The sequence below is a fragment of the Tripterygium wilfordii genome, chromosome 14 (assembly GCF_013401445.1).
Source record: "Tripterygium wilfordii isolate XIE 37 chromosome 14, ASM1340144v1, whole genome shotgun sequence".
Lineage (NCBI taxonomy): Eukaryota > Viridiplantae > Streptophyta > Magnoliopsida > Celastrales > Celastraceae > Tripterygium > Tripterygium wilfordii.
In genome coordinates this window covers 6,170,936-6,243,024 of record NC_052245.1, presented here as the reverse complement: position 1 = coordinate 6,243,024, position 72,089 = coordinate 6,170,936, and the positions used below count along the sequence as shown (strand labels likewise).

The window sequence follows — 72,089 nt, the reverse complement described above, 5'->3', positions numbered from 1 at the left end:
ATGCTGACGTGGCATTCATGTGTGTATTAAAAAAGAAAATAAATAAAATTCGTTTAAGACGTGTATACCTAATTAAACAAGAAAAATAAAATAAAAATCGCTCTCGCGAAGAACACCAAGAACATTCTCCTTCATCAAGATTGGATACCCGAAATTGAAATCAGATTCTCTTTCACACCGCAACAATCACTCCCGCTTTCAAAACTCCAACCAGGTAGTTCATGACTGGGCTAATCACAAAAGTTCCAAGCAAAGAAAGGCAGGATGGAAGACGAAAAAAAAAACCAGATTCGAACATGCCCAGATTTGAACAAAATCGAACAAAATGAATGCCTTCAGCGGAGTGGCAGACCCATGACGCTTCCTTTCAACTGCTTTGGTGGCAGACCCATGCGGCCATGCCGCTTCCTTTCAAAGCCAGAATCGAATTGAGACGAAAAACGAAATGGGTCTCCAGGACCTATTACCCACGAGCTTACAGATAAAACTTAAAGCTCTTTCACTGCCTTACTTTGACCTCTCTCTAGAAAAAAAAAACAAGGGTTGCCTACCCGCTTTCCTTTCGTTCATTTTAGTGAGATTTGTGGGGATAGTGAAGCATGACTTTTCTTTGAGATTGGGATTGTTTTTGTTTGATTTCATTTTAATTTCAATTTTCTGTGTGAGATCGGAATGTACAGGATTGCGAGATCGAGATTATTTCATTTAGAATTTAATTTTCGTTGGTTTTCTTTTTATTTTTTTTAAAGTTCCATATGACATGTAAAATTAAATTGATTAAAAACTAATCCACGTGACATTTTTGCCGGAGTTTGAATGCCACGAAAGCATTTTCACCGGAGTTAACACCGGAGAGTTGACTTAGGATAGAAATGATTTACAAAACAATAATTTAAGGATAGAATGAAGAAATTTTATAGTTTAAGGACATAATCGAGAAAGATGTGATAGTCTAAAGACAGATATAATATTTTAGCCCTTGATTTAGTTTGTCCATATATGAAAGGTTGCTGCTTGTATGTGGGTTATGGGTACATATAGGAATTGAATAAAAATCTTGTCTGTGCAAACATTTGCTTGTTCATATGCTCAATATGTATATCTATATGTAATTGGCGTACAGGTGTTTGTATATGGATATGGGTCGATTATGTACGGGTATGTGTTTATGTATATGTACAGGTTTATAGGTATACGTGTATGTGTTTGTGTAGGTATACATGCTAGTTCATATGTTTATAATGTATGGGAATTTGTACTAAATTTAATCTGAATTTCATATTAGTTTTGAATACCCAATTGACCCATCTTTTGTGTTTGCTTGTTGGGCTTGGGTCGAGTGAACCACTTGAGCCGAGGGGCAACTTAGAGGACTTGGGCTGAAGGGCATACTTGGAGGAATTGGACTGGGTTTGAGCATTGACCCCCATGGGCTATATTTGTATACTATTTGTATTTTTATTTTATTTTGAACATAATTGTAAAATGTAATAGTGTAGAAAAATAGTGGACGTAAAATAGAAAATTGCATACATGATATTCTAGGATGCTAGAAGCATATAGAAGCTAGGAAATGACTTTGTGAATGATGATTGCATTAGAATGCATGCTTAGGACTTTGATTTCTCACACTATGCCATGATACATAGACGTATGCTAGGATTGTTTGAATGCCATGAAAATAAATGCGACGCGTTAGTCACTGGATTAATCCAAGCCGTCTCACATTAATAAACACACCAAGATTAAATTATGGAACCCTTATGTTTTGTTTAAATACCAAGGAGCCTTCAAGATATTGGGTTTCCATTGGCATTCATTCAAAACATTTGGATTTCGTGGACCAGGAAAACAAATATGTTTTTAGGGATTAGGAGAATTTATTTAAGGACTCAAAGGTCGGTTTAAAGATATTTGACCCATTCAATAAACATTAAATAGATTCTTTCTTTTCTCATGAGGAACATAATTGTGAGTAAGGCTTGAATTGAACATTTTTCCTTGATTGTGTGCCCTTTGGTACATCAACCAAATCCTCAAGAGTCCTTTCTTCAAAAACATCAAAATCCACTCCAAGTGGGATTTTATCCAATCTTTGACCAAGCCGGGAATGACCCTAATGATCCCGTGCACACCCTTTTTCAAATTACCAAACCCACTTCAAGTGGGATTTTATCCAATCTTTGGCCAAGTTGGGAATGGCCTCAATGATCCCGTGCACACCTTTTTTCAAATCATCAATACCCACTCCAAGTGGGATTTTTATTCATTTTTGGCCAAGCCGGGAATGGCTGTAGTGATCCCGTGCACCTTTTTCTCTAAACTACTCCAAGTGGATTTTTCATTACATTCCAATGGGATTTTTCAAAAAACAAATTAGAGCCAAATAGGAAAACATTCAAAGGTAACCATTTTCGGGAGTTGTGGGTGCCTAACATCTTCCCCATACTCAATAGACCCCTTTGCCCATTTTTTTTCGTAGACCAGAACGGATGTCCAATTGTATCTTAAAAATCAATTGGTGGCGACTTCATTGTTTATCATGCCGGTTGCTTCAATAACCAACATATTTTTGGCATGCCTAGTGGGATGTGAGTATCAAAAGCTACCAGTATTGTTACGTCTCCTGTCCAGTACAGAAGACGATAAACAAAAACACAAATGCAACATTAAAATGTTTGTACATAAATTTTAGAATTATCATCATCTATGGTATGTTTTTAGGACACTTTACCAACAGTTTCCATATGTGTATTGCCATGAAAACAAGAGACAGTCTTCCATATTAATACCGTTGAACTTTAGAGTTTATGAACTTACTCTCTCAAGTTTCGAGCCTCAAATCAAGGACTTACCATTCTTGAAGACATGGAAAGAAGAAAATAAAATTAGGATTTTTTTATGGATGACTGAATCGGCTACCAAGGGAAGCAAATCAAAGGAGCTTTCCAAGTATATTCAAAGGAGTTGATTTCAACATTAAAGAGGAGCTAACCGTTTGCAATTAAAGTCAAATTGAAAAGCTTGGTTTCCTATTTGGTGAAGACCAAAATTAAAGTCTTGCTTCAGAAACTTAAAAGAGTGCTCTACCCGTTTCTACAAAGTCGAATTGGAGGTTCCATTCCCATATTTATGAAGAACAAAATCAAGGTTGGTTTCCTATTCTACAAAGAGGAGATTGTGGAGTTGATTCTCAAATTAAAAGATGTATAATTGAAGGAAAGAAAATTAAGGCTTGAAAGAACATTCTAGCCGATCACCTTTTATTCTCAAAGAAAGTTCATTCGTTCTCTATTCTATGGAGACATTAGAAGAAAATCTTCTTTCCATATCTTGAAGAGCAACTCGTGTAGTCACCTTGACATATAGAAATCAAGAGAAAAACGTGGGGATGATCAGAGATTGTGGCAAAGCCCAATCTCCTATACTGAAGGCAGCTGTGCGCATCAAATGATAAGATTAGTTATGAATTAATCACTGAAATAAATTTTGTTATAAAGTCGTCATCAAATGTTTCAAAATGAGACAAAACACTTACCCTAGCATTTTGAAACAATCCCGCTCAGGTTTCTTGCTTATGTTGCATTTAGTCAACAAATTTTGGTCAAAAAATGATTATGTGAAAATTTGACATGTAACTCGAAAATTTCAGCTAAATTTTTTTAAAAAAAAAAAAAAAATTACATGTCATTAAAACTTTAAGAAAAAAAACCCTTATATGCTACTATATCTTTTGTTGGGATTAAAAATCCCACACTGATATGACACTTGTATGATAAGTTAAACTATTTAGTTAAAATAGTCTTGAGGTAAGTTTCTGATAAGCTCTAGAGATTACCACAATCAGATATCAATCTACAGTTTGTGTTTTACTTGAATTCTATCTCTGTATTGATTTGGAACACGTTTTTATTTGGATAAAATTGATATGGATCCTATCTAATGCAGGAGAAGTGATAGGAACAAAGTATTGAGGTTTGATATGGGCTCCTTGTGGTTTTGTTGTTGGATAAACACTAATGTCTATTAATTGCATATATATGTGTTGGTTTTCATCTTAAACATATGCAGCAATTATCTTCAAGATAATCATCTGATCAACATCTGAGATTATTAGAAGTGGTTCGTGGTGTCTATATAAAGCAAATCAACATGTAGTGAAGAATCAAAGCTTTGAAGAGAGAAAAACCTATAGAGAAATATTTTGTGCTTCGAGTCTGTTTTTGTTTGTTTTGTTTTTCCACTCTCTTAGATGTTTTGACGAGTGATTCATATATGTATTCATTATGAGAGTGTGAATTTTGTGTTTGGGTGCTGCTCTGTCGATTTCTCTGACTGATCCATAAGAGGAAGAGAAGAGCAAGACTGCACTGTTTCGAAGTAACCAACGCAGGCTACCTCAGAAGTTACATGGATCTTACTTCAGTACAAATTCTCTTGGAGGCGCCAAGAGCAATTGCAAATCATCATTGGTGTGTTGATTTGGGATTAAAGCATACATTAAGTCAAGTTGTATGATCGAGTCGTAGGTAACGATAGATTGTAAGTTTTTCTTCACATAGTGGATTGCTTTGACAGGCTGGTCGCTCATAGACTTGAGGTTTTCTCCTACTAAGGGTTTCCTCGTTAAATTTGTGGTGTTCTTATTTGTTTATTTTCCACATTGATTTCCTATTACGTTGACTAAAAATCTTGGAAAAGGAATATTGTATTCTCATTTGGTATCGGAGTAGGTGTCAATGATGGAATCTAGATCAACAAATTTGGTATCACAGTTTGATGGATCAAACTACTCATATTGGAAAGCCCACATGAGGGCATATTTCAAGTCCATTGATGAACGAGTTTGGATGTCAGTTGTGACAGGGTATAGTGTACCTGAGTCCATTGGTGACAAGGGTAAGAAAATTCTTAAACCTTATGAGAATTGGACTAAGGCTGACCTTGAAAATGTAGGTTCGAATAGTAAGACAATAAATGCTTTATTTTCTGGTTTGAGTATTTATGAGTTTTGTAGGATCTCACACTGTGAGAAGGCAAAAGAAGTTTGAGATCTATTGAAGGTGACACACGAAGGAACCAATATAGTTAAAAGGTCAAAGCTTTAACAACTTACCGCTATGTTCAAAAATTTAAGGATGGAGGAGAATGAGGTATTTGATGACTTCTATGCAAAGTTGAGCGATATTGTCAATACATCATTTACTCTAGGGGAACCTATTGAATTAAGCAAAGTGGTAAGGAAGATTCTCAAATCTCTACCTGAAAGATTCACAATAAAGGTGGCAAAAATTGAAGAAAGGAAAGATATTGATAAAATAAAGGTAGAAGAATTAGTTGGCTCATTACAAACTTTTGAGGCAAGTTTTCTAAAACTGAAAAAATCAAAAGGTGTTGCTTATCTCTCTACTAATGATTCTAATGATACTGCTAATGAATTATTGCTGTTAACAAAAATTTTTAAGAAATTCATGAAGAACAGGAACTTCAAGGATTTCAAGAAGGAGGAATCTTCATCGTCCAAAGCTTAAAAGAAAAGTAAAGATCCAAAGTCCTCTAAATGCTTCGAGTGTAAAGGATTTGGACATTTTGCTCAAGAGTGTGCAAATCGAAAAAAGAAGTCGAAGGCTTATTAGACCACTTGGAGCGATGATACAGAAGAAGAATCTGACGTTGAATCAGAGGATGAAAAGGATACTCCAGTAGCCTTTCCAGTAACCTTAAGCGAGCAAAGATCTTAAACAAGCTCAGAAGAAGATGATTCGGTTGTTGATATATGTGACCTTCAGAGTGCCTATGAAGAGACACGGTTGAGAAAGGTATCAAGGCTAAAAAGGAAAGACACATAGCTATTAAAGAATAAAGAGGAGGAACTTCTAGTGCAAGAACTAGCTGAAGCTAGAAAGGAAATCAAAGAGTTGAAGGAAGAAATAGCTGAACTGTAAGCTTTGAAGAAACCTGATGTAACCTCTGATATAGCCAAGTGTTGGTAACCGCGTGAGCTGGTGTTGTGGGGTGCTAACACCTTCCCCACATTCAATCAACCCCCGAGCCCAATTTTCTAAATGGCAAACCGGTACTTCAAAAGGTAACCAATTGCACCTCCAAAACAATTGGTGGCGACTTCATTGTTTTTTATAAGTTCGCCTATGTCGCGATTTCGGTTGCGACAGGAGGTCTCCAGTATTTAACAGATACAAGGCCAGACATCTCTATTATTAACAAGTTGAGTCAGTTTTTACATGCACCAACCACTATTCATTTGAAGGGAGCTAAAAGTGTTTTGCGCTATCTAAAGGGTACTATGAATATGGGGTTGCATATAGGGCCTTGTGCAAGACTTCTTCTGTAAGGCTACTGTCTTGCCCCTCTCTCCTAAGGTATATCGAAATGTACCAATACCCACAAGGATGTGATCGGCAGGGGACACCCCATCCCCCGAACCAATTCCTAAACCAATAATACTAATAATAATAACCCCTGAAACACGATGTGAAACAGTTTTGTATCCGAAATACCATATGAACAACTACCTAACCCACCGGAGTACATGCACAACAGTGGAACGGTAAAATGTAACTACCCGATGCCAAACAAACCAAGTAATATACACAGAATACAATACCAAAATCTCACGCCTTGCTAGGAGAGTCGACTCGAGGCTACACATCAGCTCACGCATCCCGTCACTGACCGCCATCACCCGCATCCAACTCACCTGAAAGGGAATAACGAAGAGGGGTGAGTCAAGAAGCTCAGTAGGGCATAGAAAGGGGACATCGATATCCAGAATAAAGAAATCAAAGAACATGATGTAGAATATGAGGTACAATAAATATATACAACCATCAGTAATCCAACTAAGTAATATGGTAGCCGATAAGGCTATATAGCACCGTAACCAAACACCGGTCTCCAAAAATCCATAATCTGTACACCAAAATTCATAATCCATAATCTACCCCTAGACCCACCCTAATCCCCATAGGGCGTCTTCCAGTCCAGGTCCACACACCATAGAGCGTCCTCTATGATGCACCGTATCTCAGACAGTCTACAGGTACGTACCCGATCTATAAATATATTATCCGTCATAAATCTGTATCCAATAGGTTGGGCTTCTATACGGGCCCTAAATTCCACATCAACCACCTCCAATCACCCCACTCTAAAAAACATACCAACAATGATAATCAATAGGGAATATAAATCAAACATGCAAACAGGTCGTATTTTCACCCCCGGATATCGACGAAACCATAACATCATAAGAGTCAGTGAAACCGAAACTCTAGAGTCACACGCAAGAACAAGGAAACCCCTACCTGGAAATCAGAAAGCAAATACCAAGCACACGTCCCTGACAAACCCCTGACTTCGAAAGCCAACTCGCTTCGAATCTCAACCGGGATCACCGTCTACACCGAAAAACACGATATACGAAAATGCAGTGAAAATAGGTTTGGTCAACTATGGTCAAGGGTCAAAGTCAAAGGTCAAACAGGGTCTAATAGAGTCAAACCAGGTTAAATCTGGTCAAATTGAGTCAAACGGGTCAAACCGATTCAAATGGGTCTAACTGGTCAAACAGGGTTAAACTCGGTCGAAACTCAGCCAACATCACCGCCGGCGATCTGGCCACCCATACCTACCAAATCTTACACGAAATTGAAGAGCTCAAAGAGATGAACTCATAGGTACCTGAATCAAGCCAAACCGTCATTGGAATCGGCCAGATCGAACAAAGGAAGTTCACGGTGGCCGGAACTTCAATCCCATATTTCTCCCAAACCGGAGCCCCGTTCAACCCGATTCAAGTTGGGTTATGCTCGCCTCGTCCGTACGCTCCTTTTGGTACCAAGCTTGATCGTCAATGTCTCCGAAATCACCGGTAACCCATGATAAGAGAGACAAATAGGAGAGAGAGAGAGAGTTGTGTGTAAGAAGAGGGTATATTTGAAAATTTCAAAAAGTTTTGGTATTTAAATATTTAACCCCAAAATTTCACTGTAGTCCCTGCAACATTTAGGAAAATGCCACTCAAAAATGGAAATTCATTTACCTTTAAAAATTCATAATAAATCCAATTTAAATCCGATTTTAGTGATTCTTGACCCAAAAATTTTCTTTTTAAAACTCCCATTTATGAAAAATATTTCTAGATTTTTATCTTAATTTTATTTTTATTCTCCCCAAATCCTAGTTCACGATCACTGAGGTTCACTCCACCTCGATCAACGCATGAAAATACTATGAATGGTGCAAAAATTGGGTCAGGATATTACATCCTTCCCCCTTAAGAAAATTTCGTCGCCAAAATTAAAATCATACCTAGGTCTACCTCGCATGTCAGACTCCAACTCCTAGGTCGCCTCCTCTACTGTATAATGTTGCCATATCACCTTGACTAAGGGTATGGTCTTCGATCGTAGTCGCCTCTCCTGCCTCTCCACAATCTTGATAGGACGGGTCTCAAAAGTAGCGTCCTCACCAATCTCCAAGGTAGACCAATCTAATATATGAGAAGGGTCCCTATGGTATCTCCGTAACATAGACACATGAAATACACCATGTACCCCTGACAATTGTGGGGGTAACGCTAACCCATAAGCTACCATCCCCACCCTCTCCAAAATCTCAAATGGTCCTATAAACCTCGGAGCTAATTTCCCCGCTCTCCCAAATCTCTGTACCCCTCACTTCCGAACTAATCCGCAGAAACACGTGATCCCCCACTAGAAACTCTAGAAGTCTACATCTCCTATCCGTGTAACTCTTTTGACGTGCTCTAGTAGCTATTATTGTACACAAACTCCACTAAAGGAATATGAGTCTCCCAATCTCCTTGGAAATCCATCACACAAGCCCGAAGCATATCCTTCAAAATCTGAATAGTATGCTTACTCTGCCTATCAGTCTGGAGACAAAAAAGTTATACCGAAGTTCATTTTCATCCCCAGAATATCCTGAAAACTGCCCTAGAATCGTGAAGTAAACCTGGGATCCCTGTCAGATACAATACTCAATGGTATGCCATGCAACCGAACTATCTCCCGTGCATATAATCTGGTCAACGACTCAATCGGGTCCGTCTAACGAATAGGCTTATGCTATCTTCGTCAATCGATCAACAACAACCCAAACTGCATCATGTCTCCGCTAAGTCAAAGGTAAACCCATCACAAAATCCATAATGAGATGCTCCTACTTCCATTAAGGTAATGGAAACGGCTGTAACAATCCTGTGGGTCTTCGATGCTCTGCCTTTACCTGCTGACAGGTAAGACATCGGGTCACATTCTGTGCAACATCTCTCTTCATGCCACTCCACCAATACTATCTTCGTAAATCTCTATACATATTGGTAGCACCAGGATGCATCGCAAACTGTGAATAATGTGCCTCCCTAAGTATCTTGTCTCGTAACTCCGTATCCGCTGAAACCACTAATCTACCCCAAAATCTGACTCCTCCATCAGTGCCTCTGACCCATCCCTCCATATCCTCAACGTCATCAAAGAATGTGTCGCCCAATTGTGCATCCAACACCCGTTGTACAAGTGCCGGACGAACAATCAAACTCCATAGACATAATAAGTCTCTGCGCTCCTCCATGTCTAGTCGGTACTGATTAAACGTATCGACTAACTCAAACTCACGGATAGCCATTTTAGCTATAACCAATCTCCTACTCAAGGCGTCGGCCACCACATTGGCCTTGCCTGGATGATATTGCAAAGTAAAATCAAAATCCTCAAGGTACTCCATCCATCTACGCTGTCTCTAGTTCAGATCCCTCTGAGTAAACAAATACCGGAGACTTCTGTGATTTGAGAATACCTCGAATCTCTCTCCATAAAGGTAATATCTCCATTGCTTAAGTGCGAACACTACAGCAGCTAACTCCAAATCATGCACCGAATAATTCCTCTCATGTGGCTTCAATAAACGTGAAGCATACTCAACCACTCTGTCCTGCTTCATCAACACACAACCCAATCCAACTCCTGAAGTATCACAATACACCTGATATCTGATACCTCTATCTGGTATCACCAGCACCAGAGGCGATGTGAGTCGAGTCTTCAACTCCTGAAAGGCCTGCTCACATTCTTCTGTCCATACAAATGGAACATCCTTTCGAGTCAACTGTGTCATCGACGTTGTAATTCGTGATAACCCCTCAATAAAACGTCAATGGTAACCTGCTAATCCTAGGAAACTGTGAATCTCTCCTACATTCTTTGGTCTCCTCTATGCTATCACTGCCTCCACCTTAGCTGGATCCATTGCTATCCCCTCCTGCGTATCACATGCCCTAAAAATTTCACCTGAGTCACCCAAAACTCACACTTACTCAGCTTGGCATACAGTTTATGCTCTCTGAGCGTCTACAAGACAATCTCCAAGTGTCTGACGTGCTCCTCCTTAGTGGCTGAATAAACCAATATGTCATCAATGACCACAATCACAAACTGATCCAGATACTGCCTAAACACCCTGTGCATCAAATCCATAAACGTTGCAGGTGCATTGGTTAGCCCAAATGGCATAACCAAGTACTTATAATGGCCAAACCGTGTATGGAAAGCTGTCTTTGGAATATCCTCCTCCCGAATCCTCTACTGGTGGTACCCCGATCTGAGATCAATCTTGGAGTAATAATGACTACCCCTCAACTGATCAAACAGATCATGAATCCTCGACAATGGATATTTGTTCTTCACTACCACCATGTTCATCTGTCGATAGTCCACACACATATGCATCTTACAATCCTTCTTTCTCACAAACAAAACGGGTGCTCCCCAAGGTAGGGAAGGCAATCCGACCCGCGGGTCTGGGGACCCACGGGGACTTGAAATTTCGGGTTTGGGTGCCACCCGGATGAAGTGTTGTGGGGACGGGTAGGGTATGGTAATGCCATACCCGGCCCCGAACCCGACCCGAACTTAATACTTTAATAAATAAATATATATTTATATATATATCATATATATTATATAACATATTGTACATATATATATATATGAATATTAATTTGTATTTAGTATACTTATTTTTTATATTTTTCATAATGAAATATATGATATGCTCTCCTAGTCCATATAATATATAATTATATACTCAATACTTCATTTCAATTCATTAACTCAAATATACTCAGTACGTCCTAAACCCTAAACCCTACTTCCTAAGGACCTAAACCCTACGTCCCAACTTCCTAAACCCTAAACCCTAACTAAATATATGATATGCTCTCCTAGTCCATATTATATATAATTATATACTCAATACTTCATTTCAATTCATTAACTCAAATATACTCAATACGTCATAAACCCTAAAGTCCTAAACCCTACTTCCTAAACCCTAACTAAATAACAAAACCAAAATGTCTTTTTTGTTGTAATTTGGATCATTATGACATTATAATCATATATGTAAACCCTAAATTCTAAACCCTAAGTAGTCATAAACCCTAATACCCTATACATTATATAGTATAAATAGTTCAATACTTTATACTACGATGTATATATTAGACTATTAGTATAATTTTTTTAAGGTTTATGGCACCAGTAATCAGTAACCACATATCTATTCTCTACAACTGCGACTCTAACTCTCCGAACCCATATTGACTATTAGTATAATTTCTTTTTAAGTTTATGAGAAAATAAATATTCAAACATATTAGTTTTATTCTTAAAAGGTCAAATTTTGACTAGGCCTTTTTTTTCCCCATTTTTCTTCTTCTGGCCCAGTTTCTCATTCAAGTCCAAGTCATAATAGCCCAAAAGGGCCAAAACATCCCTCTTCTTCTACGGAAGTAACGTGACTTCAGACTTCACCTTTCATTCTTGAAACCCTAAAATTCGCATATGTATGTTCTTCGCTTGTTGTTGCAACCGACTGCTTTGGGGAGTACAAATCGACTGAGGTGCTGGTGATTTCAACTCGGTTCTTTGCTATTCTCTACTTCGGGGAGTACAAATCGATTGAGGTGCTAGTGATTTCAACTCGGTTCGTTGCTTGTTCTAGAGTTCTGGTCGACTCAGGTGTTGTATTCTATATGCTATTCTTGTACCCTCTCGTGTTCTCTACTCTATATGGGTTTCTCGTGTGTGCATAGGCTGGCTGTATGGCGCTCATGCTGTCATTACAATTTACAAGTTGAAATTGCAAAGCAATTGTTTTTACCGTTTGAGCCAAGAAAGTTTGCTTTCTACTTAGCAAGTTCCAATTCAAAGCAATCAGAGTTTTCTGAAAGTTTTGAGAAGTACTCTATAGAAGGTGTTTTAATTATTAGTCTTTGTTATCCAAATGAGTTGGAGTGTTTGAAATACGTTCCTTATTTTTGCTTAATTGAAGAAAGAAATATGCCCAATGTCTAATTAGAACTTGCAAGAATAGGGATTTGATTCGAAGATTGTGTATGCCATCTAATACTTAGTAATACTTTAGATTTTTGCTACTCTCTGTTGTTCAAGTTTTGCGACTGTTACTTGTATTTAGGTTGCTGATTTGCTTTTCATTTAATTATTTCACATGATTTATGTTCCAGAATTGTGATGGAGAAGGAGAATCCATCAGCAGGAAATGCTCCAACAACCCAAAGTGCTCCAACAGTAGGTGAAAGTGCAAGTGCTCCTCCTATCCAAACAAGTCCCAATGTAGGAGCTAAAAATGAGGTAAGGTCGAACTCAAACCGTACTTCTGTTGAGAAAAATATTGAGGTAAATTCCAGAAACAATAGGAAACACAAATCACCTGCATGGGATCATTTTGAAGAGAAGTACGTTGGTGGGAAACAGAAGGCAATGTGTCCTGATTGTAAGAAGGTCTAAGGGGGGAAACGTAACAATGGGACTAAGCATTTGCTTGACCATATGAAGTCACGTTTGTATAAGAAACAAAAGACCATAAACCAATCTATATTGAATCCTAATGATGGGTCGATGAAGCTTGGTACTTACACTTTCGACCAAAATCAGGCGAGGGAAGAGCTTACAAATATGATTGTGTTGCATGACTACCCACTATCTATGGTTCAACATGTGGGCTTTAAAAGGTACTCTCATGCTTTACAACCATTATTTAGAGTTGTTTCACGAAATACAGTCAAGAGTGATATCATTAGGATTTTTGAGTATCAAAGGGATAAAACAATGAAATTAATGGAATCAAATGGAAGCTGAATTACATTGACAACCGATATGTGGACGTCAAGTAATCAAAGAAGAGGATTCATGGCCATCACTTCACACTTCATTAATGCTTCATGGAAATTGCAAAGTCGTCTTGTGAGATAATTGTCATTATACATATATTTATTATTGATGACTTAATACTATTTTAACTATTATTATTATTTTTTTTGTAGATTTATATATGTTCCTTGTCCACATACTGCTGAGGTGCTTGCAAATGCTTTCGTTGATTGCTTGTTGGATTGGAATTTGGACTGTAAGTTGTCTACTTTAACTGTTGACAATTGCACTACTAATGATGCTATGATTGAAGTCATCCTAGACAAGATTCCTCCTAGTTCACTTATCTCAGAAGGAAAATTATTTCACATGCGGCGTTGTGCACATATTTTGAACTTGGTTGTGAGGGATGAGTTGGATTTGATCAATGATAGCATTGAAAAAATTTGATATAGTGTGTCATTTTGGATGGCAACCCCAAAAAGAGATGAAAAGTTTGTTGAGGCCGCACGTCAATTGAAAGTTCCAGGCACTAAAAAATTGAAACTTGATTGTAAAACTCGGTGGAACTCTACCTACTTAATGCTTAACACTGCATTGATTTATAAAGATGTGTTTCCTCTTTTGAAACAACGCGAGACTTTGTATAAAAGAGTCCCCACCGAAGAAGAGTGGCCCAAAGTTAGGGATATTTGTTCGAAATTAGAGATGTTTTTTGATGCTGTGGAGTTGTTTTCCAGAACTTTATATCCAACTATCAATACTTTCTTCTCACATATTTGCCAAATCAAGTTGGCAATTGATGACTGGATTAGAGTTGATGACATTGATGTCAAAATTATGGCATCAAAAATGAAGGTGAAGTTTGACAATTATTGGGATATCATGAACTATTTGTTGGCAATTGGAAGCATTATCCTCTTGTTTATGGTGGCACATCTTCTTCGAAGATTGGAAAAATAAGGCAAATGTTGTATGACTTGGTTAAAGAGTACTGAAAGAGAGATAAACTATCCAAGGGAGTTAATCAAGGTCAAGATTTGCATACTTCTTCTTCAAGTTCAAGGCCTCCACTTCCCAAGCGTGGTGCTTATGCTACAAGATTTGAAATGTTCATGGATTCTACTCCTACCAATGAACATGTGAAGTTGGAGTTGGATCACTATTTAGAAGAGTCTCTCTTGCCAAGAAATACACATGACTTTGATATTTTATGTTGGTGGAAGACGAATGGCATCAAGTATCCTACTTTGCATGATATTGCTAAGGATGTGTTGTCCATTCCTATGACGACCGTTGCTTCAGAATCAACGTTCAATGCAAGTGGGAGGATTTTAAGTCCTCACCGTAGTAGGCTTCATCACAAAACTGTGGAGGCTTTGATGTGTGCCCGAGATTGGTTATGGAGTCAAGGTATTAAACTATTATTCAAATGAAACTTTTCTAGGTCTTGAATTTTTGATAATGATTGATTTTTTAGTTCTTAATATTTGTTATTTCGTTTGTTTTACCAGAGTCTACAACTTCAAAGCCTCAAAATTTTGATAAAGATTTTGACACGGAGGTAATATTAGTTTCTTGATTCTTATTGGTGCTTATTGTATTGCCCTCTTATTTACTGCATTATATTCATATTGCAGGATCCTTGCGATACCACAAACATAAATTTGGATTGTGGAGAATGCTAATTGAAGTATGTAGTTTGCACTTAGCAGGTAGTTTGCACTTTGTAGACTTTGATGATGAACATGTAATATACATTTTATAGTTTGTGTACTTGGCTAATAGCTATTTATCTACCTTTTTTTTCAGGATCTTGCCAATGCAGGAACCACCAAAAGACCAACATGCTATGGCCTGTGTGCTGGTGCTAACCAAGCCTACAAAGGGACAACTTGGGCAGGAGGAGGCGAGGAGCGGTGATGGACCATTGATGGTTTATTATTTAATAAGTAATTATAGATATCAGTAGACAATAACGGTGGTGATGGAGGTATCTTGGACCTCTTGGTGTGTGAATTGTGATTTAGGATACTGACTCCTTTTATTCCCTATTTTGGTTTAATGTTTTGTCTTTAGTCCTTACAAGTAACATTATGAATAAGTAATTCCATCAATAGTAGTAATATCTATCATATGAAATGTAGTAACCGGTTTTCGTCTGGCCAAAAATACAATAAATAAATAAATAAATAAAAAATATATATATAAGAAAAGGGTTTGGAGAATTTCGGTGGAAAAGAGAAAAAAAGAAAAAAAGGTGAGACTTTTGGGGGAAAAGTGGGGCCATAACATAATTAAAAAAATAAATAAAGAAAAAGCCAAGAAATAAGGAAATGGGGGTCATGAGAGAAAAAAGCCAACAAAAGGAGGAAGACAAGGAGAAAAAGAAAGGAAAGTGGGGGAATAAAGGGAGAAATGTATGGCATAAATTGGGGAAAGAAAAAAAAAGAAGGAGACAAAGAGAGAAATGTGGCACAAATTGGGGAAAGAAAAAGAATAAAAGAGAGGAGGCGTGAGAGAAGAAGGAGGCTTTGGCTTTTGATGAAGCAAAACAAAATAAAACAAAATTGGGAGAGAGGAAGTAGCGGCACAAGACAAAGAGAAAGAAGAGAGAAAGCAAAGAGAGGAAAGGGAGATTTCGCTGCAAGAACCAGAGGAAAGGGAAAGCGGGAGAGGTAAATATCAGAACAAATTTCTATCATTCTCGGCCTCTTTGGCTTGGTGATAATCTGGTTTTGGTTGCTCTGGGTTTTGTTCTCTGAATGCCATGATTTACTCCTGGTAGTAGCTCTGAATCCTTCGATACATGCAGTAGTATACATCCTTGGTTAATGTCCGTTTGCAATACTTTGTTTGGATGCTTGGGATCCTAGTGTTTGATATACAGTGGCTATTCCATTTCTTTCAGAGATAAATATATGTATATATATGTATAGTGTATGTATATATAGGTGTGCAGTGTGTGTGTACATATATATGCAGTGGGCGTGTGTATATGTGTGCATTGTGTGTGCGTAGATGTGTGTGGGTGTGTGTGCATATATATATAGTGCACGCATATATATATATACAGTGTGTATGTGTGTGAATATATATATATATATATATATTCAGTATCTGTGTTTGTATGTATACATCTCGTTTTGTATATTTGTGTAGGTGTATTTGAATATATGTGTTTGTTTATATGTTTATGATGTATACGCACTTAATTTGATAATGAATTTTTATGGCATTTGAGTACAACTTTAACCCTTTATGTTGTTTGTTTTTGAATGTGGATCGGGCTCGACTCTACTTGGGCTGAACTTGATGTCACTTGGGCCGGAATACATATTTGGAGAATGGATTGGGCTTAAGCAATGGACCGGGCTTAGTGGCCATATTTGTATTTGTATTATTTATCATTTGTTATTTGTATATATTTTTATCTTATTTTTGTTTGGCATATATATCCTTGTAAATGTAAGTTATGTAATAGGATAGTGGAAAAATAATGAAAATAATGTAGAGTAGTGTAATTTATATTTATGCATATTTAAATTGATTAGTATGCATGTTAGGGGTTGTTAGTTTAGAATGCATGTTTAGGATGTATATTAGAATTTTATGCATAGATCGTTTCTCACAAATCCGCCAATTCAACAACCACGTATTTACCAAATTTCCACATAAACAATTAATAGATACTACATTGAAGTCAAATAGGAGGAGGACTTGATGACATTCAGCTCCTACCTAGACTTTAATTGTGTTATCTTTATTTAAACGAAAAGTAAATGATAGATTAATTTATTAGATACCTAAATTAAAGTTAATTAGGAGGAGGACTTGATGACATTCAGCTCCTGCCTAGACTTTAATTATGTTATCTCTTTAAATTAAAGTATCACTTATATTCATTGAAATCATGGAAATTTAGTACATAAATTAAAGTTAATTAGGAGGAGGACTTGATGACATTCAGCTCCTGCCTATGCTTTAATTATGTTCAAATTTAAGTTTCATTTGTACTCGTAAAAATAATGGTAACTGAATTGAAGTTAATTAGAAGGAGGACTTGATGACATTCAGCTCCTGTCTATCGCTTTAATTGTGTTACCTTTTCAAATCAGAATACCATTCAAATTGGGACATACAAACAATTTTCAAGAAAAGCACACAGATCAATCTAGGTAACCTTTTAGGGAGTTGTGGGGTGCCTAACACCTTCCCCACACTCAATAGACCCCCTTACCTATTTTCTGGTTCGTAGACCATTTTTAGTGTCCAATTGCACTTATATCAATTGGTGGCGACTCTAAAACAATTTTCTAAAACTAAACCATTTTTCATCATTTCATCATCGGTCCGCGTCGTGACCCCGGTTGCGACAACTGGCGACTCTGCTGGGGACATTGGTTTTTATACCAAAGGGGTTGAGCCTGTATGATTATTTTTGTGCTTTTCTTGTATAGTTTTTATGTTAGTTCCTATTTGTATTTGTATGTTAAATTTGAAGAATTTGATGGATTTGTTCAATGTTGTAGATATCTTCATCAGAAAAGGGCTTTGTGGAATTTAAATGTTAGGGATATTGGTTTGTATGCCCCCACACACACATTCACATATCACTACACACACATAACCCTATACCCGGGTTACTTAGTGATTAGTGAAGGTTGACCTACCACTTTCATGGGATTCACTTCCCTGTATGGGTGGGGGAAGACACCTTCCTGGATTGACGTCCTCTTATAACATTAAGGGATGGGCTTTTGTGATCCAATGGAGCAAAAGTCACCTGATCCAGAGACCTCGTGATTAGTTAGTTAAACCACCCATATGCACCATAGATAAACCGTAGCCATGGTTCTAAACCTCCAGACATTTTTAGGCGGTATTACCCATTTTTAGGAACCAAGGGGGCATTCCTATCCCTAACTATTTATTTCACATACCTATATTCTTGTACATTATATACCATGTATCTTTATCCCTTATTTACATATTCATATGTACTTAATGCATTAGCTAGATTATACTTGTATATATACATTTCTTAAACCACACATGTTCATACACCTGCCATGTATATGTTAGCCTAGGTTGTACCCATGTGCATGCTTGTTAATTATCCATACATGTCCATATATGCTTGCACATTCGTTAATCATCCATACATGTACATATATACCTTTCATATACATAATTATTGCACATATAATAGATCAATTGTTTTAAACCGTCTTGTATTTCTTAGGATTTGCACAAGTAAAAATCATATGAATGCACATTTTAAAAAAAAAATAAATAAATAAATAAATAAATGAGAACTAATGTCGTTGTTTTCAATAATGCACAGAAAATCATAAATAATCATAGCGTCCAAGAAGCAACACCGTCACCCCTATCAGACTCGCCTACAATCAAGAATTACTAAGAATATGGATCATGAAACAGGGGAGCAGAGTCAGAATCAGGATATAGTTGAACTGAAAGAGCAAATGGCCCTATTAATGAAGAATATGGCGTTGCTGATGAAAGGAAAGGGAGCAGCTGAAAATTCTGAAACACTGGAGATTCCTGAGAATCATCTGCACCAGGAAATACCAACTTACCCACCCGGGTTTACTCCTATTCGTAATCAGCCTTCGCCTGGTTTGCATCAGCATCAGTATGTTTCCCAACAGGCAACTACTCAGAATCCGACATATATTCATCCAGTTGAGACCCATGCGCATGATAATCCCTTCCCAGTCGATGCTAATGTTGCAGAAGCTGTAACCGCCAGAGTAGTGAATGAGGGAGTTCAGAATGAAGAAAATAACTCAATGAATGCCATTAAAAAGTTGGAAAAGAGATTAAGAGCCATGGAGGGTTTTAATGTTTCAGGGATGCTGAATCCGGCCAATTTGTGCCTTGTGAAGAATCTGAATATTCCGCATGATTTTGTACTACCAAAATTCAGTTTGTTTGATGACACTGGAGTTCCATTGGATCATCTAACGATGTATTGTCGACGTATGCAGCCATATGCAAGCGATGAGAAAGTGTTGATGCATTATTTCCAAGATAGTCTGATTGGGGCAGCTCAAAGGTGGTTTAATACTCTTAATCCCTCATCAGTAGCTTCGTGGGAGGATTTGGCTGAAGTGTTTATGAAGCAATATAAGTACAATGAAGAGAAGATCCCTACCATTTATGATCTGCAGAATACAACAATGAAGAGCGGGGAAAGCTTCAGGGAGTTTGCTCATCGATGGAGGGATTTGGCAGCTCAGATAATTCCACCACTGTCAGAGAAGGATTTGTTGAATGCTTTTATTGATGCTCTCCAGGAACCTTATACTTCCAATTTGGCGGGAGGTGGCCACAATAACCTAGCTGATATGATACAGGCAGGAGAACGAGTTGAACGATGTATGAAGAGAGGTACTCTGCATTATCCTACCCTTGATAAACCGGACCCAGCTAAAGGAAGTAAAGGCAAAAAGACTGAAGTGCATTCTGTGAATTTTGATCCCGCTGTTTATGGTACGCTTACTTCAGACTATCGCCCTAGAAGCAATTCCCCAAGGATGTCAAGCCCAGGAGCCTACTATAACCATAGCCATACCCAAAATCCTTATCCACCCCGATTCAACGCGCCATCACCCAATCAATACCCGCAGAACTCAAACACCTACCAAAACTTCCAAAACCCGAACACTTACCAAAATTTTCAAAATCCAAATACTTACCAAAACCCTCGTCCAAATTTCCAAAACCAAAGACCCAGAAGGCCCGTTGAGCATTTCGATCCTTTGCCCATAACCTATGCTGAATGTTTCACAAAACTTCAAACGCAAGGAGCAGTAGCTCCTGTTCCGGGACGGGTCCACCAACCTCCATATCCTCATTGGTATGATCCTAATGCCACATGCTTATATCATGGAGGAACACCCGGGCACTCAACTGAAGGTTGTTTACAATTCAAAAGGATAGTCCAGGGGATGATTGAAGCGAAATGGCTGGATCTTAGTGCAATCAATAAACCAAATGTCAACAACAATCCATTGCCTAATCATGAGAAGGAGGGGGTGAATGCCATTGAAGAATTTTGTGCTACAAAAAGATGGGTATCAGAGATTGCAATGCCGTTGGGCCAGTTGTTTCTGGTGTTGAGGAAAGAAGGATTAGTTGAGGAAGTGGCAGTGGATACACCCGTTCAGCGTGGACCTTTTGATGACATGAAGACCTGTGAGTTCCATAGAGGACAAAATGGACATGCTATTGAGAATTGTTGTGGCTTTCAGGAGAAGGTACAAGAGTTGATGGATTTGAAGATAATAAAGTTTGAGGTGAAAGGCCAATCAAATGAAGTCAGTGTCATAGGAGGATATTATCAAGGGCCTAGGCCGAATCACGCTCCGCAATTTGTCTTGCAGTATTATGTGGAAGATGCGCCACCAGTTGGGCCACTCAAACCAAAGATAGATCCTTTGTACAAGAATGACAAGGCTGTGCCATGGAATTATGAGGTTGAAGTTAGGGGAAAGCAAGGAGAAACGGTAGATAATATTTCTAGTGTCAGTGGAGTTACCCGAAGTGGGAGATGTTACACGAGAAATGAGCCAGAAGGGAATCTGGTAGTGGATCTTGAAGCTGAACGCAAAAGAAAAGGGAAAGCAATACCTGAAGTTGAAGGATCTGGTTCTATTCCGGAAGAAGGTCTTTTTGTACGCCCAGAGGAGAAAAGGAAAGTTGTAATTGATGTGGAAGTCCAGGAGTTCCTAAAAATTATTCGACAGAGTGAGTACATGATAGTGGATCAATTGAAGAAAACCCCTGCAAAGATTTCGATCTTGGAGTTGATAATGAGTTCTGAACCGCATCGACAAGTCTTGATGAGAATGTTAAATCAGGCGTATGTATCAGACAAGATTCCTACAGACTCTTTTAATGGCATTGTGGGAAATGTGTTGGCGTCCCATTTGTTGTCTTTTACTGAGGATGATATTCCGCCTGAAGGGATGTGGCACAACAAAGCTTTGCATATTTCAGCCATGTGTCGTGGAAAGGAATTAGCAAGTATTTTGGTGGATAATGGGTCATCGCTCAATATTTTACCAAAGGAGACTTTTGAAAAGCTGTCGATCGACAGATCTTATTTAAGACCAGTGCCGATGGTAGTAAGGGCATTCGACGAAACGCGTAGAGAGATTATGGGAGAAATTGAAATACCTTTACAGGTTGCAAGCGAAACTTTCAATGTACCATTTGTGGTAATGGATATCTCACCAACCTACAGTTGCCTGTTGGGACGACCTTGGATTCACACTGCAGGAGCCGTTCCCTCATCATTGCATCAGATGCTTAAATTTGTCTATGATGGAAGGGTTTACATAGTAAAGGGTCAGTCAGAATGGATGGTTGCCAGCTTGTCTAATAGTTCTCCTATTGATGCTCCGACGGAGGGGATTGAGAGCTCATTCCAATCTTTTGAAATTGCTAGTGCTAGCTATGTGAAGGAAGGACTTTCTCCCGTAATGCCACAAGTATCCAAGGTTACGAAGAATGTAGCAAAATTTATGTTGAAAAAGGGGTTTCGCCCGGGAGAAGGACTTGGCAAGAATCGACAAGGAATTAAGAAGCCAGTAGAAATGGTTAAACCTCCAGAACGTTGGGGTTTGGGTTATAAGCCAACTAGGGTTGACAGGAATCGGGTGCAAGCAGAAAAACAGGCAAAGAGGCTTGCCCTTCTGGAAGGAAAGGAATTGGGAGTTGAAAAGAAGCCGATTCCCTGGCTTTATGACAGTTTTGTGTATGGAGGGATGCAAAACAAGATAAGTTTGACTGACACTGGGGCAGTTTTTGGAAAACTGCCATTTCAAAACTCGACTGATGTAACTGGGGCAATTTTGGCAAATATATGTGAGCAGTTTGAAGAGTTCCAAGTTGCAGTGGTGGAAGAGGAACATATTTCGGATGCTAGACGTTGCCTTGTCATCTCACGTCCCTCAAATTTCAAACTTGGCAACTGGACTAGTCTGGAGCTCCCAGTATCTCTCAAGAACTTGCAAGAGTAATCCCGAGTGCACTACCATCGTGGGTCTAGCTCACGGCCTTCGTTTGGGTCTTTTGTAATGAGCATGCTTTACTTTGCTTTCAATAGATTTTATAGTATGGCGATTGCATGTTCTATCTTTGTTTATATTTCCTTTTCCATGAAATGAAAATCTCCTGATAGTCATCCATATTCATGTTTCTTCATTTCCATTCAAGTTTTATTCTCCATTCTCAATACCACTTTCATTCATTTCTTTAACAGGATTGAAAATGATGATAATAAAGAGGACGAACTTAATGACCCAGATTTTGATGCACCCATTAGCAATGTTGAATCTGACTATGAAACAGAGGAAGAAATTGAGATTTTACCTGAAATGTTAAGACAAGTCAATCAGGAAGAGAAACTAATACAGCCGCACCAAGAGATAACTGAAGTTGTTAATTTGGGAACTGAGATGGAGAAAAAGGAGGTTAAGGTAGGAGCTGCCTTCGAAGGAGAGAATAAGAAGAAACTGATAGATTTGTTGCATAGTTACCGGGATGTCTTTGCATGGTCTTATCAGGACGTGCCCGGTCTTGATACAAGTATTGTTGTGCACAAGTTGTCATTGATTCCAGAATGTGCCCCAGTGAAACAAAAGCTAAGGAGATTGAAACCAGATATGCTTTTGAAAATAAGAGATGAAGTGAAGAAACAGTTTGATGCTGGTTTTTAGCAGTGGCTAGATACCCTGAATGGGTGGCAAATATCGTACCTGTTCCCAGGAAGGATGGAAAAGTGCGGATGTGTGTCGATTATAGAGATCCCAATCGTGCAAGCCCGAAGGATAATTTTCCACTTCCCCATATTGATGTTTTAGCGGATAATACAGCTAGACATTCAGCATTTGAATTTGATTGAAGAACGAAGATTACGAGCAATTTGTAAAGGGCAATTGTATCAAAGAAAGTTCGACCTCGTAGTTTCAGGGAGGGAGAGTTAGTGTTGAAGATGATTTTGCCACCTCAAAAGGATCACCGAGGGAAGTGGACACCGAATTATGAGGGACCATATGTGGTGAAAAAAAACTTTTGAAGGAGGAGCATTAATTTTGACAAGAATGGATGGAGAGGAATTGCCTAATCCGGTGAATGCAGACACCATCAAAAAGTATTACCCATAGGAAAAAAAAAAAAAAACTCGCTAGATTGAAAACCCGAAAGGGCGATCTAGGCAAAAATTAGAGTAAAAAAGCTCGCTAGATTGAAAACCCGAAAGGGCGGTCTAGAAAAAAAAATTAGAGCCATAAAAATCCCGCTGGAGTGAAAACCCCTCGTGGGCGCTTCAGGCAAAAATTAGGGAAAAAAGAAAAGTCTCTACTATAGTGAAAACCCTTCATGGGAGCTTCAAATAATATTGAGATCAGAAAGGTGTGGTGAAAGCAACTAAGGGGAATGAGGCAGAGGCCTTTCGAGGATTTGAGATGAATATAAGGAAATACAATGAATGACAGATAGTGAGGCTGTACAAAGGTGAATTGGTTATGTTCAGGGATATGCATGATGAGGCTGCGAAGGAGACGATTGATATGGAAGTAGTCAGATTCAATAATTGCAAAATGGGGGCACACAAAACTGGGGTAGTTTTGTGCGGAATCAAAGTTATTTCATTTTATATCCTGTAAAAATTTCTGCTATTTCCTTTATTTCTAACCCTCTTGAATCATATATATACTTGATCAGTCTCTCCTGTTATCTATCTATTCTAAATAAAACTCTTTGAAGTCATTCAATTCATTTCTGAATTCCTCATTCATTGTTTGTGTTCTTCACGATTTTATTGCTTGTATATCTTGCCTTCAGAAATCTCATGTAGTACAAGCATTGCCATACAATTGAATTTATTTGGAAGTTGAGTAAAGTAATAAAAGAATCATGACAAGTGCATTAGGACATTGTTCTTAGCAGGAACCTGTGAGATTTTGGTGTTCTTGACTACGAAGGAGCTAAAAGAAATTAAATTGCGCTACAAGGCATGATGGAGCCAAAGAGATTGTGGTGTTCTTAACTCTAGGAGGGTTAAAAGAAATTAAATGGCGTTAAAAGGAATTAGTGGAGGCCAGGGAGATTTTGCTTAGCATTAAAGGTATGTCGGATTTGATGGAAATCAGATGTAAACAGTAAATCGATGGGAAGATCAGACAAAAAGAGAATGAAAGATACAAGAATAAGGGTAACATGGCAGATTGAAGATAGGATGGAATCAAAAGATGCAGTCTTCTCATGAGGGATAATGGCAGGATGATAGGGGTGATGGTGCTGACCACAATTAACCGAAGTCGAATTTTCAAAATGAAAAAAATAAAATACAATTTTCTTCATGCATTCATACACTCATGGATACTTTCTTGCATAAATTCAAACAAACAGTTTTGGCCAAGCCGGGAATGGCCTCGTGATCCCGTGCCCCTTTATTTTTCTACACCAACATTGGCCAAGCCGGGAATGGCCTTGTGATCCCGTGCCCTTTATTTTTTTGCACAAACATTGGCCAAGCCGGGAATGGCCTTGTGATCCCGTGCCCCTTTATTTTCCTGCACAAACATTTGGCCAAGCCGGGAATGGCCTTGTGATCCCGTGCCCTTTATTTTCCTGCACAAACATTTGGCCAAGCCGGGAATGGCCTTGTGATCCCGTGCCCTTTATTTTCCTGCACAAACATTGGCCAAGCCGGGAATGGCCTTGTGATCCCGTGTCCTTTATTTTCTTGCACAAACAGTTGGCCAAGCCGGGAATGGCCTTGTGATCCCGTGCCCCTTATTTTCTGGCACAGACATTGGCCAAGCCGGGAATGGCCTTGTGATCCCGTGCCCCTTTATTTTCTCGCACAAACATTGGCCAAGCCGGGAATGGCCTTGTGATCCCGTGCCCTTTATTTTCTTGCACAAACATTTGGCCAAGCCGGGAATGGCCTTGTGATCCCGTGCCCCTTTATTTTCCTGCACAGACATTGGCCAAGCCGGGAATGGCCTTGTGATCCCGTGCCCTTTATTTTCTTGCACAGACATTGGCCAAGCCGGGAATGGCCTTGTGATCCCGCGCCCCTTTATTTTCTTGCACAGACATTGGCCAAGCCGGGAATGACCATAGTGATCCCGTGCATTTTAATTCCCGTACGAAATTCGGTTGACTACGCCTTTGTTTGCCTTTTATTTCGTAAAAGACATACAAAGGGGGGCAACTGTAGTAACCGGTTTTCGTCTGGCCAAAAATACAAAAAATAAATAAATAAATAAAAAATATATATATAAGAAAAGGGTTTGGAGAATTTCGGTGGAAAAGAGAAAAAAAGAAAAAAAAGGTGAGACTTTTGGGGGAAAAGTGGGGCCATAACATAATTAAAAAAATAAATAAAGAAAAAGCCAAGAAATAAGGAAATGGGGGTCATGAGAGAAAAAAGCCAACAAAAGGAGGAAGACAAGGAGAAAAAGAAAGGAAAGTGGGGGAATAAAGGGAGAAATGTATGGCACAAATTGGGGAAAGAAAAAAAAAGAAGGAGACAAAGAGAGAAATGTGGCACAAATTGGAGAAAGAAAAAGAATAAAAGAGAGGAGGCGTGAGAGAAGAAGGAGGCTTTGGCTTTTGATGAAGCAAAACAAAATAAAACACAATTGGGAGAGAGGAAGTAGCGGCACAAGACAAAGAGAAAGAAGAGAGAAAGCAAAGAGAGGAAAGGGAGATTTCGCTGCAAGAACCAGAGGAAAGGGAAAGCGGGAGAGGTAAATATCAGAACAAATTTCTATCATTCTCGGCCTCTTTGGCTTGGTGATAATCTGGTTTTGGTTGCTCTGGGTTTTGTTCTCTGAATGCCATGATTTACTCCTGGTAGTAGCTCTGAATCCTTCGATACATGCAGTAGTATACATCCTTGGTTAATGTCCGTTTGCAATACTTTGTTTGGATGCTTGGGATCCTAGTGTTTGATATACAGTGGCTATTCCATTTCTTTCAGAGATAAATATATGTATATATATGTATAGTGTATGTATATATAGGTGTGCAGTGTGTGTGTACATATATATGCAGTGGGCGTGTGTATATGTGTGCATTGTGTGTGCGTAGATGTGTGGGTGTGTGTGCATATATATATAGTGCACGCATATATATATATACAGTGTGTATGTGTGTGAATATATATATATATATATATATTCAGTATCTGTGTTTGTATGTATACATCTCGTTTTGTATATTTGTGTAGGTGTATTTGAATATATGTGTTTGTTTATATGTTTATGATGTATACGCACTTAATTTGATAATGAATTTTTATGGCATTTGAGTACAACTTTAACCCTTTATGTTGTTTGTTTTTGAATGTGGATCGGGCTCGACTCTACTTGGGCCGAACTTGATGTCACTTGGGCCGGAATACATATTTGGAGAATGGATTGGGCTTAAGCAATGGACCGGGCTTAGTGGCCATATTTGTATTTGTATTATTTATCATTTGTTATTTGTATATATTTTTATCTTATTTTTGTTTGGCATATATATCCTTGTAAATGTAAGTTATGTAATAGGATAGTGGAAAAATAATGAAAATAATGTAGAGTAGTGTAATTTATATTTATACGTATTTAAATTGATTAGTATGCATGTTAGGGGTTGTTAGTTTAGAATGCATGTTTAGGATGTATATTAGAATTTTATGCATAGATCGTTTCTCACAAATCCGCCAATTCAACAACCACGTATTTACCAAATTTCCACATAAACAATTAATAGATACTACATTGAAGTCAAATAGGAGGAGGACTTGATGACATTCAGCTCCTGCCTAGACTTTAATTGTGTTATCTTTATTTAAACGAAAAGTAAATGATAGATTAATTTATTAGATACCTAAATTAAAGTTAATTAGGAGGAAGACTTGATGACATTCAGCTCCTGCCTAGACTTTAATTGTGTTATCTTTATTTAAACGAAAAATAAATGATAAATTAATTTATTAGATAACTAAATTAAAGTTAATTAGGAGGAGGACTTGATGACATTCAGCTCCTGCCTAGACTTTAATTATGTTATCTCTTTAAATTAAAATATCACTTATATTCATTGAAATCATGGAAATTTAGTACATAAATTAAAGTTAATTAGGAGGAGGACTTGATGACATTCAGCTCCTGCCTATGCTTTAATTATGTTCAAATTTAAGTTTCATTTGTACTCGTAAAAATAATGGTAACTGAATTGAAGTTAATTAGAAGGAGGACTTGATGACATTCAACTCCTGTCTATCGCTTTAATTGTGTTACCTTTTCAAATCAGAATACCATTCAAATTGGGACATACAAACAATTTTCAAGAAAAGCACACAGATCAATCTAGGTAACCTTTTAGGGAGTTGTGGGGTGCCTAACACCTTCCCCACACTCAATAGACCCCCTTACCTATTTTCTGGTTCGTAGACCATTTTTAGTGTCCAATTGCACTTATATCAATTGGTGGCGACTCTAAAACAATTTTCTAAAACTAAACCATTTTTCATCATTTCATCGTCGGTCCGCGTCGTGACCCCGGTTGCGACATGAAACAATAGCATTCGGGTTTAGGGGGCTCCCCGTCTCTGTAAGGTTCGGGTTCGGGGATCCCCGAATCTTAAGAGGGTGGGGATTGAGTTCGGGGACAAGGATGGGGATGGCATACTCGCTCCCTCCGCGTTGCCATCCTTACCCCAAGGTGAAGTGCTCGGTCTGATAAAACCCAATTTCTGTAAACCTGACAAATGAGTGTCTAACTCCTTTAGCTCTGCTGGTGCCATCCTGTACGGTGGTATGGAAATCGGATCTATACCCGGACACAGCTCAATCAAAAAGTCAATCTCCCTCTAAGGTGGAAATCCCGATAAATCATCAGGAAAAACATCCATGTAATGCTCCACAACTGGTATAGGGGTCGAAGAGTCCTCCCTAGACGCTAAAGTAATCAAAGCCGCTACGACACAATCAGTGTACTAAGGATTATCTAGAAAATGTGGACATGGAAGAAGTCTCATCCCACGAAATCTAATCCTCCCAGTAGGTGTGGTCAGTGTAATCCTCCTCTCAGCACACTCTATAATTGCCTCATACCCAGTCAACCAATCCAATCCGAGAATAACATCAAAATTAGTAAATGGCATCACAAACAAATCTGTTCTAAACTATGGTCTGTGAAACTAAATACGTAGTCCCTACAAATACCACTAATCACGGTATCGCTCGCCACTCCCGTAATCTCTAAACCCGATGCCTCAGCAAATGGTGCGGAAATAAATGAATACGTAGCACCAGTGTCAAACAAAACACGTGCCCAAGAACTGAATAAGAGAAACCTACATCCCAAATGGTCTCGCTCTGCTGGTACTGCATCAGGGCCGAGTGCATACACTCCTTCTCTCTGAACCTGCTGTTGCTAAGCTAGTGGCCTACCCCGTCCTGTAGGACCTCTCGGTGTTAGAATCGATGCTGGTGATGGTGCTGGTGCTGGTGCTGGTGCTGGACCTAGAGCTGTAGCTCTCTGTCCTCGAGGTGCTGGTAGTGCAGGTCCTCCACCCTATAGGCAATCTCTCCTAGTATGTCCTGGCAAACCACACCGGAAACATAACGGGTTGTTCGTCATAGGACAATCCCCACGCATATGGCCCACATGTCCATATGCATAACAGTGTTGTGGCTGTTGGCCCCGTCTCGGAGCCTGTCCCTGCTGGTCCCATCTCTACCCTTGTTGACCCTGTCTCTACCCCTGTTGACCCTATCTAGGACCTTATTGTCCCTGCCTAGGTCCCTGGTAACCCTACCTCCGACTAGAGAACCCTGCCCCTGACTCTGTTGCTGCCACGGGGTATCAGTTCTCTGTCTGTGCTGACTACTCTCAGTGGTAGCAGATGTAGAACTCTCAAGCTTCCTCTTGTGAATCTCCTAATAATCCTTAATCTCCACTAAAGTCCTTTCAACTCCAAGTGCCTTATCAATACAATCACGATAGGTGGTGATAGTTTGAGCCGCCAAATGAGGTGAAATCTTCGGTGACAATCCTCTCTGAAATCTCAGTATCTTCTTTTCCTCTGTGGAAATATACTCCTCCCCGTATCGCCCTAACTCCTCAAAGCGAGCCTGATACTGAGTCACTGACATGCCCGGAGACTGAATCAACTCAAGATACTCCTTAGCTTTAGCTATACGCATCGTCTGTGGTATATACTGTGCCAGAAAAGCTGTCTCAAACTCTTCCCATGACATACCCTCTCTGCCCCGACTAATTCTCATCACCTCCCACCAGATAAAAGCATCCCTCTCTAGAAACTCCGTAGCTAATAAAGCCCTCATCTCATCAGGAATCCACAAGGAAGTCCTCTTCTTGCGTAGCTGGCGAAGCCACTCCTCTACTGCCACTGGATCTATCACTCCCCTATAAATCAGAGGGTTCGTCTTTCGTAACTCGGATAGCTCCTTGATTGAAGTATAAGTCACTAAAGGGGCTACATGTGCCGCCACAATTTGCCCTACACTCTGTTGTAACCCACCCAAAGCCAGAACCAATGCTGGAACCTCAATAGGAGCATGTAGTGCAACTGGGGCTGAGCGGCAATCTGTGTCACAAGTTCCGTAACGGTCTGTCCAAGAGCTCGCACCAACTCGGTAACATCCTGGTCCTCCTATCGTAAAGTAGTCACTATCACTTCTACCCCCTGTGGTGTTGGCTGTACCAGTGGTACCTCCTGATCCTCCCCAACATCATCCACTAGGTCTATATACACTCCACGCCTGCCCATATCCCTCCCACGTCTGACACCCCTACCACGTCTTGTACCCCTACCTCTCCATCCTCACCCACACTCTAATGGAGCCACCTCAGGCATACCCACCTCATCTATCCCCTGAGGCTCATCCGTCTCGTGTCGTCCCCTACCCCGTCCCTATCCTCTCACCCGAGTACTACGCATGTCAACCATATCTATAAAATATAACACACTTATACGTAAATCTAAAGGTAAGAAATACAAAAATAAGGAACTCACTAGGTCAGCCGGGAAGCGTATGATATGTAGCCATCGAAATAACCTAGGTAACCTAATCACCATATGTATATAAACCTATAGCTCCAATACCAAACTGTCACGCCCCTCTTTCCTAAGGTATACCAACGTGTATCTATACTCATAAAGACGTGACCCACAGGGGACACCTCATCCCCCGAACCAATAACAATAATAATAATAACCCCTGAAACACAATGTGAAACAGTTTTGTATCCAAAATACCGTATGAACAACCACCTAACCCACCGGAGTACATGTACACCAGTGGAACGGTAAAACGTAACTACCCGATGCCAAACCAAGTAACATACACAAAATACAATACCAAAATCTCATGCCCTACTAGAAGAGTTGGTTTGAGGCTACACATCAGCTTACGCATCCCGTCACTGATCGCCATCACCCGCATCCAACTCACCTAAAAGGGAATAACGAAGAGGGGTGAGATAAGAAGCTCAGTAGGACATAGAAAGGGGACACCAATATCCAGAATAAAGAAATCAAAGAATATGATGCATAATATGAGGTACAATAAATATATACAACCATCAATAATCCAACTAAGTAACATGGTAGCCGATAAGGCTATACAGCACAGTAACCACACACCGGTCTCCAGAAATCCATAAACTGTACACCAAAATCCATAATCCATCCCTGGACCTACCCTAATCCCTGTAGGATGTCTCCCAGTCCAGGTCCACTTCCAAAACTGGATGAGGATCGGATATCCCGATAGCATAGCCTACACCAGAGAGCATCCCCTGTGATGCACCTTATCTCAGACGGTCTATAGGTACGTACCCGATCTATAAATATATTATCCGTCATAAATCCGTATCCAATAGGTTGAGCTCCTATACGGGCCCCATAGGCCACATCAACCACCGCCAATCACCCTACTCCCAAAAACATACCAACAGTGATAATCAATAGGGAATATAAATCAAAAATGCAAACAGGTCGTATATCCACCCCCGGAAACTGACAAAACCATAACATCATAAGAGTCCGTGAAACCAAAACTCTAGAGTCACACGCAAGAACAAGGAAACCCCTACCTGGAAATCGGAATGCAAATACCAAGCACACGTCCCTAATAAACCCCTGACTCTGAAAGTCAACTCGCTTCGAATCTCAACCGAGATCACTGTCTACACCGAAAAACACGATATACAAAAATACAGTGAAAATATGTTCGGTCAACTATGGTCAATGGTCAAAGTCAATGGCCAATGGTCAAACCGGGTCAAACCGAGTCAAACTGGGTCAACTCCACCGAACTAGATCGAAACTCAGCCAACATCACCGTCAGCGATCCGGCCACCCAAACCTACCAAATCTTACACCAAATTGAAGAGCTCGAAGAGATGAACTCATAGGTACCTGATTCATGGTGGCCAAAACTTCAATCCCCGATTTCTTCCAAACTGGAGCTCCTTTCAACCCGATTCAAGTTAGGTTAGTCTCAATCGTACGCTCCTTTGGGTACCAAGCTTGACTGTCAACGTCATCGAAATAGTCAGTGACCCGTGATATAGAGAGAGAAACAACATGTTGTGTCTAGGTCTAGTGTTGAGTCCGAGTATAGAGCTTTGGCTCAAGTTTCCTGTGAGTTGTCATGGCTTGAATCTATGCTACATAAGCTCTCTCTTAAGTGTTCTTCCACTCCCATCACTTTGTGTGACAACATCAGTGCAAGTGCACTTGCAGCCAACCCAGTTTATCATGCAAGAACCAAGCACATTGAAGTTGACACATTCATTTTGTTCGTGACAAAGTACTTGGCAAACAGTTGGATGTGAGATATGTTCCTTCTCATGATCAGATTGTAGATTGCATGAGAAAATGATTATCTTACTCACGGTTTCAATAGTTCAGAGACAAACTTGGAGTGGTTGAGAGACCCTTACCACTCACAAGTTTGTAGGGGAGTGTTAGAGCATAACAATACTTGTGTATATTGCTTTGTATATTTCATTTTATTATTTGTACACATTGTCAGTCTGTTATTGGTCCCTCTCTAGGGCTTCAATTGTACACACAGTATAAATACAATTCATACTCTCTATAGTCGTAAGAATTGTAGCTGAGAATTGTCCAACAATCTTCTATCTCTCTGTTTCTTATCTTTTATGAGATGTGCTGCCGTTTGAAAATCAAAGCTCTAATAAGGAGGAGGAAGTTGAGCTTAGTGAAGGAGAGTTCTTGCGATCTTAGTTAGATGATAGTGTTTTTGTTTGGCAAGGGCAACATGTTGAGAGGTATGTGGGGGCAATTGCATCCATGTATTTTCGTGTTCACTAAGATAAGGTTTGAGTTTTTTGGAACTCTCTACCATTGTCGGTGTAGAGTGTGCGAATGGGTAGTTGAAACTGTTTTTGAATGAGTTTTTGAAACTGAATGAATGTAGTAGTGTAAACGTATGATTTTTTGTTGTAAGAGAAATAACCAAGTGTAGCGAGTATAATGATCAACAAAGATGACATAGTAGGAGTATCCATCAACTGAGGGAACTGGGGCTAGACCCCAAACATCACTATAGAGAATTTGAAGAGGAGCAGAGCTGGAGACAGTTAACGTACCAAAAGGCTTCTTATGACTTTTATTAATAGAGCAAGAATTACACAAAGGTAGAGAAGTCGTGAGTGCTTGAGTATAGGGAAGTTCAAGAGATGTCATAAGAGTGGAGAACAAATGAGAGGAGGGATGGCCTAAACAATGATGTCATCTCACCAAATCAATTTTGATCCCAGAATTTGTTGCAGAGGCAATATCAAAACAGTTGATGGAGTGTTGATCACAGTGGTATAGCCCGTCAACGCATCAACCCATAGCTATAGCTTGACCCGTGAGTTGATCCTTAATCACACAATGAAGAGAGAAAAATTCAATGGAGACATTATTCTGTGTAGTAATTTCATGCATAAATAATAAATTTCGATGAAGTAATGGAACACATAAGGTATTAGTTATTGTGAGAGGTCATGTATTAGTGTGTATATGAGCAGTGCCAATACGTGATATTTCCAAACCTGTCCCGTCACCAACATGGACTTTATCCGTGCCGTCATATTCAAAGTGGATGGATATAATGTTGAGGTTGTTGGTTATGTTGTGACTAGCTCCTGAGTCTAATAGCCATGAAGGTGTGGATTGACTGGGTTGTCTAGATGAGGCTGCATAGTTAGCATGAGAGCCTAGTATGGGATTAACAGAAATCTTGAAGTTTCAGCATTTATTGGCAGGATGTACATGCTTGTCACACAATTGACATATGATTCTTGGGCGTTGATTCGTCCTCTGCCTCCTGTGTGAGGAGGTGGATGATTGCCTTGGTTATGATGATTTCCCTGCCAATTAGAGTGTTGTCCTCTACCCTTATTATGAGTCACAAGGGTTATTTGGTGATAGTTGGCTGAAGCCATTAGTGGACTAGGCAGTGGCAAATCTTACTAGATCGCCTTCGTGAGCGACCAATACATCACGAAGTTCTTCATAGCCAAAATTGTTTCCCGTGTGCAAATGGAGCCTACAAGGCCTGAGTAATCCTCTCCAAGGCCATCCAGAATATAAAGAGTGAGATCATCTGCAGGTATAACATGATTAGTCAATGCTAATTCATCTCCCAAGCATTTCACATCTTGGAGGTATTCAGACATTGTTTTAGCTCCATTTTGACATTTGGAGAGCTGCGATTTGAGTTGTAAAACTAGAGATCTTGATGCATTTGCATAGAGCTTGTTAACTTTACTCCAAGCTTTGGCACTTGTCATCGCATCTCCAATAAGTAGGAGAATTGTGTCATCCATTGATGCTACAATAGCATGAGTAATAAACTGATCTTGCCTTTGCCAAGCATAATATTGTGTAACGGAAGGGACACTACTAGTGGAAGTGTTAGTGGAGGTTGAGACTGATGGTTTAGCTGGGCTAGATTGAGGATTTTCAACACGATGTGTTGGACATGAATTTTATTCTAGGGTATAAAGAACACTGTCTATTCCATCTGCAACAGATCCAAGTTGTACTGTGATCTCAGTGATTGCTACGTGCAATTTATCTGGGTCATGAGTACTTGCTTGTCTGCCCCATGACATATATCGAACACCTTGTATGGCATACTTTGAAACCATAAGTTACCTTTTGTAGTCTTGAACTTTGTCGGTTGCTTTTTTAAGTCTCCTTTTGGTTTCCCTCAAAGCTTCTTGTAGAGATTCGATGGTTTTCTGGGGATCGTCCTCGTATACGTCTTCCCTTATAGGGGAGAGGTTGAATCTGGGATCATTTCCACCTTCATCTTCTTTAGAAGTAGAACCTTCATCAGTTCTAGACCTTTTTGCAGGTGGAGAGCTAGGAGTATCCATCCTTGAAGATTTCTTGAGGAAGATATTGGTTTCTGCTGATTCTTACTTTTGAATATTTATACGAATGGAATATGAAGGAAGTGTTGGACCAAGACTTAGTGTCTAGGTCAACATTGTGTTTTTGATGATTGTGTATGATTGTATACTAAAATGTGTGTAAGCATGCTTGACTTGAACATATCCTAAAATGCTAGAAAACATGCTTAAATGGTTATTTGGTTAATTGTTTAATATCTTAATTGTGCATATACACTTAAATGAAGGCTTATGCATATCTCTATGTGAATTTGATATCTATATATTTTTGAGATAGTGCTGGAAATTAAGTTTTGAAAACAAACATACATGGACTAAGTTAGGGCATTAATCTTCTAATGATCATAACTTATCTTAACCAACTTAGTTCCAAATTACTTGAAACTTGAACCACATGCACATGAAGGTTTAATATATGTTCTAGGACTATAATCATGAGAAATTAAGTGCATCACATATATATTTGGTCATATGCTTAAATTCCGCCAAAACTAGGTTTTACCTAATTTTGTGCATATGTGTTCTTTGTGAACGTGGTGAACCAAATGAACTCCGATTTAAATGAAATTTCGTGTGCATCTTAGTTTCATCACTATGAACATATTTGATTTAATAAAGATCAAAATAAAAGGTCATTTACACTGAGTTTGCAAAATGACTTTGAATTTACACTTAGAATTTATCAGTTTCACTATTAGTGACCTAATTGCTTGTTTGAGTGACCAAACGATTTCCGATTGTTATGAAATTTTACATGGACATTCTAATACATATAAAATGATTTATCATGCAGTAATATGAATTTTCTGGGTTGTTTTTCTAATGTAATTAACCTATGCGCTCCATATGAAGCTCTTTGAGCTTACATGCAATTGGGGAGTTCTACCTCCTATTTCCTTGTAGGTTAATCATCATTGTGGTCTCATATGACTCAGAATTCAGTATGCTCAAGTGAATTGAAGTCCGGTTTTCGAGTATGAGCTTGGATCTTTAGAAAACCAAGAAAAACCTATGTTCATCAACCTTCCACTAAGGCATTTTGATTGATGATTGGAACTAGCCTTAGGGCCGTATAATATGGATATATTGGTGCTGCCAAATTCAGAGTTTGAAGTCAAGATTGGAGGGACATGTTTGGTCACGTGAAGGATCTCTTGTCTTCATCAAACAAGATCTTGCACATGCTTCCTTTATTGAGGTCAATGATCAGATTTTTGTGAGAAGACAATTGATGAAGCTAAAGGACAAATGCAATGGTTGAAATTTGTAAGAGATGAGAAAGTATATTTTGTAACTAGACAAGACTTAGATTATGAAGATATTCTTGAAGACTACAAGCTCCAACGATACACTAATCTATGGCCGAGATTGAATTGTTTTGAATTATGAATGGATCAGATTACAACAAGACTTGAAGGGTTAAGATGATCATTTAAAGGTGAATCCAATGGTTGTGCATAAGACAACATTCTTGCTTGCAATTTTTGACTTAAAAGAAGATCTTACTTGATTTTTGGAGTCAAAGATGGCTGCGAGTTGCTACACATTTAAAAGGAAATTGTTGGAGATACCAAGACCAAGATTTGGTGCAAGTTTGATCAAATGGTCAAAGATGGCAAAATTGTTGGAGATACCAAGGTCAAGATTTGGTGCAAGTTTAATCAAATGGTCAAAGATGGCTGCAAGTGCACATGACAACTCAAATCTTGCAAAGCTAGACTTGGAAAATAATGCAAGTGCAACGGCTACATATTGTAAGGTCAAGATTTAATGATCTATTCATTCAATGACCAAGATTTGCACATGTAATTGAAGGTCGAGATTTGAAGATGGAAAAAGATCCAATGGTGGAAATCACAAGAGCTTGGTAAATTATAAAGAGGGGTTCTTCCTCATTCCAACTTGGAGAAGCCAAAATTACATTGAAGAAATTCTTGCTCTCAAAGCTTTCAAGCTAGTTTGTGCCATTGAATCCAAGCTTCTACCCAAGCCACTCTAAAGGCTTCCTCACTATTTTGCTTTTGCAAAGAGGGAGTGCTTCTCATTTGGCTTCTTATTTTCAGATTCGAAAATCCTCATTATTCTTCTTTTTCAATCCAACCCGTGAGGTGATATTGTGATTCTTGAGTGTTCCTCAACCCCATTTGCTTAGTGCAAACCTTGAGTGAACCATTTATACCGAACACTTGTAAAAGTTCCTTCATTGGGCAAAAACCTTGTTGAGGTTGAGTTTAAGGGAGTGCTTGAAACCCTTGGTTGTAAAGTTTGAAGATTGTCTTGAAATCTTCAGTTTTAAGGGTGACCTAAAAACCCTTGTGAGTTTTGTGGAGCTCTTGAGAAAACCACATCCTTAGTGAAGGTTGGAAAATCCTAGGTTGATGAACCTAGGTAGTAGATGTAGGAGAAGAGTCTCCGAACTACTATAAATTGTTGTGTGGACTTTCTTGATTCCATTGCTTGCTTGTTGATTGATTAAGTGTTTTGATTGCAGAATTTTCTGAACCACTAGTCTGTCCGTGCACTGTGCACATAGCTAAACTTTGAATTTTAATCCGAATTTTTGATATAGTATTCATTAGGGTGTTGTGATACTGCATACCAAATTTCATTGAATTCTGACTTGATTTGCTAGGTGAAATTTGAGTTGTAAAATCTGTGCGCAGTGTGTTGTTTGAAAAAATCTGTTTTTGCAATTCCTTGATTATTTGATAATTGATCATTCACCATATTGTATCACATCTTGCATTGAAATGAATATTGATTAGGATAATCATTAGAGTTCAAATTTGTGTGCTAATTGTTAATTGACATTGATTTCCTTTTAAATTATAAAAGGAGATTCCTATCGGAATTTGGGGACACAATTCATCCCCCCCCTCTTGTGTTAAGTACGATCCGTCACGATGAACGAGACTGTATGCTTTTAGGAGAGAAATGAACTACAGTCTCCATGAGATGAAATTGGTTCCAATAAGTTTTCGCGAAAAGGGTGTGACAACATGTATAGTGATTGAAGATGAGGGTTGCCCTGTTACAGGGATGATTACGGTGGTAGTTGTTGGCGATGTGACCATGGTTTTGACAGATTGCAACTCGTCGGAGTCTAACGGTTGCTTCGATACCAGAAAAGATTTTGAAGATATTAGTTTCATTACTTAAAGATATAATTACAACAAGTATATAAAGAAAGGCTTGTAGTGTTGCAACGATCATAAATAGCTGACACTTGCAGACTACCATTACAAAAAGTACATAAGTCCATTGAGGTCACATAGATGATTCAAATAACATGAGCCTTGAGATAACTTAAGTTATAGGCTGTTTGTTGGTGTGAGCCTATTTGGGCCTTGCTTGATGACTGGGCCTCATATCCTTTTTAGTACTGATTTATAAAAGGAAAATTTTATCTACACACCATTAAAACACCATCTTTACACCACTTTTTGAATATGATAAGTTTACATCAAAAAATTATAAGTCTACACACAAAATTGTAGTGAAAATACCAAATTACCCTTGTTTTATACAATATTAGAAATATTATTGTTAAGTTTACACACATATTTAATCCACAATTCAATCTCTCTCTCAAATCTCAATGGGCTTATGTGGTACTAGAAGGAGAGAGGATCATACTAATTTTCAGTAAAATTTTACTCAGGGAAATCTGTTTGTTTGGAGAAAATTTCCTACTAGTAGCTTTCACATTGTTCCATCCAACAAGCTCCGATGAGGATCTTAGTTTCAATATCAAGGTCAAACAGTCGGAGATTGAGTAGAAGAAATATCTCCCAAAAAAATCGAACAAGATCGATAAAGTAATTGTTACATAGCATTAATGGGTGTGTATTAGGGCTGTTACGATAGCGGTAAATTATTCATTGATATACCATTACCTACACTTTGGTTACCAAAAATCATAGAATACTGGTATACTGTTACCAATACTTCGGTATGGTAAATTTACCATTGAATTCGGCAGCGGTAATGATAAACAAAGTTCAAAATCCGTAAATTTTCCGATTACCAACATATATTAAATATATATTAATATTATTTTTAGTTTTAGTTTTGTTTAATTTATGACCATCATATTCATCCACTATAATCTACACCATTGATTAATTATTAGGGTTATCCTCACACCTCACTTTCTCAGTCTCTACCACTCTAGTCTCTCCACATCGACGAGTTCGTCGCCACTCCGTCTCCGTCGATCTAGGTCAATTCTCCTTTCTACATTTTTCTTTCCAAGGGATGGGGTTGGGGTGTATATTGAGAAAGAGGAAAATTCCGTACGGGTACAACTTTTGTGTTCTCCTCTTCACCTAGATTTCCTTTTGAGGTGTTCGTTGGGGGTTTTGATCTTTTAATTGCTTTATGTAGAGTGTACAAGCAATTGCCGATTGAAGAATTTCTCTGCAAGTGCCCAACTATTGGGTAATAGATTTTTATTGGCTTTTCTTATCATTGTAAGAGATGTACTGAATTCATAAACTTAACTTATATACGTTTTTATCTCTGCATTATTTTTAAAATTTGTTGTCTTTGTTTCCTGAAGAAATAGTCATATGACATGAATCAATGAGTCGTTATGACATGCTCAACTCTTGATGATTTTTGGGCATATTTTTTTCAACAGAAATCAAAGTTGATGAGGAACAATTAAGGGGATTATAAGAATTGATAAATTTACCAATTACCGATTAACCGTTACCGATCAATATATCGATTATTGATATACCGACACTTTCGATAACAATAACAGTAGCATTTTTTAGTTACCGAAGGGGATTGGTATGGTAACGGGATTTATGGTTTGATAACGATAACCGTACCAATAACAGCCCTAATGTGTATAATTGTATTCCATGTGCTGACTTTGTGTTAAAAACTGTTGAAACGAAAATCAACAAACCAAGTTTGATTTTCTCTCTAGAAATCGATAGGATCACGTTGTTTTTCTTCCAAAAAAAGGACAGAACGATAGGGCCATGTTTTTCTGCCATAAAAATAACCACTAGTGCTATTTTCCTGCTAGCAAAACAACATGTGTTGTTTTTTTTTTTCTTTCGAAAATTCTGATGTAAACTTACTAGTCTCTAATTAAATATGTAAAAATTATTTATTTTAAATTTTTAATTTAAGGGTTAATATGTCATATTGTATACAAGGATATTTATATAAACTATACAAAATTAAAAAGTGGTGTAAAGATAATGTTTTTGTGGTGTGTATATAAAATTTCCCTTTACAAAATAGTTAAAAGATCCCAAACTATGCCTACAACTCTTATGATTCTTAGGCTCTAACCATATTGCTAAATAGGCTTGTAATGCTCCAAAGCCCGGCCAATGAAAATTGAACTTCAACATTTTAATTGTACATATTAGCTATCTGCTCCTTGTATTTTGCAAGGACTCTATCTCTGCGGATTTTCATGGTTGGGGTCATTAAACCACCATCAATCTGCGTAAAAGGATTAGTTAAGCTAAAGGCCAAATTTCGATATAATGGAATGCACTTCATGAGTACTTACTGTAAAAGGGTCATCCACAACAAGGATTGGACCAATTTGAAATGAACACTCTGATGTCCTGCTTGAAAATGTACCAGGTTAGGCCAAGAGTTCATGCATCATGCATCAACAAGAGAACACATTAGGATTCAGCAAAGAGAAAGAAGTGTAGCACACAATAAGTCGTCGAGTTTGTTGATCTGAAAACTAAAAAGAAAAGATATAACCTGCACCAGACATGCAATTCTTATGTTTTACAGCACCAGGAGAAGTGTAATAATACCATTTCCTCAGTTCTTCATGTAGTAGGCCTGTCATTCTTTCCTTACTAAGCTCACTGGCATCAGCATCTACGATGGACACTTTTTTGGCCAACATTAGCATTTCTTCTTTATTTGGAACAATTATACCTCCAAGACGACGTTGATCCTGCATGTGATTTATGTTAAACAATCTGTGATTAAAACTCAGATTGAAATGTATAATTTAGAGTAATTCAAGGCCAAGTCCAAGAGCTGCAAACCATACCTGGCCAACGACAACAATCTGTTGAATAACACTACTTCTCATGGCAGCTTCTTCCAACTCAACAGGTTCAACATTTTCACCTATTGTGTTAAAATAAAATTAATAAGCAAATTGTAAACCTACATGTGTGAAATAAAGTTAATGAGAAAGAAAATGTTAAAAGATGGTTTAGAAAAATGAGAAATCGAGTTCAACTACAGATCTAAAAACAATTGGCCAGCATTCGCATTTAAATTAGAACATTCATTTGAAAACTGTCATAATAAGAGCCAACAAACAAAACAAAACAAACTTCTCCTCCACACCACTTGAATTGGCCACATTATATAATATCTCATTTTTGAAAAAGACATCACTTAGTTCCATTACCTGTAACTATATCTGTTAGCTATAGAATGTGATTTACTCTTCTACATACATAATTTCAAAGTAGTTTCACTGTAGTTGACCTGAAATATGATGAAGAGGTGTGGTGACTTTTGCAAGCCTAAAGAAATTAGAGTAAGAGGATCAGAATAAAAAACAACTGTATAGAGAAAAAGGTATAGTGTAGAGTTTGACAAGAATAAGAGATGAAGGGTTCATGTGATGGATCCTCACTAATTTCTCATCTGGATTCATGCAGCTGACCTCAACATTGTGTGGGTGATGCAACTGGGAAAAGGCTTTTACAACTCTTGTAAGAGGTAGCGTTTCGATCGATGATAATACAAAATTTATGTGGGAAAAGGCTCCATGGCGACAATTCTATTGTCCCATCTTCTAATCTATATGCTCAAATCCCTTTTTCGCTATTCTGGCTGTTGTTTGTCCATTTTTCGTTCAGTGGGAAAAAGGCTTGATGATGACATTGAAAGAAGATAGTTGTTCAAGCAGCTAAGCAAAAACAAATATGCTACAACACTACTTCTCCGCATTTCGAAAGCAGAAATAAGCTATTGCATGTATATGCAATCGAGCACGTATGTGCATATATGTTGTCTTACCATGAATGTATGCCTGTTTCAGTCGTTGCATGTGTTTGTTGTGGTTGTCTAGAGAATGACCAAAAAATAATGATTTGTCTATTGAATGTAGTGATCATGAAAGTACTATGTAATGTTACTTTCAGAGTAAACTACCTTTTCATCACTGAAAGGTAGCAAGCAACTCAGTCACTTATATTTAAAATTTCTCAATGTGGTCACTCTAAAGAAAGAAAATTTCTCGACCTCGGTTACTCCAACATCAGAAAATTCTATTTGGCAGACGGAGTGCGGAAGTGGCATTTAAAATTCATTTTTAAGTTTTGCCTACAAAAAGAAAAACAAAATCAGTAAATATGTTATGACTTGGCAAAATAAATTAATCAATTAATTGCGAAAATTTTAATCAATTTTTTCTTTCAATAATCAGTGTTTGTAGTTTGTATCGATCAGGTACCAGTGATTCTGTCTTCACCTCCATTGTACAGCATCCCCTGCAACTGCAATTTCCATTCTCCTATTAGCCCATCTTGCAATACCTGTATCATCATCGGCCACAGCCATTGATCCAGCCACAATACCCATTACCTCTACCACCGCTACCACAACACCCAATACCATCTACCACATCGGCACATCCTCCAATCCAACCTAATACATCCCGCGAGATACCTATAACTTCAAGGTCATGGACCCATGGTCGTTTTTATCCATGGGCAACTTTAACAAAAATGAGTGTAACAAAAACAGAAGCACTGGGTTTCAAAGAAGGGTGCAAGTTTCTCGTACGATAGGAAAGCGGCGAGATTTGTAGTGACTGAACAAAAATCTTCTGATTTAGTTATTGAGGTCAAGAGTATGGATGTCATATGTATACTTGATTCATTCTATAGAGATGTCAAAAGCACCAAATACTATCCAAAATGGTTTCAATTGAACAATCTTAATTTGGATTTGAATATGCAACCTTTTTAGGGTTCTTCGATCATAGATGCAAGTTGATAAGAGAGAAGAAAATTTTGGGGGGAAACAGGTAGCTAAGAATATTGCCAAGTAATCATTTATGTTTTTATTTTTAAAATTTCTTTTTCGCCATGTGACATCTCTAATTTTCACGTGACAAAAAAGGACCAAATTGAATTTCTGGAGACTAAGTGACCACGCGTGACAAAAAAAAGAGACCAAATTGAGAAATTTTAAACATGGGTGACTAAGTTGAAAAGAGTCATTTATCCGGTGATGAAAATGATGGTTTACTCATTACTTTCATGCTTTCAGCGTACCTGTGGAAAGAACAACAGTATCTTTAACGTAATGTACCTGTTGAAAGAATAATAGTATCTTTAATGCGTCCTTCGAGAACAATGACACCACCAGAGTTACGACTTCGCCCTATGGAATGGTGAGGAGCAATCCAACCTAAATCACCAGTGTTTAGCCAACCAGCCTCATCTACAGCTTGTTTTGTAGCCTCTGGATTCTAGTCAGACATCAATACAAATATGTCACTTGAAATAATAACTTTTTTTGAGACAGTTGCCACAATGTTGATGCTACACAGATTCACCTACAGGCTATTGCAAAGAAGATCAATAAACTCGTACAAAATCATATGAAAATGAATTTCGATGCCTTAAGCCGACAAAATGCTCTTCCCATAATAGAATTACTGATCAGTATTAAGTGTTTTTGCTATAACTTTATATCATGATAACAACATTAACCATTAAGGACGTTGCATTCTACGTTGTCAGTTCACATGTCCTAAGCAATCATACAAGGTGATAGTGCCCCCTGAAGGAAAAGACAAGTGGCTTCGCTAATGTGCTTGTATCTAGTGCATAGGAAAGCACTGCACATCATAGTAGGGACAAAATGCCAGAGCCTCAGTAAAATGTAAATATATCTCACTTGGTTGATTGCTGACTCCTTTTACAAGGAAGTTAAGACGTGTGTTCCTTTATGGGCATCAATGAGAAAAACAAACTAGAGTGCTACAATTTCATTAGCCATTTCTAGGAAGGTATGGATGGGAAAAAACACAAAGGACCTTTTAATGATATTTAAAACATTTTTAAATGGAAAACATTAAAAAAAAATCTGATATATGCAGTTTATTGGAAGCCTTGAGTATTTCCACCTGATTCTAAAATTTTCCATCCTGGTGCTTTTTCTAATAAATAATCACCCTTTCTAATCTCATAAGAAAATTAAAGGAAATAAAAACTTGTAAGATGTTGTGCATAATATGAATAAAGTCACATTCACATTAACTTTGATAGGTGGTTTTTGATTCCATATATTTGAAGTTGAAGCAAGCATTACACAACTTTCCTGCTACTCAGCCTACTAATAAGACTAGAAGAGCAAAATCTAAGGAGGTTGAAGCTATCCTTAATACCAAAAGCCTTTCCTTACATAACATAAAATGTAGTTTAAACAAGCCAGACCGTAGAAAGGCAAGAAAAAGAAACCAATGAAGAGTTGAGAGATGCAATGTCTCTAACCATCTGATGAGAAACCATACCTCTACACTAGAACCATACTCTTATTCCTCGTCGTGTAAACATAAATGTTGAATATTCTTGATATCAAATCAGTCAATGGTAAAGGAAAGCTTAATACAAATACACGATGGATGCCAGTCACTAAAGAGAATTCATTCCACTGTCATAATGCAAAGCCCTATCAAGCCCTATCATATTCTACTCCCACTAGGCCACTACCAAAAAATTAAAAATACACAGGACAATGGAGTTTGCGGTCAAAGTTAACTTGAAGCTTGAGGAATTGTCAATCAGATTCGGGTTACTTAATAGCATACTTTTGACATCCATGTGACTCAGTTTTACAAAGCATTTAGACACTGATGGACCAGGGTGAGCATCTTTTGTTTCAGATATCCACCAGATTTATAAACCAAAATATGCATGATCCAATGTCCAAACTCTATGGTCATTAAGCAGTTATGACCCCACCAATATCGGGTCTTGGGGGAGGAAATTCCTTGGGATTTCTTATTTTCAGCCTTTTAGCAAGATATAGATGTTCTCTAGCATGTTAGCAATTCAGCATTTTTACCAGGTCTAACTCTAAACTCATATTTCATTCAATTATACCCAGTTCAAATTTACAGCAAGTATAATATGAAATCCTTGAGCACCGTCACAAGAAATTATTTTCATTACCATGCCCGGCAATGACCAACATGTAATAGATATAAGACCATACCCACAATAAATGCTTAAATACACCCAAACATATATTACCTTATAGTAGCCTTTCATCACTTGTGGCCCCCTAACGTTTACAATGCCTTTTGAACCAGGTGGAAGAGCTTCATCAGTGTCCAAATCCACAATTTTAAATTCTGTGTGCCGAATTGGATGCCCGACTGAGCCAAGAACCTTCAAAATTTAAATATGCAGCATTGTTATTTACTACTCAATTTACAGTAGATATGGTTTGACCAGAAAATCATAATAAACAAAACAAGGCTACTGGGAGAGACTGAACAAGAAGTTTGGGGAGGGTTATTTAGTTGAGAAAAAGGGTCAATCTCAAATGGTTGAACGAATAAAAACCAGAAAAAGATGAATACAAAACATCATGAAACAAAAGGCTTCTTTGCTCACTTTGCAAAGGGATTTCAGAATAACAAAAAGTGTCACATTTTCTCCATCCCAAAGACCAACAAAAAATCAAACACTGGTTTCGCTTCCCGTATTAACCTATATTTTTTTTCATTGTGGATCAACCCCAACTTCACTACAAATATTCTTAATTTCAGTAGATGAACTTTTAGAAATACATATATGAATGATAAAAATAAGTAATGCTCAAAACTTGAGTGTCGCCACAGAGGAAACTCTTCCAGAATGCAGTCCAGTGAAAAGAAGTCAGTTCTTAATAACAATGTGAACACTGATATTACGCTTTCAATTAGAAATCTTATGCACAGCTGTTTCATTGTTTATAGACAACATTAGAGGTGAAAATCCAAGAAAGTAGGCAAAACCATAAATGAATTTGGCATGATTCAGGATCCCAATTTTCTATTTCAATTTATTTTTTCACATACATTCAAGAGGCCTATGTTCCACATAATATAGAATGGCAGGTTCATGCATTTATAACAACTACAATTAATCTGATGTTGCAGCGTACATCGAACAAAAAAAGAAAACCAAGATATAAAGTATAACCACTTTCACTATGTAATAATGATGTGCCAAATATATACATACATTTGCACATCCTTTACACATGAGTTCATCCCATTTTGAGTTGATTAAGAGTTGATATTCCCTAAGAAAGTTATATTTGCATATTGTAGGTGTCAAGGCAAGAAAGGAAGGAAAAGAGTGCAAAATGAAGATTTTTACTCCAGAGTCGATTTCCGATCGATCGGAGTCATTCCCGATCGATCGGACCTGCCAAAACAGCCTTGAATTCATGGAGACAGAGGCTATTCACAGCACGCGCAGTTTCGTTAAAAAATTCTGAATTCACGTGTTTTTAAGCTAAAACGACCCCAACTTGTTTTAGAAACGACATAAGAGTTTGAGGAAGTATAAAAGGGCATAAAATAGTGTTTTGGGGGAGTTCTTGGAGGGTTTTTCATTCTACCACCATTGAAGAGCTTGGAGCCACCATTGAAGCTTGGAGAAGAAGAGGGTCTACAAGGGGGTTTTCTCTCTCCTTTTCTATCCTAGTTTCTATGGTTGATTTCCTTTGTTTAATGATGTATTTTGCTTCCATGAGTGGCTAGATTTCTTACTAGGGTCTTAATGTAACCAAACCTTGAAGATTCAATAAACTTGGTTTCCTTATTTCTTGATTTCTCTCTCTCTATTGATTGTCTATGGGTGTGATTAATGCTTTTGAATGTTTGGCCATCATTCAATTGATTTGCTGCTTAGATTGAGACCGGAAGGAGATATCTAGGGTTTGCCTCAAGCCATAGATGACATAGGGTGCATGAACCATAGGAATATAGGTTTGTGGCTTATGCAATCGCTAAATGATTTCCATAATTCTTAATGGGTTTTTGATATATTAATCCGATTGTTAGGAATAACAGAGATTTATGTTGAAAATACGTTTGATGTATCTAGGAATAGAACATTGAATAGGTTAGGAAATCGATTGTCATTATAGAGAGAGGAATTAGGGATTAAGGGACCAAGGGAATTGAATTGGATAGGTGAGGTGACGTTAAGTACCCTAGTGCTTTCCATCCTTGATTTCATACTTGTGTTTGATTTGTCTTTGTTCTTTTGTTTTAGTTTAGTTTAAAAACAAAATCAATCTCGAATCTGTTTCCCCAATTTGCATAGTTGTTACTAGTTTGACATTGATCTTGACTGCCAACACATCCCTAGTGGAAACGATAATTTACACATCTCTTTATTACTTGTGCGATTTGTGCGCTTGCAATTAAATCCATATCAAGTTTTTGGCGCCGTTGCCGGGGATTGAGGCAATTGTTTTTTGTGTCAAATTAGGTTTTCCATTGTGTTAATTGGTTTTTATTTTTCTGCAGAAATTCTTTCTCTTGTATGAGCTTGGGAAGACGTTCTATTAATCCGGAATTAATTGGTATTGATTTGGAGATTGAAAGAACTCTTCACAATCTTAGACGGGAGCTTATTAATAATCAAATGGAAGGCATGGAAGACAATCAAGGAAGGGGGAATGTTGGTGATCTTGGTGGAGCTTTAATTGTGAATGATGGTAATGGTAATGGTGGAGGTGTTAATGGAAGAAATGGTGGTGATGAGGTTGGAGGCCCTCCTAGGCAATTTGATCCTCGCTCTCTTGAGGATTGTGCTAGGCCTACTTGGGACACAAATCCTTCAAGCATCCGCTATCCTCCTATCAATGCTACTAATTTTGAGATCAAGCCGGCTATCATCAACATTATCTCTAACTCGGTGAATTTCTATGGTCTTCCTAATGAAGAGCCCAATGTCCATCTTCGCTCTTTCTTGCATGTGTGCACTACTTTTGGGATTCACGGAGCTTCAAAGGATGCTATCTTGTTGAGGTTATTCCCATTTTCTTTGAGGGACAAGGCTAAGGGATGGTTGATGTCCTTACCTCCCAATTCTATCACCACTTGGGATGAGATGGCGGAGCAATTCTTGACGAAATTCTTTCCTCCAGGCAAGGCGGTGCAAATTAGGGCGGATATCATGTCCTTTGCCCAAAAGGATTTGGAATCATTTTATGAGGCTTGGGAGCGCTTTAAAGGCATTATTCGAAGTTGCCCAAATCATGGTCTTCCGGAATGGATGGTGTACCAAGCTTTCTATAATGGGTTGTGCATGCATACTAAGGAGACTATTGATGCGGCTGCGGGAGGTTTTTTTATGACCAAAAATCAAGAGGAGGCTCGGGAATTACTTGATAAAGTGGCCAAGACCACTAACTCTTGGTCCTCGGTGAGGGGGAATCCAAATCAAGGGGGAAGTTGTAGAGATGATGAAGTTATGTCTACCTTGGCTATTATGGCAAAGAAGATTGAGACATTGACGCTAAATCAAGCTCAAGGGGTACATGCTATGCAAAACACACATTCTCATATGTCTTGTGCTTATTGTTGTGGACATCATACTACGGGGGAGTGCCTTATTGCTTCTTCCTCTAACTCTAGTGAGCAAGTGAATGCCATTGGTGGAGGCAACTTCAATCAACCCCGCAATGATCCTTATTCCAACTTCTACAATCCGGGATTTAGGAATCACCCCAACTTCTCTTGGAGCAATACTCAAAATGTGCAAAATCCTCAACATCTAGTGCAGCCCCAAGAGAAGAAGAGAGATATTGATGAGATGTTCTCAAAGCTAGCCAGAGGCCTAGATACACTTACAACTCATACCTCCCAATTTATGACAAGGACGGAGCAATACATGAGTAAAACCGATGCTACTCTACAAGCTCAAACAACTTTGATGCAAAGCTATGGAACTTCCATCCGGAATCTTGAGGTACAATTGGGGAAAATAGCTAACAATTTGTCATTTAGAGAAAGAGGTACCTTGCCAAGCCAACCGGAATTGAATCCAAAAGGGAAGGACAAAGAGCAATGCATGGCAATCACTCTTCGGACTGGTAAGGTGGTTAAAAATGCTTCTGATCTAGATGTCGAAAAGGCAAAAATTTTACAGGAGGAGGAGAAGTGCAGGAAAACAGGGGAGAACGAAGCTGAAAAATGTCCAGAGACAATTTCTGATCGATCGAAGGGGGTTCCCGATCAATCGGGCCTCCTTGGTAAAACTTTACCCGAGGCTATTTCCGATCGATCGGAGCCCCACCCGATCGATCGGCCTGTTCCAGCTCCTGTGAAAATGAAAGATGTGCAGCCACGATATGCAATTGAGCCCGATTGGCCCGATAGTTCTCTCCCTGCACCTCCAGTCAAGGCTTATGTGCCTCCAATTCCATTTCCTCAAAGGTTAAAGAGCAACAAGAAGCATGATGATCAATTCTCTAAATTTTTGGAGGTATTCAAGAAGCTTCAAGTGAACATCCCCTTTACCGAAGCTTTAGAGCAAATTCCTTGCTATGCCAAGTTTATGAAGGAGATCTTATCCAAGAAGCGGAGATTGAAGGAGCTTGAAAAGATACAATTAACCGAAGAGTGTAGTGCCATTGTGCAAAGGAAGCTCCCAATTAAGCAAGTTGATCCGGGAAGTTTCACAATCCCGTGCAGTATAAGTAACACCTTGATTGAAAGATCTCTATGTGATCTTGGAGTTAGCATCAATTTGATGCCATTGTCGGTAGCTAAGCAAATTGGGATGAAGGAGATTAGTCCAACCACGGTGTCTTTGCAAATGGCGGATAGATCTATCAAGTATCCTATTGGCATGGTGGAGGATGTTTTAGTGAAGGTGGGTGATCTTATGTTCCCGGCGGATTTTCTTATCTTGGATATGGAGGCCAATCCCACTACTCCCATAATCTTGGGAAGGCCATTCTTGAGCACCGGGAAAGCTTTGATAGATGTTGAAAAAGGGAAGCTTACTTTGAGAGGTGCGGGAGGTGATCAAATCACTTTTAAAGTGTTTGGCAATAGAAGGCAAGAGGAGGTTTCTCAACAATGCCTCCAAGTGGAGCATATTGACATGGTTATCCCGACACTCCTAAAAAGGAAACTCCATATATTCCGGTGGAAGTTTTCCTAGGCCAAGACTCCAAAGTGAAGCATGAAATTCCCAAGGCAGCCACCCCAGCTGAAAATGATGTATCAAAGTCTCAAGTTGAAGATCCCAAGGAGAAGAAAAAGAAGAGCAAGAAAAAGAAGAAGAGGAAGCCCAAGAAAATGAAGAAAAATGTTTATCCTAAGGAAATGGTGGTGATGAAAGCTTATGCTCCTTGCAAGGCACCTAAGCAATCAAATGTCAATCCTAAGAAGCCATCAAGGGGAGTATACACCACAACCCTCAAGGATCCCGGTTGAATTCACAAAGGGAAGTCGGGCTGAAGACTTTAAACCAAGCGCTTTCGGGAGGCAACCCAGGTTTTATTGTTCTATCTCTATCTTTTTATTTCTATTTTCACTTATTCCATGCATTGAGGACATAGCATATTTTAAGTGTGGGGGTGGGAATTTAGGTTTCTAGTTTTTGTAAAAAAAATAAATTTTTGACTTCAAATGCCTTATGCCATGCATTGATGGATCTTGCTATAGACATTCTTTCCAATTGAGTTGTTCCTATCTTGAAAATTGTTTTGTCCATTGTGCCTTTGTGAATATGGAACACTTGATTGTGGGGTATGAAATATGACTTGACTTTGGCATTTGTGGTTGTTTGAGATCAATTTGATTCTAAGTAGCACTACTTGAGCAATGAAAAAGAGAAAAAATATATATAGAAAAGACAAAAAAATAGAAAAGAGAAGAAATTGTGTTTATAAATAAATGGTTTCTTTCATAAGTTTTCTACTGAGTAACTGGGCCTCTTGCCTAGCAAGCAATGAGTTTCGCGTAAAAAAGTAGAAAATGAATGTTAGAGTACCTTGTCGACTAGTTTAACCTCGTAGCCTTTTTGACTTGGGTAATTAGATCCGTTGGGGTGTCTTAACACCTAGTGCCCTAAGCCAACTGGATTGGGAGTTATTGGTCGAAAGCTCGTTACATGAGTCATTTAGAAAGCTTAAGGAGGTTGAACATTGCACAAGTCACCTTTGAGAAGAAAAAGAAAGAAAAAAAAATGTGAATAAGAATGAAGTTTGAATAAATGCTCATTGTATTTGTTTTTTGATTCTTATTGTTCTTGGAAGACTTCATGGCCATTTTTGAAGCCAAATATCAAGTGAAATCCATTATGTGCATCATTTCTTGAATTTATAAGCAAAGTGGATGAGATAAGATTCCTGAAGGAATGCTTTTATTGGTTTGAATGCCCTAATGTTTGGTTTGTTAGTGTGGATAGGGTTGCAATTGTGAGTTCATTTTATACTCTTGTTGATGGCATGAATTTTGGCATTGAAGTTGTTTAATGTTTGTGGGTATCATTCTGGTAAACCCTCAGGAGACACAACTCCTCCTACTAGGGGCACCTAGGGGTTTAAAGGCTTGTGACACATGCTAAGTGTCGTTGTGAGCCCTACGAAAGTGGCATAGATTAGTTGCTTATTTAGAGTAAGTCTTAGTTGTTTTATTTTTCATTTGAGCTTAACGGAAAATACTCTTTCCCTCCTTTATTCATTCTCAATTTGCTCGAGGACGAGCAAAGGTTAAGTGTGGGGGTGTTTGATGTGTCAAATATATACATACATTTGCACATCCTTTACACATGAGTTCATCCCATTTTGAGTTGATTAAGAGTAGATATTGCCTAAGAAAGTTATATTTGCATATTGTAAGTGTCGAGGCAAGAAAGGAAGGAAAAGAGTGCAAAATGAAGATTTTTACTCCAGAGTCGATTTCCGATCGATCGGAGTCATTCCCGATCGATCGGACCTGCCAAAACAGTCTTGAATTCATGGAGACAGAGGCTATTTCCGATCGATCGGAACAGTGTCCGATCGATCAGAGGTACTATTCACAGCACCCGCAGTTTCGCGAAAAAGTTCCGAATTCACGTGTTTTTAAGCCAAAACGACCCCAACTTGTTTTAGAAACGACATAAGAGTTTGGGGAAGTATAAAAGGGCATAAAATAGTGTTTTGGGGGAGTTCTTGGAGGGTTTTTCATTCTACCACCATTGAAGAGCTTGGAGCCACCATTGAAGCTTGGAGAAGAAGAGGGTCTACAAGGGGGTTTTCTCTCTCCTTTTCTATCCTAGTTTCTATTGTTGATTTCCTTTGTTTAATGATGTATTTTGCTTCCATGAGTGGCTAGATTTCTTACTAGGGTCTTAATGTAACCAAACCTTGAAGATTCAATAAAGTTGGTTTCCTTATTTCTTGATTTCTCTCTCTCTATTGATTGTCTATGGGTGTGATTAATGCTTTTGAATGTTTGGCCATTATTCAATTGATTTGCTGCCTAGATTGAGACCGGAAGGAGATATCTAGGGTTTGCCTCAAGCCATAGATGACATAGGGTGCATGAACCATAGGAATATAGGTTTGTGGCTTACGCAATCGATAATGATTTCCATAATTCTTAATTGGTTTTTGATATATTAATCCGATTGTTAGGAATAACAGGGATTTATGTTGAAAATACGTTTGATGTATCTAGGAATAGAACATTGGGAAATCGATTGTCATTATAGAGAGGAATTAGGGATTAAGGGACCAAGGGAATTGAATTGGATAGGTGAGGTGACGTTAAGTACCCTAGTGCTTTCCATCCTTGATTTCATACTTGTGTTTGATTTGTCTTTGTTCTTTTGTTTTAGTTTAGTTTAAAAACAAAATAAATCTCGAATCCGTTTCCCCAATTTGCATAGTTGTTACTAGTTTGACATTGATCTTGATTGCCAACACATCCCTAGTGGAAACGATAATTTACTCATCTCTTTATTACTTGTGCGATTTGTGCGCTTGCGATTAAATCCATATCAAATAACATGACTGTAAGAAAGTATAACTACTTCCCTCTGTATATTTAGAAAGAAATTTAGATGAAGCAAACTAGGTCAAGGAGGATGGGATCAAAAATTATCGTCAAGATAGTTTACCTGAACTATACCATTGCTGAAGCAAAAAATAATCTACCTCTAATGCTGATAAGATGTAATTACATGCACAAATGCAAAGTTAAATCATGCAGCCAATCTTACAATAAGTATATGCATGTCTTAAAAAAAGTAAAGAACAAACAATAACTAAAAGCAAGTCTTACATTGCAGGTGGGCCGTCGACATGCAATTACCGGAGATGACTCAGTCAAGCCATATCCATTCTGAACTTTGACACCTATTGCCTGTGTATATGTAGTACTACCATGAGAGATCAAGGGTAATATGCCCTACCAGCCCACAAAATGCAGAATCATCTAACCTCAAAAAATTTATCGACATGCAAAGGCAAACTACCTCCTCCACTAATGCCAGCCTGCAAGGCACCAGAGACTCGAATACTGTCACTTTTGACATACATTCACTTACAGAAAATTAGTGACAAAATAAGAAATATCTCACAATATGATAAAACAAAGAACAAAATATCTTCCAATCCGGAAGTTTCGCTTTGGTTTTATTCGTTCTCTTTTATTTCTTTTATCCAATGTTTTCAGCTCCCCAGCCACCTCAGACAGTTGTTAACAAAGAAGAAGAGTAAGAAAAAGACATGCAAGCATTGAGAAAGCTTTGTCAACTTAATGAGAGATTATCTAATCTGAAAGAAGGAAAAAATGCTAAATCCAATCTGACCAGAAGACTGATTTGAGGTGTTATAGAGGTGCTTTAGAAACAGATGACAAGTCCTTCAAGAAGCTACATTCACAACAAAGCACAAACTTGATAGAATGGTAGGTCCAGGGAAGTAAACAATAATAGTAAAAATGTATTAAGTCATGAATTTAACCTTGGTAATTCCTATAGCAGAGTGAATTTTGCTGTAAACAAGCCTCTTTGCTAACACATGCAGCGGCCAAAGTAGTGCTGCAATAAATCTTGCATACAGCCAGTCCAACACTGAGACAAGATATGGTGGTTGCTTCAGATTTGTTAGATATATCCCCTACAAACCAAATCCAAATAAACTTGACCCATTAGTTGATCAAAGAAACTAGGACTCCATTAGATACCAGTCAAAATGTAACAGAATTAAGCATAGATGTTATTCAATTGAACATCGATGTTCTTGAGAAGTTTCAAACCCATCTAGTTAAAATCGATCGGAGATACACTACGGCCTCATTTCGCACAGTGGATTGAACCAAGGGGATTTGATTGAACTCTAATGGATTTGATTAGTTAAAAATTGTCCAGTCTTTCGATAACAATTACTTATTGTCAATATTAAATGTTTGGTACATGGCCGATAAAAGGGTATAAATGGTATGAGGTAGATACTGTCCAATTTAAGAGTATCCATATTAGGCTCAATATAAAAACAAAGGCAAGATCAAGAGTTGCAACAACTGTAAGGGAACCAAGCAAATGAAACATACAATGAAAATTTGGGAAATAGTTAGTGAATGGAGAGCAAGATAGGTGGGAATGGTAATCAACCAGTTTGGCTATATATCAGGATGGTCCACAACGGAAGCTATATCTTAGTAAAGAGACATGCACAAAAATATTGAGAAAAGTAAGAGGATGTGAGCAATAACTAATTTAAGAACAAGAAGAGGATATAATGAATTATTCAGTACAACAATAGGTATACATCGCCGCTTAGTTATAAACTCAAGAGTGACGGGATTTTAGTAGTTAGATGAAGAGGTAATAAGCATAGTTAGAGCTTCTACCCAGCAAATAGGCTTGGGGAAAAATATTAAGAAACAAGTTTGGGATGACTTGGATGATGTCATGCAATGTATACCTAGGAAGGAGAAAATATTTATACGAGAATACCTAAATGGATGGGTAGAAAAGTAGCTATTATATGATCTGTTGAATGAAGCAACCATAACAGTAAGTATGAAGCAGATTGCAGCCACTGAAGTCTGCAACAAATTGAACAATTAAGACTAATAATTTGCTCCCTGTCACCATGTCATTAGTTGCTAGCGATACTTTATGTCAGTTATGTTAGAGGCTTAGGGTATCATACATGAAAGTCGATAAAGTAAAATAGTCAATGTAAGAAGAATATATGGAACCTCATCGAAGCAAAGGCCAATACCTTTCAATTCAATAACTTACCACATTTAGCAGATAGCCAGTAAATTAGATAACATAACTGTTGAATCAAACCTCATAAATTCGCTTTGACTCCATGTATGCCAAGCTGACTTTAATAAATGAAAGTGCCACAAGCTTACGAACAGCGGAGCTCGTAGAGATCTGTTTTTGTATCCCACTAGAAAAAAAGAAGCTTTTTGTGTTGAGAAACAAATAGTTCACATAACAAAAATTAAAGTAGATTAGTACACATAATCAAAGCAGGGAACACAAGTCCAAACCTACAATTATAATGTTTTCAAAGCCAAAATCATATCCCAAATGGCCATTTGCAGGCTGTCACTCTAATTTCCCAAATTCTTAAAATTATAAGTGTTCATGAACAGTATTCATCTAAGAATATTAAGGATAAATTCAAAGGAAAATAAATTTTGAATATCTGTCTAAGAAAAAAAATCCTTCTGATTTAGTTAAAGCTGTAATGAATGTTCCAATAGCCAAACCAAAAGAGGGGGGGGGGGGGTGGATATTAAGTGCCACTTCAAATGGAAGAGCCTGATTCTGAAATTGCTTTTGTTACTTCCATGAAATGTCCTAACGATTATATTGAGTGACAATGGAACGGAGTGATAAACAAGGAACTAAGCCAGAAATTTCAATATGAAGGAGCTTGGAGAGACCAGCAAGCAAAACACCAAATTCACGGAGGGTATAGAAAAGCTCTATGAAAGGCTTTTTAATTGGAAATGGAATCATTTCTCTACCAATGGAAGGAGTGAAATTTAAAAAGAAAGTAATTAGTTTTTCATATTCGACTTCAAATGAAATAGCTATATTCCAGAATGGAAACATAATGAACCATTTCTAGTGGCACGATGATCTAGATTCTAATATCGTATGTCAAAGAATTTTCATAGAATCAAGTTTACAAGAATCTTGCTTTGAAGGCCATCATATCATATTGAGCCAAAATTGACACAAAGGACATCAGTTTATGCCAAATTTGTGGAACTTATAAAAAACTACTTTTGAAAAAATAATAAATTGCTCCTTGGCCTTCTCCACCAAACCCTTTATGTCACTTAAGGTTTGCTGCCACTGCAAAAGGAGCCATCGTGTAAGGTTAAACAGATGTACCACAAAATTCTGAATCCAAATAAATTATATAACTTATTCTCTACAACTAACATTGTTATGAACCCATTAATCCTCATTCAGTCATTCTTATTCTCTACAACTAACATTGTAATTGTTAAGAGAGAAATGTCCCACATCATATAGTTTGGGTGAATTATTTGTGCATGTATGTGGTACCCTCTCCTCTCTCTAATAGGTCCTAGCAATGTGTTCTTAGACGGCCTTACCTCCCCCCATTTCTTGGCTCATGGTTTGTCCGTTTGTTGCATTTGTTGAGCCTTTGGATTGTCCAGCCCACAAGTGAGAGTGTAGTTTGGGTGAATTGTATGTGCATATATGTTGTCCCCTCTCCTCTCTCTAATAGGTCCTTTTAGGGAGAGTGTATGGGCCACTATAAGCCAAATATAACAATAATAAACCCATTAATCCTTATTCCTTAATGCTCTTCACACGTCTTGCTTCCTTTAACTGGTGGCCCGGTACAGAAGGAACTGTCACCTAAACCCACCCACATGCAGTGCCATAACCCTAGTACTTGAAACAGCAAAATTTCCTGATTATACACAAGCTTGTAGGTTTAGTTCTCATGGCACTGTATGTACCTATCTTAAATTTATCTTCTTAAGTAATTTTCCCACACAATAACCAAACCTAGAAAGTACATAAGGGATGGCATTTTCGTAGGATTTGTTGCCATTGATAAGCATAATAATGCATCAGCCAGCCTTGAAGTACAGTGTATTAAATGAGAAATTTTTTTTTATAATTTGCAATGAATTAAAAATTTCATGCAACTCTGGAAAAGTGTATACCTGTAGAGGGTCTCAAACACTAAAGGTACAGAGATCAGGTATTTCGGTTGATAGAAACGCAAATCCTCCTGCAAGGAAAAAATTGCAAGAAAACATGTAAAAACAAAAAACCATTAGGTTAAAAAATATTTCATGAGAATAGCATAATTAAAAAACAAGAAGGGCAGAGATTTTTATCTTGACAATTACTATTATAGCCTTTATGGGAAATATGGCAACCAATAACTAATATGATTTATTTTCTATAACAGGTTATTCAGAATCATATCGGCAAGTCTTGAAGCCATTATGCAATTCAAAAGTGCGGTTGCATTAAGAAACTTAAGAAAGAGCTTTACCTTCAAGTTCCTCACAGTTGTGTACACTTGTTCAACTCCGTATGTAAACGTGAAATATTCACAAGCTCGTTCATATGCATGCCAAGGTGGAAGCATACTCAGAAATTTATCCCCAACTTCAGCAGGCACGATGTCCCACAAATTTTTTATCTAGATTATGATTTACAAGAAAAAGACCTCAAATGTTAAGAATATAACAAACCTAGCAATGCAATTGATTTTGAAGATCACACGAAAAAGAGAAGGCTCCCACTGAAGAATACACATACATTTCTCCCTCTGGAGAGTACACATATCATACAAGAACACACACTTGTGTGTCTGGTTATATATGCACTAGCGGAGAAAATAAAGAAAGCCATAATTGCGAATGCAATAACAGTAATATATTACTTGAAAGCTATGATATAAAAATGGCTTCTCTGGGATTGAAAAAACAGGTATTTTAAGTGTCTCTTGTAGTCTTTTATATATATGTATATACATATATACACTATCGTTATATAATTTTTCTATCTGATCATGAGAATTTTTAATCTATTAACATATTCGATGTACTGCACTACTGCTATTGCTAAATGAGCGTAGTTTTCATTTGTTTATTAATATTGGGCTGAACTTAGTTTTCATTTGTTTATTGATATTGGTTTTAGAATGTTTAGCTAGATGTTTCATTTTGTGCCCGCATAGCTAGCAGTTTATTTTTTTCTCAGTATTTTTGCGTCTTATTTTTTTGACATTATTCCTTTCATTATTCTTGTATCAGGTAATTTGCTCAATTTCTGCTCAAGGCAATTGAAGAAGTGGGTCCATCAAATGTTCTTCAAGTTGTCACTGATAATGCTGCTAATTGCAAAGCTGCGGGAAAAGAGGTAGAAAAGATCCACAAACACATTTTCTGGTCACCTTGTGTTGTTCACACGCTGAACTTGGTTTTTAAGGATTTTGCTAATGCATTTGACTGGTTGAGGGATACTTATAGAAGGGGAAAAAATATTATTAAGTATTTTATCAATCATACTCATTCCTTGTCAATTTTTAGAGGTCAATCAAAATTAGAATTGTTAAAAGCGGCAAAGACAAGGTTTGCCTCGCATTACATATTGTTGAAAAGGTTGGTTGATTGTAGAGAGACTCTAGCTACCACCATTGTGCTTAGAACGTGGAAGGAGTGGGTGAAACATGGAGATTAGCACGCAAGAAAAATGGGTGCCTTAGTTGCTGAAACTATTGGTAGTGAAGACTTTTGGGATGAGGTTGAAGACATAATTAGTATCACAAAATCCATATATTATATGATTAAATTTTCTGATGGTGAAGGTCCAAAGATGGGGGAGATTTATGAAAGAATAGATAGTATGCTTGGAGAAATAAAAGATAAAATGAGGAATAACAAAAATGCTGGTTGTTATCCTCAAATTGAGAGTATTGTGTTAGCAAGGTGGGAAAAGATGAATATTCCTATGCATGGTCTTGGTTTTGCACTTACTCCAAGATTTTATGATCCACGTTACCTCGAAACACCAGCTCCTAGAGGAATTGCAAGAAGGGCTCCAAATGTTGATAAGGAAGTTGTTATGGGTGTCATGGAAGCTTTTGAAAAGATAGCTGAAAATGCTGCAGAAAATAAATTATGGCGTGAACAGTTTGCAACATTTCACAAGAGGAGAGGTATTTATGCAATGGCAGCAGCTCAACTTGATGCAGTGACAATGGATGCTATTGATTGGTGGTCTACATATGGGCCTGAAACTCCAGAATTGGCTTAAGTGGCAAAAAAAGTATTATCTCAACCAATTAACAGTTCTTCTGCCGAAAGAAATTGGAGTACATATTCCTACATTCATAATGTGAAGAGAAATCGATTGAATGGGACAAGGGCTGATAAGTTGGTTTTTATTCATTCCAATATTCGACTTCAGTCACGTTTCTCTGACAATTATAAAGAAGGACCATACAAGAAATGGGATGTTGATCCAGATAATACATGTTTAGAAGAATCTTCTGTGAGATTAGAAGAGATGAAATGGGCATCCTTGGATAAAGTGTATGATTCAACTGAGCCATTGTAGTTTCATTAGCTTTACTTTTTTATTTGTTTCATGGAGGTTAAACGTTAGTAATAAAGTGAGCTATAATCTCTCTTCTTTTTAATATGAATGAAATGATCAATTATTTGAAATATTTGTTGTTTTTTCAATTCCAATACTTATATTTCATTCAATATTTAATGGTGATCCGAACAACTATTCAAACCGTACCACGTTCCCAATTAGCGTACCAATTAAGTATACCCCCTGTGTACCACAAATCAATCAAGTGGCATACCCCATACCCGTACCATGACCCGAAGCGTACCCAGTTCCTGGTAACTATGATTTTCCCTATTCCAAGTGTCTATCATAATACTATAATCCTGGACTAACTTCTTTACCCCCACCCATCCATAATAGGATAACCCTTGCATGTGTCTCACCGCATCCAGACGTTGAAGCAGCCTATCTCTTATGGGGGATGCCCTAGCATACCCTTTCTCATTTATTACTACTCTTGGGGTCTAATGCAACACATTGCTATTGAGGTACGCTTGTGCCAGCCCTCACTCATTTATCGCTGCACCCAGGTTCTGTTCATCATCACTGTTCACGGTACTGTTCATGCGTACTGTTCATCAGCACTTGCAACGTGTATTGTTCATCAGCACTGTTCATTGGGAAGTTTTCTGGTTTTTTGTTCTTCTGATTTGTCCTTGTGATACTCTGTCTTGTCTTCTTAATACACTAAAGTTGTTGTCTTCTTGCTATACTAAAGATCTTGTCTTCTTGCTATACTTTTTGACTTTGCCGAGTGTCTCTATCTTTGGTACATATTGTACCTGTGTCTATTGTCTCTATTTTACCTTATTGTCATAACTCTTCAGGCAATTTGCTATTGCCGAGATGGATTGTGGTTCTTCTTCACCAGAGTTAAGCCAACTCTAGTCTCATATTGCTTAGCTCTAGTCCCAGATTGCTCAGCTACAATCATCAGCTGTTATTGCTGCAGGTACTCCTACTGCTTTCCATGGTAAGTCAGGGAATCCCACTTGGATTTTGGATTCTGGGGCTAACAACCACATGACTGGTGAGCTTTCCACCTTCACCTCTTCTGTTACTCCTATCAACCAATCTGGCTGTATTGCTGATGGTACTTATCTCCCTATTCGTAGTCAGGGCAGTGCTCGTTTGTCTCCGGATATTACTTTTTCTTCCGTTTATTATGTTCCTAAATTTACATATAATCTTCTCTCTATCAGTCGCCTTGTCAAGCACCTCAATTGTGGTGTTGTATTCTTATCTGACCGTTGCTTTTTACAGGATCTGACTTAGAAGAAGATTTTTGGCAAGGGGTTTGAGCACGACGGCCTCTACTACTCTCGTGACTCACCTTCATCTGATGTCTCATCGTCTAGTCTTCAAGCTTCCGCACTATCGGTTCTAGATCCTTCTACTTTATCTTCCTCTGTTTTTTCCTTTGCTACTTTAGATTTGTGGCTTGCTCGTCTAGGCCATGCGAACTTTCAATATCTATGTTCGTTTTTTCCGGCTTTGAATAAAGCGTGCAAAAATTTTAAATTTCATTGTGAGGTTTGTGAATTTGTCCAAACATACACGCACTTCATATATTCCTCACATGCATCGTTCTCCCGCTGCATTTGATCTTGTTCACTTTGATGTCTGGGGACCATCTCCCGCTACTGCTTTTTCTCAACATCGTTATTATGTTACCTTTATTGATGACTACACTTGATGTACTTGGGTTTATCTAATGAAAAACAAATCTAAAGTCTTTGATCATTTCACTAATTTCCTTCACATGGTTAAAACTCAATACAATACTGTTGTTCGTGCCATTCAGTCTAACAATGGCAGTGAATATCTCACCAATGAGTTTCGCACTCAACTTGCTCAAAATAGGATCCTTCAACAGCTCACGTGCCCCTACACACCTGAACAAAATGGTGTCGCGGAACACAAGAACCATCACATCATGTTTGTCGTTCGATGTCTTCTTCGAGGTATGAATGCCCCCAAAAATTTCTGGCACTTAGCTAATCTTACTGCCACAGACCTTATCCACCGTACTCCGAGTCGAGCACTTCGGGGTGCAACACCCCTTCATGTCCTTCAGCTAGGTACTACTTTGTTTACCCTTTTTCCTCGTGTGTCTGGTTGTACCTGTTTTGTTAAAAATTGCAATCCCTCCCGTACAAGACTTGATGATAAAGTCATTCGCTATGTTTTTACCGGGTATTCTTCCATGTCTAAAGGTTATCGGTGTTATGATCCTGTTTTTTGTCGCTTTTATCACTCTTTGGATGTTACTTTTTTGGAGACTATTCCTTTTTTCTCAAGTAGCCCTCTCATATCAGAACCGGCCGTGGAGCCTTCTCTTACCATCCCAGATCAATCACCACCTCCATGACCGCTTCTGTTACCTGAGTCTTCCTCTCCTTCACCTTCTCCTGATTCAACATCTACTACTATTGCACCATCTCTCGTTCCTTTGATCAGGTCTATACTCGATGCTCGTCTGCTCCTGCCCCTCTACCAACGTCTTCTCCGGAATCACGTACTTCCCTTTCTCCTGTTTCTGTCCCTCGTTACCCTACTTGTGATCGTCATCCCCCTTACCGTTTTGGATTTACGAGTAGTACTGACCATCCCATTGCCAAGTATTTGTCTTATCATTGTTTTTTAGATTTTTATAAGACATTTCTTGGCAAGCTTGACTCCGATTTGATCCCTCACTCAGTCCACTCCGCTCTCTAGAATCCTAAGTGGGTCCCTGCTATGGAAGCAAAGATGGATGCCCTACAGCATAATTATACTTGGGACCTTGTTGATCTTCCTTCTAGTGAGAGCACTGTTGGTTGTAAGTGGGTGTTCGCTATCAAGTATCAGGTTGATGGTTCGGTTGATCGCTATAAGGTACGTCTTGTGGCCAAGGGCTTCACTCAGATTCCCGGCAAGGACTTTGGAGCCACGTTTGCTCCAGTTGCGAAAGTTACTACAGTTCATCTCCTTGTTTCTCTTGCTGCTTTATACTTTTGACCTCCGCATCAGATGGATGTTAAAAATGTGTTCCTCAATGGGGATCCTCCACCAAGTTTTCACGGCCAAAGGGAGTATTCAGGGAAAGTATGCCGTCTCCGGAAATCTCTTTATCACCTTAAGTAGTCTCCTTGGGCATGGTTCGGCCGCTTCAGTGAAGTTGTGCTTGCTATGGGTTTGTTCAGTGTCACTTGGATCACACATGTTTCCTTCGTCGCCAGTCTCAGGGCCAGTGCATTATTATCTTAGTCTATGTTGATGATATCCTTATTACTAGAGATGACTCCCCAGGTATTGTTCAGGTAAAGGATGATCTGCGAAAATCCTTTGATATTAAGGATTTAGGTCCCCTCCGATATTTTCTTGGTATTGAGGTTGCTCGTTCTCGCCGTCGCATATCTTTATCCCAGAGGAAATATGTTCTTGATCTTCTGCAGGATACTAATATGCTTGGTTGTAAACCTACCTCTACTCCTATGATTCCTAACCTCAAGCTATCACCAGACTCAGGAGATTGTTTACCAGATCCATCTATATATCAGCATCTTGTGGGACCTCTCATTTATTTGACAAACACAAGACCAGATATCACGTTTGTTGTTAGTCAGTACATGCATTCTCCATGTACTTCCCATTTGGATGTTGTTTATCATATTCGCAGTTATCTCAAATCCTGCCCTGGTCTTCGATTATTCTATGCTTCTAGAGAGATGTCAGGTCCACCATCCAGTCTCTCATGCTATATTCCATCTGATCTCTAGGGCTACACCGATGCTGATTATGCGAGTTCTATAAGTGAGGCATTCTACCTCTGGCTTCTGTCCTTTCCAGGGTAATCATCTTATGTCATGTGCCTCCGTTCTCTCCTCACTGAACTGGGTATTTCTGTAACAAACTCGTCTTCTTTATTCTGTGATAACAAGTCTGCCATCATGCTATCATCCGTCTCACGAAAGAACTAAGCATATTGATGTTGACATCCATTTCATTTGGGAAAAAGTTCGGTATGGCATTATCACTCCTAGGTTTGTTCCTTCATCGGCTCAGATTGCAAACATGTTTACTAAACCAATAGGTCCTTCTTTGCTTAAGTCATCTCTTGTCAAGCAGGGTCTCGTCAATCTCTTCGCACCAGCTTGAGGGGAGTGTTGGAATTAAGAGAGAATATTACGTTTCTTGTAATTATGGGTTGTAAATATTCCCTTTAATTACTTTGATTTAGTTTCCTAGAATTATGTTGATTTGATTGATTTGGTTTCCCTAATTTAGGGATCTCAATGTAACTATATAATTTACAACCTCACAACATGAATATACAACACAAATTATTCAATTCTTCTTAAATAACATAACATTTTGCTAAATTTATTGCACATACCATGGCTGGAATTGGCATTGCTTATCCACTTTCAAAGAAATAAAATATATAATGAAAACATATAAGCGATGTTAAACTCAGCCCAAGTAAATAACATAACGTGATAAAACAATCGCATAACATAAAAATAAAAAAAATAAAAATTGCAAAAGCAGTTTCCAGATAAGTATGTTGAAGGGAAAAGGAAAAAAAATAAAGAGTAAACACTCGAACCTGGTGCAAAAGGTTCTTATGGCTAAGCATGACACCTTTTGGATTTCCTGTAGTTCCACTTGTGTACATAAGTGTTGCAATATCATCAGAGTTGATGGTTTCATATTGATAATTTTTTTGCCCTGCAATCATGTTAATCAAAGAGTTTCAAACCTTCTCTTGTAACATAATCCATTTTTGTAGGGTAGACATTCAAGTTTCTGATATTTGTCTTCTCCCACTCAACTTTATGGAAAAATAAAACCTTCTGCAGTAATATAAGATCAAATAGTAAACGAGGAAACTAGACAGTAAATTTCATTAATTTAGAAGTTTTAATCCATTATATTCCTGTTAATTCTTCATGCATAAGTTGGTGAATGAAGAGAAGAACTCCGTAAAGATATAATATAGCTTCCAATCAAAAATTGAAGAATTGGCAGAATGATAAAGAGTCAAAGAGAATGATAAAGAATGTCAAGTATATTGATACACAGAGGATCAGCTTACTAGCAGCAAGAGAATCACCCAAAGCCTGACGGCTCTCTCGCCCCAAGTCTATAATCTCCTTATAGTTATAAATAGGTAGTCCTTCCCCTCCATCAATTGCCAGGCATGATTTTTCCCCCCATAGTAGAATGACAAATCTCATAGCTGCCTTGGAGCAGAATGTTTCTGCTATTCGATTAAACAATTCAGGACTGTCCACAGCAAGTGCGACGCTGTAACAGTGATACAAAAAATGTGACCCTTGATAAATACCAATAAAGATTGAAGATAAAAGGAATCAAATATGGTTCTCCCAATATTACTATAAGATAAGAAAACAAACTTGTCCCAAATAGTTATATCAGACAAATAAACTTTTATTAAGCATGTAAACCACATGGGTTTCCACGATTTTCTTTGGGACTACTCAGAGCACATGCAACACTGTAAAACGAATATAAAAATTAGCAAAACCTGTCAGAGTGATGGTATATTTGTAGCAGCTCCTCAACAGAGGACCTAGAACCCCGCACCACATTAATTGCTCCTGTAGCCATTATACCTAGGCCCAAATAATGTGTAAAACATGAATTTTTTAAGAGTGCAAAACTACAACTACCAATAAGATACAAAGTAAATAAGAATGCCAAATGAAGGGCCTAAATGAATTCTTTAGAGCATGGATGCAATCAGCCATTCAGCGTCATTTTCATTTTCATCGTTTGGTTATATGATTTCACTAGTGTCCTTGAGTCTTTCCAACCTAAATATTTCTATATGTCTAGTTCAAGCATACAAACAAAATTGTCAACATTTGAATGTAAAACATATTCACTTCTGAAGGTCCAATCAATGTATTCAGTTAGCGTAACTATATTAAACATTCCATTCAAGAAAATTTTAACTAAATAAGTATCTATAACATTATCAACGTATGCTTTCATTAAGGATAAAAATAGAAGTCTTTCCAACCAAATATTTTTACATGTGTTTTCCATTTTCATTTTAACAGCAGGTAAACCTAATCATGGAGAGTAGAATGCAGTCAAAGAAAATGAAACTTCTCTATACCTTGGTCCGTAACAAGCCACCGGCACGAATTATCAGCGAAAAGGGCAACTTTCTCATCCGGTTTAACACCAATAACCCTCAAGCCTTCGGAAAAATCTAAGATTTCCTGCTCTAACTGCAATTTAGAAGAGGAAAATAGAATCTTAAAAGAACAGCAGATGATAAAAGGTTAATTAACTATCTAATGGGTACTAACAGCACAAATACCAATTAGACATGTGACAAGGCCTTCATAAACCATGTTAATATTAATTACTTTGCCATTCAAACCCAATAAGTTAATTTGTTGGGTTAGGGCATTTCACATCATTTATATATATTCCAATATTCTCCCTCACATATGGGCTGGACAATCCAACTGCCCAACACGTGCACAACAACGAGGCTCAACACTAGGGCTACACTAACGGCCCAACACGTGCACAACAAATGAGGCCCAACACTAGGACTACTCTCAGGAATGCTTACACTTGGGGCAACAACAAATGGATGTTTAAATTGCAAGAGGTAAGGTTTGAACCCAAGACCTTCTACTTCGATACCATGTTAATCTTAGTTATTTTACAATTCAACTCAATAAGTTAACTTGTTGGGTTTGAATGGCAAAGTAACTAATCTTAACATGGTATCAGGCCAACAAGTTAACTTGGTTTGGGGTATTTCACATCATTTACATATGTTCTTACACTCCCTCTCACGTGTGGGTTGGACAATCCAACAGCCCAACACGTTTACAACAAACAAGGCCCAACATAGGGCTACTCACACAAGGCCCTCACTTGGGGCAACACAAAGGCCCACACTTGAGGCAACACAAATGGGAGTTTAAATTGCGGAAGCTAAGGTTTGGATCCAAGATCTCCTACTCCAATACCATGTTAAGATTAGTTACTTTGTCATTCAAACCTAATAAGTTAATGTGTTGGTCTGGGGCATTTCACTTCATTTGTATATATATTCTCACAAACCAAATATTCAAGTGAATGAGCATAAACTACGAGAAGAATGCAACGAAGTGAGAATACTGCAGTGAATTATGCCAGTACAAAAAGAGGAGGAAAAAAAAAGTGATGCGATATAAAATGAATATATTCACTCTGGCACAAACCTGTTATATATAGGATGACAAAACATATTAAGAACATAGAAAGGATAGCACAAGGGTAGAGAAAGTTTAAAGAATTCATGAAGAGATGTCAATTGACAACGGAGGTTGCAAAAGAAATAGATACAAGTTATAGAGAACGATATGGACAGAAAAGGATTGGTATAGAATGAAGAGATGCCAATCAAAAGCTCTCTAGTTTTAGAACTGTGTGAATAAAGAAAGAGGATACACGCAAAAGAGTGTTGTCAATTATGAACTAAAAAAATAATTGTTGCGAACCCTAACCGTTTGACATTAAAGCTTTGATGAAGACAATGATGATTCTGTAAGCCATCAAAGAGCTCTTTAGTTTATTGCCTCCTCCAAACGCACCTTAATTAGTACTTGCTTCTCCTATTTCTCCTTCATCCTGTAGAATAGAATACATATAAAACTCTAATACTTAACCACCAGAATCTAAAAGTCCTTTCCCTGACCAAAAATCCAATAAGTCAAAATCCCCGACGTCCACCTTTCTTTAAGCTCTAAATTCAATATACCATCAAATACTTCAGAAAATAAGCAAAACCCCATAAAGCCTTATAAGCGCTTTATACTCTTGTCCAAATGTTCAATCTATTTCCTCGTCCTTTCTTCTCCCAATGTTCATTATACTTGTCAAACTTACAAATTTAACAATTTTTCTTAAAATTCCACTAGGACTTGTAAAAGGCAGTTCAATTTGAAAAAAAGTAAGTAGTTATACAGCTATAGTTGTGTAAACATGTATTTTCAACATCTATATGAATGAACTAGCTGGGCTGTCCTTGAGAGTTTAACGTTTATCACCATCACCATGATCAAAGCCTTTACCCCAGAACAATGTTAGGGTTGCTACATGAATGCATATGTGAAATTAATCAGAATCCACTACACGAATTCTCCTTTGCCATTCATTCCTATGAAAAGCAATACTTTCAAAGTCTATATCATTTACTTCTATCCATGTTTTTTTACTCTCCCTATTTTTTATCCATGCTTCCTCACCTATCCCGACTTAAATAAACTTAAACTTCATATGTTCTGTAGTCCTTTCTCTAACCCCTTTGGATTCTAATGTTTGTCTCCACGTTTCCAATTTCAAGCTAACTCCTAAGTCCTTATATGGTCTCATCCACTATAGCAAGTACGAAGATATTTGATTCCAATAATACAGAACCTTTTTCACAATAATAGATCAAGGAACATGAAATACTTTTGAAATACAACATTAAGAAAATTATCTTACAGTAGGTGCACTTAAGCACTGCTACAGAAGACAAGACAATGAATTAAAGCCAAAGGTCATATATATATATCTCCCCAGATACTCCAAATTTAAAGATGGAGATATCCCCTGAAAAAGAAAACTGACCTGTTTATATGTCATATTTGTTGGAGGGTTGTGGTAAGGATCCACCAGGGCAACCCGATCACCATATTTCTCCGCTGAATATCTCCAAATGTCCGGCACTGCTACCCAATCATCAGAGTCCGAGGCACCATTACTCGATAGTAATGTTTTTTCTAGGAAAGGTGAGCACTTCCTTATCTGCAATTCCTGTGTCTTAAGCAGAAAGCATCATAAACAGGTAGGCCTAGCTTTTCCTCAGCGTATATGCAGATATTCAAGCTAAAATCTTAATCCCCAAAGGAGCCGGTAAGTTCAAATGGATGGCGGAAGAAAAATTTTTAGGCCTTTTACAGTTTGGAAAAGGGAAAACCAGAGAACTGATCTTTTCATATTACATAGCAAACAAGGACACCATGAATTTTCTGGAGTCCAGCATCTTTGAAATTGGTTTTTATTCTTGCAGTTTCACACTTAGGCAACAACAGGATTACAGGACTATGTGCGATTTACAGCTTTAGATACTAAAACTGCCCAAAGTCATTTTAGACTCTATATAGAAAAATATAGATGAATTTCACTACTTTTGTAGACATCAGCATTTATATTATGTTCTTGATTTCAATTTGTTAACATGTCTATACACAAATTCTATAAAATTGACCACAACTTTTTGGACTGAGGTTCAAACAAACAAAAGGACATGAGTTAATAACATAAACATCTAGAAAAATATAAAGTCAAAAAAGAAAAATATATAATGTAGAGGCACAGACTTCAGGTACACTTGACAACAGTAGAAAGCCATCTCTCTATGTTTTACTAGCAATATTTCCTATGAAATGCATACATAATCCATCTTTGAGGTTTGAATTCCTCCAGACATTAACATTTAAACGGAACCATTCACACAGTCACTTTTTGCGCATTACTCATAAGCATTCTATAAATTACCCACTACCGCCTCTTTTCAGGCAGGAAAATACCCAAGAAACTAAAAGGCCAATTCCAAGAAACTGAGAAAACAGAGTTGAGGTATTCAACATCAAATGGGACATAAAATAGAGAGGGACGGAGTATCAAATGGTAGATTTTTTAATTATATATAAAAGATATCCAAATGAAAAAAGTTATAGCCAACTCAAGGATGGAGATCCCCAGCAATTCTTGTTCCCTGTACTTCCTCGCAACTCAACGTTTGCAGGCGTTTGGGTAAACAAGGGGAAACAATACATGTTGAACTTCCAAACTAAAGTTTCAACTACTGAAACAAAAGTTAAACCAAAATGTCTTGATATTTATTGAGCATCAAACAACATATACAGGATAAAAAACGATTATCACGAGAGAGACATGCTGAAGACCAAATTACCTTGGATTCGCAGTGAACCCGAAATCGCATATTGGGAGAGACTCCAATTTTGGCACCCCTGCATTTCCTAGTGAAACTCTTGGAGACGCTGAATTGAGACCGAGAGAAAATGAACTGAAATGCATGTCTACGACTGTGATCGCACCGAGAATTCACGATAAGACTCGACGTCAAAGGAATAGTCGTCATCTTAACTTAGAAAAGGTTTTGAAGAAGAACAACTGTATATCAAAACCTCCCAGATAGTGTAGATTGAGAATAAAATACAGAGAGGCGGCGAGATTGGCGAGGCGATAGAGACGTCGACAAAATATCGCGCGACATGGTTGGAAGTGGGGAAGAGTATGGGAGCTTGCCAGGTTGGCATGACCCAGGAACAAGTACACACCAAAATGGATTTGTATATTTTTTTTTAGAAGAGACCTCATAAATACCCCACACGAAATGTCTAATGTAAGTGTACAATAGGAAGTTTGTCATATTTTATATAATATATTCTAATCAATCATCCGCTGGACTATGCACGTTCTCATTCATGGTTAGGGTTGGACCATTTCAACCGTCAACTTATTTACTGTCTCAGATTTATGAGTCAGGATCACATAGTCTTGTCAATTTAGTGGATCAAAGCTTTTCCAATTATTTGATCGACCTTTCCTTCTCTCTTTTTTAACGGTTTTTTCATTTTTCTAACCCACCCACAATGGATTTGGCCATTGTCTACTAACCCAACTCCATAATGGATGGGCTCTGGGGTAGGTTTGCCTACGATAGTATCAACCCTGCACGTAGGCAAGTGCACTCTCAATGAAAGCACCAATAATATCAATAATGAATACTCGCTACACATAATAGAATAGGGGACCAAGTCTAACATCACAAATTTAGACTTAACTCTCTATTTAAAACTTAGGTTTACAACAGCATTGAAGGGTTGCCTCAGATTTACAATAGAATGGTTCCCCTCAAGAGGGCAACTATTCCCTGGACCCCACCGCTCACAAGGAAAATGGATTGTTAACCACCGGATTAGTGGTTCATTCTCACAAATCGAAGGGCCTTTGTTTTGGGAGAATGCGAAAGATGGCCGAGGGAGTTATGTTTCCCTGACTTGACTCTGAAAGATTTCTATTATAATATCCATTTTTTGATACGTGGTGGATAGATTATATTATTTAAAACATAAATTGTTATGCTTATGTCAATTGTGGATCACCCACGCCCACTATAACAAAATTATTGAAAAAATTAGGGTTTTTGTTATATACCTAGTTCTATAAACGAGTAATAATGGGATCAATTGAAGGGCTGGTAGATACTTATTTTGAAACTAGAATAATAACACGTAAAGATTAGAAAAGTTTGGGTTGTTAAAGATAACCCAAAACCATAGAAAACACAAGGTTAAGATAAGTTCGATGATTATCCATTGATTAAGACTCCAATAGGAGTTCCATTACAATCAGTTAGTTAGAAGTTAGCTAACACACCCACTACCCCATGAAATAGAACTCTAAAAACTACAAGGTAATTAAAAACACAATAACTACCACATCATGGTTAGTGGCTATACAATTACGTGCCCACTATGAAATTTAAAGAAACCCAACTACTCACATAAAGATAACAATTACACCAACTACTCACTCCAAAGCAATCACTCCTACCAACTCCTAACAGTCCATCCCTCTTAAAAAGAGCTTTTGACCTCAATAAACCTCTTGTGTTACCGTGTAATATTAATGTTTATAATCCATAGCTTAAATAGTTTTAAGATTAGTCAATGGATTACTAAATTAAATAAGGTATATTGAATAAACTTGTGTGTAAAAAAATGTAATTGGAGAGATGAGTGGTTGGGTTGAATACAAACAGAAAGACTAATTATATTGACTTGTGTTAAAGATGTATTATTGTGTATATTTTAGACTATAGGGTAGTATAGTCTTTAGTCTTTTTCTCATTTACCCTTGCATTTATACTCTTGTTGCAATGTAGAATATACTTTTACCACTTCTATCATGGTATCGAGCTAGGTTACAAATTTTTTTTCGACCCAGCCCCTCCCCTTCGGCGCTCTATTCCCCTTGCGCCACCATCGACTCCCACTGTTCTACTACTGCTTCCTCCTCTGTTCAACGCTCCACCAGCCCTCGGTCGCTCTTCGCTGCCCCTGTTTCCAGCAGGCCAATAACACCCAGGTTCCTCTCAGCTAACTTTGGTTCTTCGTGCACTGCTGCCTCCTCAAACCCACGAAGCTGTTTTTGATTTCTAAGTTTCTTCAAGTTTAAGAAATTACAATTCAACCCCGCAAGTAATTAGAAATTATAGTCTGGCCCCTACACTCTTATGAAATTATAAGTTTGTCCGTCAACTTCTCTGAAATTGCAGTTTGGCCTCTCTAGATTTTTTGAAATTGTAGTTTGGCCCCTCTAGATTTTTGAAATTGTAGTTTGTGTTGATGACAACTCTTGGCAATAGGAGAAAGAAAAGGGTGAGCGAAAGGCCCAGTAGGGAATAATAAAGAGTAAGTGAATAATATAAGGCTGAAATATCAAAGCAAGACACAAATGCAACAATATGATAGCTAACATCATGTACACCAAACACAAGTAGATAACCACACCATACGAGATCCTAACTTGGCCCACCGGCATCCCTACACATATCGGGACCCTGAACAGCCCAACTACATCATCGCATGGTGTTTCAAGCACATATGGAATCCTGATCCGGCCCACCAGCATTCCC

At 38.1% G+C, this 72,089-nt stretch overlaps 2 protein-coding genes and 1 non-coding gene across 11 annotated transcripts; 1 reads left to right on the top strand and 2 right to left on the bottom strand.

Moving 5' to 3' along the window:
- The first annotated feature begins 13,295 nt into the window (after positions 1-13,295).
- LOC120015757 (zinc finger BED domain-containing protein DAYSLEEPER-like) lies at positions 13,296-15,234 on the top strand. The gene is made up of 4 exons (XM_038868306.1): positions 13,296-14,627; positions 14,729-14,778; positions 14,855-14,929; positions 15,027-15,234. The coding sequence occupies exons 1-3, from the start codon at positions 14,324-14,326 to the stop codon at positions 14,900-14,902; spliced, it is 402 nt and encodes a 133-aa protein (XP_038724234.1). The 5' UTR covers positions 13,296-14,323; the 3' UTR covers positions 14,903-14,929; positions 15,027-15,234.
- A 24,637-nt stretch (positions 15,235-39,871) lies between these two features.
- Positions 39,872-69,731, bottom strand: LOC120014866 (probable acyl-activating enzyme 16, chloroplastic). Of its 9 annotated transcripts, none has more exons than XM_038866966.1 (18): positions 69,339-69,730; positions 67,991-68,182; positions 65,490-65,604; positions 64,893-64,980; positions 64,458-64,651; positions 63,951-64,072; positions 57,267-57,416; positions 56,929-56,996; positions 55,052-55,157; positions 53,715-53,870; positions 53,190-53,243; positions 53,032-53,112; positions 44,996-45,133; positions 43,047-43,206; positions 40,762-40,841; positions 40,517-40,662; positions 40,255-40,312; positions 39,872-40,184 (listed from the first exon to the last, which is right to left on the bottom strand). In XM_038866966.1, the coding sequence occupies exons 1-18, from the start codon at positions 69,525-69,527 to the stop codon at positions 40,092-40,094; spliced, it is 2,190 nt and encodes a 729-aa protein (XP_038722894.1). In that variant the 5' UTR covers positions 69,528-69,730; the 3' UTR covers positions 39,872-40,091. The 9 variants fall into 9 exon arrangements, 6 of the variants coding, with proteins under 6 accessions (XP_038722894.1, XP_038722892.1, XP_038722893.1 ...); XM_038866964.1 differs by having other exon boundaries at positions 64,440-64,651; positions 69,339-69,729; XM_038866965.1 differs by having other exon boundaries at positions 64,440-64,651; positions 67,991-68,176; positions 69,339-69,729.
- LOC120015817 lies at positions 47,907-48,012 on the bottom strand. Its single transcript, XR_005471832.1, has one exon. It is a non-coding gene; the product is annotated as a small nucleolar RNA R71 (small nucleolar RNA).
- Positions 69,732-72,089: the final 2,358 nt, after the last annotated feature.

What these genes read in the sequence shown, in the direction of transcription:
- LOC120015757 (XM_038868306.1), top strand. Translation starts at nt 14,324, where the DNA reads ATGTTCATGGATTCTACTCCTACCAATGAACATGTGAAGTTGGAGTTG. An exon ending in AGATTGGTTATGGAGTCAAG is followed by an intron (nt 14,628 to 14,728) that starts GTATTAAACTAT and finishes TTGTTTTACCAG; the next exon opens with AGTCTACAACTTCAAAGCCT. An exon ending in ATAAAGATTTTGACACGGAG is followed by an intron (nt 14,779 to 14,854) that starts GTAATATTAGTT and finishes TTCATATTGCAG; the next exon opens with GATCCTTGCGATACCACAAA.
- LOC120014866 (XM_038866964.1), bottom strand. Translation starts at nt 69,527, where the DNA reads ATGACGACTATTCCTTTGACGTCGAGTCTTATCGTGAATTCTCGGTGC. An exon ending in AGATTGTTGTCGTTGGCCAG is followed by an intron (nt 40,663 to 40,761) that starts GTATGGTTTGCA and finishes AATCACATGCAG; the next exon opens with GATCAACGTCGTCTTGGAGG. An exon ending in TTGTGGATGACCCTTTTACA is followed by an intron (nt 40,185 to 40,254) that starts GTAAGTACTCAT and finishes CCTTTTACGCAG; the next exon opens with ATTGATGGTGGTTTAATGAC.